The 60948-nt window shown below is 34.1% G+C and overlaps 1 protein-coding gene across 1 annotated transcript; it reads right to left on the bottom strand.

Annotated features, from left to right (window-relative positions):
• Nucleotides 1-1373: 1373 nt before the first annotated feature.
• LOC139898670 (cycloartenol Synthase-like) lies at nucleotides 1374-36270 on the bottom strand. Its single transcript, XM_071881429.1, has 17 exons — nucleotides 36073-36270; nucleotides 35280-35348; nucleotides 35048-35233; nucleotides 29350-29439; nucleotides 28999-29202; nucleotides 28796-28880; nucleotides 28483-28649; nucleotides 5797-5910; nucleotides 3984-4106; nucleotides 3766-3864; nucleotides 3595-3651; nucleotides 3373-3419; nucleotides 3122-3265; nucleotides 2825-3005; nucleotides 2645-2725; nucleotides 2220-2303; nucleotides 1374-1487 (listed from the first exon to the last, which is right to left on the bottom strand). Exons 1-17 carry the CDS (start codon nucleotides 36268-36270, stop codon nucleotides 1374-1376), a joined length of 2043 nt encoding a protein of 680 aa, XP_071737530.1.
• Between the last annotated feature and the right edge of the window lie 24678 nt (nucleotides 36271-60948).

Here is a 60948-nt window from a genome sequence, read left to right as displayed (position 1 = left end):
ACTTCAACTCCATAGCTTTGACACTTACTAACTATCAGTCTATACCTGATTAGAGTCTCACTCAGGCTTTCGTTGGGCTTAGCAGCAAACTGTTTCCATTCTGCCTTCAACGACTTAGCTTTAGCTTTGCGGTAGACATCTGTACCTTCCACAGCGGACACTAGTGCCTGCCAGAGAGAATAAGCCGTCTTATTGCTCTCAAACTGACAGTAGATAGCCTCATCTAGAGCTTGAGATAGATGTGCATACGCTTTGCACTGTAAATCATACGCTTCCCTCTCTTCTGGAGTGAACTCAAACACTTCTTTCTTGACTCCATCAGCACCTACCGGAGCATTATACTCAGTTTCAATGCATTCCCAGAGTCTGGTGTTAACTCCGTTCAAGTAATTAATAAATCGAGATTTCCATGTCATAAAGTCATTAAGATTGGACAACCTCGGAGCTCTAGTAGCCGAACCAATCGTTTGTTCGGTCAATAGGAGATTCTGTACCCCTGTGCTAAGTGAAAGGGCATACTCACGACTAACTTGACTACTTGAAGAAGACATATTCGCAAAAATTTCAAGAAAATAAAAGGTTACTGTTCTGGTTCACAATCGGTTCGATGGTCTGACAATCGGTTCGATGGTCTTACAATCGGTTCGATGGTCTCTAACAGTCGAGTCGATGGTGAAATACTTAACACTCGGAAGTATAAAGTCTATCGGGTCGATAGTCAACGAAGATCGGATCGATGGTCTTTGAAGATCGAGTCGATGGTAAAACACTATCGGGTGAGGAGACTATCGGGTCAAATGCTCACTATCGGATCGAAGGGGAGACATTCGGGTCGATGGTCTATGACGATCGGCCCGATGGTAGTTCTTAACAGATGCAGACTCAACTAGGGTTTTTTAAGGCCGTTTCAATGGTAGATCGCTAGAAATCGATAGAACCTTAGATCTAATGCTTAACGAAGGTTGCTAGGCACTAGATTAACACAAACCCACTAACAAAACAAACTTCTAACGTGCAAAAATTGAGATTTTTGACCAAAAACTTGAAAACCTAACAAACCCTAAACCTTTAAAAAACGAATCAAACAGTTTAATCCGGCAACCTGGCTCTGATACCAATTTGTTGTTGTATTACACGGATCTTGATTAAACACAACGACCTATAGGCGGAAACTATGATCTTTTGATTCGAATACTTGAAATCCTAAGGTTTCGATAACCTAGATGATTAAACCTAGATATTCAATTGCCTAGAACAAGTGTATTCGGTTGTGGGTTGTGAGGGAGTGCTGGAATCGACAGGAACCAAGAAACCAAGTGAAAAATACGTAACCTCAATTAGTTCCCGTCATCTCATATTTATATAAGACCCAGCTACCATCGGCTCGATGGTCTTAACCATCGGTCCGATGGTCTTCTCCCTCGGGCCGAGGGTCCCTGACCCTCGGGCTGTGTTTCGATCGTCCAACCAATTAAACAATCGTTACACTAGACATTCATTCAATAACATAATCATAAACAAATCATAATAAGGCAAACATAATAATGTATCAATGTTCATTACAACTCGATAATAAAAAGAACAATAAGAACTAGGGATTATGCACCAACAATTCAAAACTACAGTGCTAAACAATTGAAACTACAAAAGTATTCATGGCTTTTAGCGTCTAGGGATAATAATAATAATAATAATAATAATAATAATAATAATAATAATAATAATAATAATGGTCTTCGTATTATTAATAATAATAATAATAATAATAATAATAATAATAATAATAATAATAATGGTCTTCGTTGTTAGTACTTATTACACCGACAGTCTTTAAAAATTTCTTTAACATTAGTCATGCGCTTTGCACCTAAGGATAATTTTGATATATTATCTAGAAAAATCCATCAAAGATGAACACTAAGTTGGGTTTTTTTTTATTTATTTATTTTTTATATCATCATCATTCACATCCACCAACGTGTTCATCCCAACCATCACCCACGGTTAAATCAATCAATTAAATTACCAAAAAATCCATATTGCATATTTGTCAATTAAATTAAATTACTACGGTACTATTTATTATGCATTCAAAAATCTAACAACAATACCCAACAGAGGTTAATATTTTTTGTTATCACCATGTTGAAAAGTCTTTATGCATCATTACATCATACAATATATTTTTACTATGCAATTATTATAATAAGTTATATTACCTGTTGCGGGAAATCTCCATTTTCCATCTGAGAATTAATCAGTAATCTTGCCGCACGATGCAATGGTGTTGGATCTCTCTTGGCCTAAACAATAAGCATATAACTTTATTAAATTTCGAGACTGGTTTGTGAGAAAACATACCATCAATTGATCAATAATTTACTGCTGTACTTTTTTTTTGGAAAATTTAGGCTTATTTTTTTTTTTTTGAACGGCAAGATTGTATCAGTCCGGACCGAAGCCTAGACATCAAATTTAGGCTTATTACAATAGAATCAACTATCAACTATATATATATATATATATATATATATATATATATATATATATATATATATATTACTTGAAGCTCGGACAACCTCAAATTTAGTAGTAATTAGTAATACAAGTAAAGTAATAAAGTAAAATTAGTTTGGATGCAAACCTGGTCAGCATCAATCAGAGCTAACATAGCCCATCCCGTATTGACCACGTGAGAACTATTTCCTTCAAGGTTGGTATACACCTGTATTGATAACATCAGATTTGGTTGGTACATGGGATTCAGTTAAACAACACAGACTGTACATGTTATTTACCAAAATTAATTACAGTAAGTTTTAACCTTATCCTGACAAGAGAGGTAGCACTCTCCCCATCCACCATCCGAATCAAGTTGTTTGGACAACAAAAAGTTACAAGCCTTGCGAATGCTACAACAATTTGAGTAGTTTTTTCCAGCAGCCACTAACCCTTTTATTCCAAACCATGTCCCATAGGTGTAACAAACCGCCCATGAACCATACCTGATCAATCAATGTTCACCTCAAATTTAGTATGATTACATACATACATATATATAGGACCATGTATGTATGTCATTGCAAATTAATTATGGTTCGAAAAAAAGAACAAAACAAACCATGAACCATCTGGTTGTTGGATTGTTTCAAGGAATGCAGCAGCTTTATTAATACAAGCTTGTATTTCTTGTCTCCTATGACCAGGGTACAATTTTTGGAATGCCACCAGAGCTTGAATGGCAGCCGAAGTACACTCTACATATCTGAAAAATACCACACCCGTTGTTGGTAAACAAACAAGCACAAGATCCACAACTTAATGAAAATTTAAAAAAGAAATAAAAAAAAATAGGTCATGATGATATCTTACGGGTAGTCGATAATGATGTCACCAAAAGTTTCAGCAGGATTGAGCAACTGAAAGTCAGAGTACATGTTTAATGATACATTTTGCCACACTTTAAAAAATATATATATATATATATATATATATATATATATATATATATATATATATATATATAATATACAGGAAGAGAATCCGCCAGAAACAGTCAATCGTGAAATAGCAACTGATCGAAAGGATACCTACCTCTAACCAACCGTAGGATCTTGTAAGTTCATATGATGCAAAACCACCATTACCATTCTGCAATTATTAATGATTAAACATTCACATCAATGAGCAAAAAACAATTAACAGATTATTTTATTATAAATGTGATGTGATAGGAGGATGATTACAACACCCAACAAACATTACCTGTAAAGATAAAATAACATTGACAGAATCATATAATCGATTTTCATCCATTGGTTCATCAACAATTTCTGAGGGCAATTTCGAAAGCAGGAGTGCAGCCTAATATAATATTAATCGTGTTAAATAACAAACAAAACAGGAGGTATTAATTAATAACTAATAAGATGGATAACTTGAAGAATATAATAATAATAATAATAATAAACAATAGTAGTAACCTTTAAGCCTTCTGCAGTACAATCAGAAATGGGCCACCCGTGATCTGCAGTTGAGAAAGGCCAAGCACCTTTCGAAATATGACGATACCAATAATCAAGATCGCCAGTGCAGTTATCTACCACCTTTAATTATTATTTAAAAAAAAAAAAAACAGAGAGAGAGAGAGAGAGAGAGAGAGAGAGAGAGAGCAATTAAATAGAAGCTAGATAGGGAGATTGAATCTAAAGGTGATGTGACCTTTAAAGGAACATATAAGTTTACTACTAAGACCACTCCCAACCATGACGCCGTCATGGGCACTTCCTCAGCGCCACATCAGCTTTCTCTCTCCTCTTTTCTCACCACTTCCTCCCATAACACTCCCATAACACAACATTGCCAACCATGACATACTTCCTCAATTTTTTTATTTACTTTATGTATTATTATTAAAACTAAGTTAGAGTTAAAAATCAATAATTTACCAATCAAATATATGAAATAATGATTAAAAAAAAAAAAAAAAAAACAAAAATCAAAAGAAGACTACACGTATACTACTAGTATAGAACTCCCAATTTTTAGCAACTATCAATTTTGTAGTGGGTCCCATATAAATAAAAATATAAAATACAAAATTAAATAAATTACACCTACCAAACTCATCTTCAACCTCACCCCTTCCTCAACCTCACCCACCTTTTTTTAAACTTCCATTTTTCATGATATATAAATTTACAGCAAAAAAAAGGAAAAAAAAATGCACTGAAAATTGAAAAAACCACAAAACTTCGCCCTCACTCTCGTGGATATGAGGAAATTTTCCAGGGCGAGGAGCTTGAGTACGAGGGAGGGAGGAGCCATGGCGGTACAATGCCATCGGCGCCCTCGAGGAAGTGCAAGGAGGGCGGCCCGATGGCTCACCGTTGGGAGTGGTCTAAGACCACTCCCAACCATGACGCCGTCATGGGCACTTCCTCAGCGCCACATCAGCTTTCTCTCTCCTCTTTTCTCACCACTTCCTCCCATAACACTCCCATAACACACCATTGCCAACCATGACATACTTCCTCAATTTTTTTATTTACTTTATGTATTATTATTAAAACTAAGTTAGAGTTAAAAATCAATAATTTATCAATCAAATATATGAAATAATGATTAAAAAAAAAAAAAAAAACAAAAATCAAAAGAAGACTACACGTATACTACTAGTATAGAACTCCCAATTTTTAGCAACTATCAATTTTGTAGTGGGTCCCATATAAATAAAAATATAAAATACAAAATTAAATAAATTACACCTACCAAACTCATCTTCAACCTCACCCCTTCCTCAACCTCACCCACCTTTTTTTAAACTTCCATTTTTCATGATATATAAATTTACAGCAAAAAAAAGGAAAAAAAAATGCACTGAAAATTGAAAAAACCACAAAACTTCGCCCTCACTCTCGTGGATATGAGGAAATTTTCCAGGGCGAGGAGCTTGAGTACGAGGGAGGGAGGAGTCATGGCGGTACAATGCCATCGGCGCCCTCGAGGAAGTGCAAGGAGGGCGGCCCGATGGCTCACCGTTGGGAGTGGTCTAAGTGAAGTGAAAGTGTGAGCACCTGTGACTTGTTTATGAACATGTGTCCTTTCCTCAGTGTATTACCAAACTCTCGAATGAGGTTTGTTGAAATGATTGCTTGCACAGCGAATGCAGTATCCCATAATTGACTACCATTATAACCCTGCATTATTAGGTACGTAATTATTATTATTATTATTATTATTTCAGAAATTGAACGTCACACAGATGATGGTGCGATGTAAAAGTCATCTGAATACCTTCATTTTCATGCCATCTTCAGCGAGCCACAAATAATCATGTATTCTTGGGAGGTGCAACTTGAAAGCCTCTGAATTTGGATCTTCAACCCAGCAACACAGTATATTTAACACCTGAATGAAGTAGAGATTAAAAATTTAGAATAATTACATTTTGGACGTGCACTACTAGAAAAGAGACTTTTTGTGAGAACACTTATTGGGAGGACACTTATGTTCTCACAAAAGGGTAGCTAAAGGACAAAAATGTGGGTCTGAGTTGAATTTCTAATTTGACTAACACTATTGTGAGGACAAGTCCTCACAATATATGTTATTTATTTTATTTTTGATTTTCTTTTTACAGTCAAAGAACAAAAAATAGAGAAACGTTGAATTTTTTTTGACCAGATGTATTGTGAGGACATGTTCTCACAATAAATAATTATTTTTATTTCAATAATTCTATTTTTATTAAAATGAATTATATTTAAATTTTCAGTTCCCTCTAAAATGAAATAAAAACCTGGGTAACTTATTGAGAGAACATGTCCTCACAATAGGTGATTAATTTTCTTTTTTTAAATAAATCAATTTATATTAAAGCAAATTATATTTAAATTTACAATTCCCTCCAATATAAACCAAAAACCCGGGCAACCTATTGCGAAGACTTGTCCTCACAATAGGTAATTAAATTCTATTTATTAAATAGTGTTTTTGTTAATACCAGCCTATTACGAGGACTTGTACGTATCTCTATACAGTAAACATAATATGTATGCACGATAAGCTTTTGGATCCTCCGATAAGCCTTAGGCTCGTCTGATAAGCCATACGCTCGTTTGATATGCCAATATGCCATACACTTGTCCGATAAGCCTTAAGCTCGTGCAATGTGCTGTAAGGTCGTCATATGTGCCTTAAGGTCGTCCGATGTGCTGTAAGGTCGTCAGATGTACCTTAAGGTCGCCCGATGAGCCTTAAGGTCTGCCGATGAGCCTTAAGCTCATCGGATGAGCCTAAAGGTCATCCGATGAGCCTTAAGGTCGTCCGATGAGCCTATAGGTCGTCTGATAAGCCCTAAGGTCATCCGATGAGCCTAAAGGTCGTCCGATAAGCCCCAAGGTCGTCCGATGAGCCTAAAGGTCGCCCGATGAGCCTTAAGATCGTCCGATAAACTATTGAATCCTTCGATAAGCCTTAGGCTTGTCCGATAAGCCTTAGTCTTGTATGATATGCCTTAGGCTCGTACGATAAGCCATACATTCGTCTATTGAGCCATACGCTCGTTCGATGAGCCATAAGCTCGTCCGATGAGTCTTAAGGTCGTGTGAAGAGCCTTCAGGTCGTTCGATGAGCCTTAAGGTCTTCCTATGATTCTGCAGGTCGTTCGATGAGTCTTAAGGTCGCCCGATCAGCCTTAAGGTCGTCCGATTAGCCTTAAGGTTGTCCGATGAGCCAATATGTCGTTCTATAAGCCTAAAAGTCTTTCAATAAGCCTAAAAGTCGCTCGATAAGCCTTAAGCTCGTACGATAAGCCTTAAGATCATTAGATAAGTGTTATGCTCTTCCGATAAATCATACATTCGTCTATGTGCCTTAAGGTCGTCCGATGTGCTGTAAGGTCGTCAGATGAGTCTTAAGGTCGCTCGATGAGCCTAAAGGTCATTCGATGAGCCTAAAGGTCGTCCGATGAGCCTAAAGGTCGTCCGAGGAGCTTTAAGATCGTCCGATAATCTATTGAATCCTTCGATAAGCCTTAGGCTCGTTCGATAAGCCTTAGTCTCGTCCGATAAGCCTTAGGTTCGTACGATAAGCAATACATTCGTCTATTGAGCCATACGCTCGTTCGATGAGTGATGTGAAGCGAGGTGTATATAAAATAGTTATTATTTTACTAGGAAAACACTATTAAATACGATACAATTTTACACAAGATATTTATTATTTATAGAATGGATATACTTAAACCTTGCTACAACACTTATAGGCAGTGTACCTAATCGTACAGTAGTGTAGTTTTTAGTAAGTCCGGTTCGTTCCACAGGGAAATCTTTAAACAAAGCTTAACGCTATATTAGTTTACTTTTATAAAAATACAAATATATATATAAGTAATATTATTATTATAAAGGGGGGTTTTTACCGTTTAATGACCGGTTTGTCGATTTTAAGACTTTAGTCGCAGTTAAAACCTAATGTAAAATATAAAATAAATACAAGACTTAAATTAAAGCGTAAAGTAAATAACGATAATGAAATTGCGAATAATAAAAGTGCGATAAAAATAAACTTGCGATAATTAAAAAGTACGATAATTAAAAGTGCGATAAAATAAAATAAATAAAAGTGCGATAATTAGAAGTGCAATTAAATATAAAATAAAGGAAATTAAATATGATATAAAAGAATTATGCTTATTTAAACTTCCGTAATCATGATGTTTGACGTGTTGATTTTAGTTTTATGCCCATGGGTTAATTGTCCTTTGTCCTGGATTATTTAATATGTCCGTCTGGTTTTTGTCCATAACAGTCCATCAGTCATAAATATAAATTGCAAGTGTCCGTGTCAAATTATTATTATACCCGAAGATAAATATTCCAACTAATTGGGGATTCGAATTGTAACAAGGTTTTAATACTTTGTTTAATGAATACACCAGGTTATCGACTGCGTGTAAACCAAGGTTTTACTACTTTGTTAACAATTACACCAATTACCCTTGAATGTAATTTCACCCCTGTTTTAATTATTCTAGTGGCTATTAATCCATTCCCGTGTCCGGTTAAATGAACGATTATTCGTACATATAAATACCCCGCCCATCGTGTCCGATCGAGTGTATATGGTAATTTATAGGGACGCCCAATTGTAAATCTTTATATTAACATTAACAAACTTTCATTTAGTTAAACAAATATAAAGCACATTATTAGCCCATAGTCTAATTTCCACAAGTGTCGTTCTTTTGTCCAAACCCCAATTATGGTACAAAGCCCAATTACCCAATTTTAGTAATTAGCCCAACATCATGATTACTTCGTTTTAAATAAGCATAATAATAACTTAGCTACGAGACATTAATGTAAAAAGGTTGAACATAACTTACAATGGTTAAAAATAGCGTAGCGTTACACGGACAGAATTTCGACTTACACCCTTACAACATTCGCTAACATACCCTTATTATTAGAATTATAATTAAAATTAAAATTAAAATATAAATATATATATATATATATATTACGTATATATTGAGAGAGAGATGAAATAAGATATGAAATTTGATCAGAATTCGGTTGGCTTTATAGCCAGAGTTGAAAATTGGGGCTCCGCGACTCGCGGCAAAATGCCCTTCAAACTCCGCGAGTCGCGGAGATATATTTACAGCTCACACCCTTGGAGTTTCTTGCTGCCGACGGTTTTAATAATATATATATAATATATATATAATTAATATAATTAATTATATATTATATTATATTTATATACATAGTTAACTTGTAATTTTTAGTCGGTTGCGTCGAGCGTTAAGAGTTGACTCTGGTCCCGGTTCTGGATTTTCGAACGTCCTCGCGTACAATTTAATATCTTGTACTTTGCATTTTGAATCTTGTACTCTTGTGATTTCGAGACGTTTCTTATCAATAATTGGAACCTTTTTGATTGTCTTTTGTTCTTTTGAGCTTTTTGGTCGTTTGCGTCTTCAAATCGTCGAATCTGTCTTCTGTCTTCACCTTTTATTATTTAAACGAATATCACTTGTAAATAGAACAATTTCAACTAAAAGCTTGTCTTTCTTGAGGAATAATGCTATGAAATATATGTTCGTTTTTAGCATTATCAAATATTCCCACACTTGAGCGTTGCTTGTCCTCAAGCAATATTGTCTTGAAATACTAGAATCACTTCTTTATTCTTCACACTTTGTACATCAGTGATTTCTATACGGCGGTATAAACTATGGTAGTAACGATATGGTTTACAGTCCCACATGACTATAAAAATTTAGATCCATTAAGGAAATTGGATCTTTATGAAAACATTTGATCTTTTGAAAATTAAATCTAGTTTTTACCCTAGATAAGTTTTCCGGAATAACCCTTTACCGGTGTTTGCAAAATATTTTTGTGGGTTTGGTGGGTTTCAGATTTGAAAATTTTAGCTCAAAACTTGCGGTTTTGTGTCACCCACTTGCTAACCTTGTATTTGGAAAGCAACACGTCCAGTTTACTTGTTCCGTATATTACCTTTCGGCAAACTACCGTCCGGTTGTAAAGGAAAGCGTTGAACAAGCAACTGTTAAGGCAATGTCCCGTGACATGCTTTTGATTATGGTCTATAACGTGTCGGACGCAATTACTATCCTTGGTAGGAGCAATAGTAAAGCTCACCCTTATAATTTTTTTTTCGGTCTGGCACAAGGTCATGTCTTTGACCACTATGCAACCACCGTTCTTACGGTTGACACCCGATTTAGTTCAGGTGACCTAATGAATTCCAGGTGAATTCCTAGGATTTTACGTTCAATGGTAATGAACGCATTGAAAATAGGGTTTTCAGAAAACAAATCGGTTTGTAATTTTTTATCAAAATATTTTCTCGTTCAAGCTCGAGTTTAGATATCATTGAATTCCATGAGTTTGAATTCTCAATCTTTAAGGTCAATCTCTAGGATTGAGTAATATCAGTCTTAAAAGCTGATTTTTAATCTTTAAGGAGATTATCCTTTCTGGGGATCTGATTCATTAGTCTTATCCAGCTAATTTGCATGGTGCCCCCCCATTGTACGAGATAAATCCTTCTCATGGTTAGGATAAATCTGACCACTTGGCGACCCTGTTTAATGCTGAGGTCCGTGGATTTCCAGCCGATTTTAGAGATGACTTTTCTAGATTTTTCGTCAACCTACAGCTGGTCTGGACGACAACTTCATGACCTAAATCAAGAAGCGCGTGTCTTTTTCGGAAGACTTTACTTCCTTTTAATGATGGAATTGATTCATCGTGTAGATCCATCTCTTCTTTTCTTTAATTGGGTAAAACAGTTTAGTTTAGTCCAAAGCAAAAGTATTTTCAGTTATTTGTTACAAATATATGTGGCATATGTTTAAAATAACTTGGTAAATTTTCCCACACTTGGCTTTTTATTTTTTTCTTTTTTATCGTCCTCTATTCCATTTTAAATGAATTTTAACATTTTAGTTTGTTTCTCAATTTATGTCCTTTCCGAGGTAACAATAATTTCGGTGTTAAAACCTAGTTTTATCGTTCATAAATATGTATAAACATGATTTTGAATTCATTTAATTGAAAATTTTGAAAATTTTTACTAGAATTGGGTAGTTAGTATATAAGACTAGGGCTGTTCTTTTTTATCAGAGAGCACTAGATTCTAATACAACTACTGCTTTACTAGTATTTTTAATGGTAACCAAGTGTTTAATATAAAAATTTTAAAATCCGAAAGAATTTAACCCCTTCCCACACTTAAGATCTTGCAATGCCCTCATTTGCAAGAAATCAGTAACAATTTAAATTATTGAGGGTGATTTGTGTGAAAATGATTAAATTTTTACCAAAGTTTCCAAATATATTGGCGTTTGTTTGCTGAATGATAAATGGTGCACATCATTTGTTCATTCCGTCTTGTTGTTATTTCACATATATTTTGCATCTTGTCGTCAAAATTAGTTGCTTTTGCTGAACTTAATGCCAGTCTTTGAAAATGCGTTGTTTTACCCTGTTGTGTACATAAGATAAACTGCAAACATATATACATATTTTTGAAGTTTGGTATATTACCCCACATTCAAAAATTATTAAAATCTAAGAATAAGAGTTAGATTATTATAAAAATGATTACAATATTAACAAAAGTATTAAACATATCAATAATTACAAATTACAAAATAAAAAAAAATAAGTAAACTAAGGATGATATTGGTACCAATAGGGGTTCCACGCATAACCATAAGTGCTATAGAATGCTTCGGCAGGGTCATACGTAGGATATGGTGGCTGCATCTCTATCGACCAAGGAGGGAAGACGGGTTTCGGTGTAGGAATATAGTTTCTACCTATATGTTGGCAATGCGCTATGATCTGGTTCTGATGAACTTGCCAATCTTCAAATGCTCTCTGTCTAGCATTTTCGTATTCCTGAGAAGCTATAAACCTATGCATTTCTTGCATCTCATTCCCCCTCCTACATTACCTTGTTCCTGGTTTCTCTCCACCTGTGGATGTCTACCATGGTATCGTACTGCGGCGTTATTTTGCCGCTTCAAAACTTTCGCACCATGGTATACATTTAAACCTATAGTGTCGCGGGGTTCCGGCTCTTCTAGTAATAATCCCCCCCGACTTATATCCACACCGAGATATTCACCAATCAAAGTAATAAAAATACCACCTCCTATTATGCTATGTGGACGCATCCCCCGAACCATAGCTGATAAATAATAACCCACACAATATGGTATACTTACAGCGCTGTGTGGGTCTCAAATACACATATGGTAAAACAAATCTTGTTCATTTACCTTTTCTTTGTTTTTACCCCTTTGTGTAATCGAATTAGCTAAAAACCTATGTATTACTCTTAATTCGGCTCTATCTATATCCAAATAAGAGTAGTTTCCCCCTTTGAAACGGTGATGGCTTGTCATTTGACTCCACACACCGTGTGTATCAAAATTCTCATCTATCTTTCTACCGTTTAGTATCAATCCTCTACAATCGGCAGACGCTAACTCCTCAGGCGTATATATACGTAAAGCCTGAGCCATGTCCAGTAAAGACATGTGACGCATCGAACCGCCTAACAAAAATCTAATAAAAGAACGATCGGTTAAACTAGCTACCCGATCATTCAACTCTATACTACATAACAACTCTTCACACCATACTTTATATACAGGTCTGCGTATGGTGAATAAACATATCCAGTCATTAAAAGAAGAATTACCATACCTCTGTACCAGTAATTCCCTAATTGGCCCGGCCAATTCTACAGCTTCTAAGGGTCCCCATTCTATGACCCTCGGTACCTCAACAACCTTGGAATGAAGAGTATGCAAACCCCGTTGATATTTTGGATAATCTATCCAAAGTCTGTCAAATCTCAGGTTCGGGTGCAACTGTTCCAAGTGCATATCTGAAAAGGTCATGACTGGATGAGGTACATCCTGCTTGTAGTAGTTATCTACCTCCTGTTGTTCCAAGTTCTCAGCAGGAGCATGGCGGGCTTGGGATGAAGATTCACCCCTTTCATTCTGCAAAACACATCAAACACAAATTTTGTGCATCCAAATATGCATTAGTGTCAGCAAAATCATCAATCAAAATAATTACAATGACATTATCAATTTATATCAAACTTAAGCTTATTTTCACATTTTTATCAAATCTACACTTTTTCAAATAAGCATATACGAAAATTTTCGCCAAGTTCATAAGCATTCAACTCAAATAACATGTCAAAATAATCATTACTAGCAAATAAACAAGTCTCAAATGGCATTATCTTTCAAAAATCAAGTTCATGAATTTTGGACTTGAAAAAGTCCACTTTAATTCTCAAAATCATGTTTATGCTCAAAGTTTGGATCATTTAACTACCTAGACATGTTACACTACTCAATTTAGCAACAATTCATGACAAAAATCGGCCATAACCTGTTTATATCAAAAAGCCCCAAATTGCTCAAGAACACAAACCCTAGATTATTCAAAATTTGAAGTTTAAGGCTTCTAATCATGTTAAACAGCATCAATCTAGGTTATACAAGCATAATACATAAACAATTTAAGTCTAATTACACTAAAAAGCATCAAAATCAAATTGGGGAAAAATAGCTCAAGAACACTAAAATTCGAATTAAATGGTGTTTAGGTGTAGAAATTTACCGTTTTTCTTGAGTAGTTCTTAGATATCATCCTTCTCAACATGATTTTAGCAAAAAATTTGGTGATTAACGGTTAAAAATTGAGATTTTTGGGGGTGATTTTCGGTGGTTTTCGGGTGCAGTTTCGAGTGTTTATGCAGTGTGTTTGTGTGTGGGGGAGTGACTGATCGAGCAGCTCTTTTTATTTTTTTTTCTGTGTTGTGGTCCCTCCGCGAGTCGCGGAGGTTTGCACTTCAAACTCCGCGAGTCGCGGAGTTTACCCTTTTTTTTTTTTTTTTTTTTTTTATAATCTTTAACTTATAAAACAATTAAGAAATTAATTTTAAAATTTTGTTTCCCTTGTTATTTAGGACGAGGTCGTTTCGGATCGATGTCCTAGTCCGTCCTTCGACAAAATTTTAAAATTTGTCTTTTTGTAGCGATTGTTTTAAAAGCTAAGATTTTTGGGTTTTTCAATGTTTTTGGCATACTTTAAATCAATAAGATTAAAAATAATGATAATAAAAGTTCTCGTCCCTCCCTCGGGTAAAGCAATTTCGGTTCAAAGACCTAGTCTTCAACTTACGACGAATTTTAAAAATCATATTCTTAACTTAATGAGATAAAGTAAATTTTTGTTTTTAAATTCACACAACTTAAATATAGAATTCAAAATTAAAAATTAAAAATTAAAAATTCACACCAAACTTAAAATTTGAAATGCATAAAATTTAAATTTCATATTTTAAAAATTAAAAATTCACACCAAACTTAATTTAAAAATTCATAAATTCATACCACACTTATATTAATTTTTCAAATATTTACAATTTTAAATATATTGTTTTTACAAAGTTTACAATATTAATTTAAGATTTAAATATTAATTTTAAAAACATGGTAAAAAAAAAAAAAAAATTAAAAATCTTTTTGTCTTTTTATCCCACTTTAATCAATCAAATATTATCAAAAATATGCGCCCCTCTTTTCGGTAAAGTAATTTCGGTTCCAAGACCTAATTTAACTCATGACGAATTTTTGAAATATTTTGGGTTGATTGAGTAAAGATATTTATACCTTAAGAATAAACGTTAAATTTCGCAGTGATGTAATAAATTTTTGAATGATATCAATAATTTCGGTCGCCAAACCTAATTTTATTTAATACCAATTTAATACTTTTTAGCGAACAAATTAGCGTTTATTATCAAAAGGTTAAAAATAAAAATAAAAATAAAAACTGTACAGACATACCTGTGAAATAGATTTCTTAGTTATATGATCTATTATATTCATAAGATAGTCGGTTTAATTGGTTTTCCATGGCTGCATAGGCGTAACCTCGAGCATTCATTGTCTTTTCTTCTAAACATATGAACGGTCCGTCTCTGCATAAAGTAACAAATTCGGTATTTGAATAGGTTTGATTATTTGAACATTTACCTCCATGTGACCATTTTCCGCATTTGTGACATCGTTCTAGGTGTCGTGCTCTTCTTTTCGCTGCGGATTTTGATTTTCCTTTACCAAATTGTAACTTATTATCTTCGCATCTGGATCCTTTTCTAACTCCGTCCATTCTTTCTCTGATTACTGATACTAATTCACTCGGTAGTATGTCATTATTTCTTTTAGTGATCAAAGCGTGTAGCATTAGACCATGGTTTAATTCACAGGCAGTCTTCATTTTGTAAAAACCTAAAAAAAATAAAAATTCAGAATGGGGGGAGAAGACTAGTTCTTTAGGGTCTGCTAGGGAAAGACCATACGTGTTCCATTTTCGAGAACTACACGAAAACAGATAATCTAACTCTAACAGAAATACATATTATCCTTTAAAGACTTGATTCTCCCCACACTTAGTTAGCTGTGGTGTCGAAATTGTGATTAACTTCGTTGTCGACTTCCATCGGACCCTGTATGTAATGTTTAACTCTGTGACCATTAACTTTAAATTCAATCCCATTTGAATTTATTAATTCTATCGTTCCGTATGGGAAAACTCTTTTGACTATGAATGGTCCAGACCATCTTGATTTCAATTTTCCAGGAAATAGCTTGAATCGTGAATTGAAAAGAAGAACTCTGTCTCCTTCTTTGAATTCTTTTGAACTTCTGATTCTTTTATCATGCCATTTCTTCGTTCTTTCTTTATAGATTAACGAATTTTCGTATGCTTCATGTCTTAATTCTTCTAATTCGTTTAGTTGACTTAATCGTAGACGTCCGGCTTCATGTAAATCAAGATTACATGTTTTCAAAGCCCAAAATGCTTTGTGTTCAATTTCTACTGGAAGATGACATGCTTTTCCATAAACAAGTCTAAAAGGTGTGGTTCCAATTGGAGTTTTGTAGGCTGTTCTAAAAGCCCAGAGTGCATCCTCCAATTTAATGGACCATTCCTTCGGATTTGATCCTACGGTTTTCTCTAGAATACGTTTTAAAGCTCGGTTGGTATTTTCAACTTGTCCACTTGTTTGTGGATGATATGCGGTGGAGATTTTATGAGTTACTCCATATCTTTTAAGAACTTTCTCAAGTTGATTATTACAGAAATGAGTACCCCGATCACTTATTAAAGCTTTCGGTGTTCCAAACCTTGCAAAAAGACGTTTTAAAAAGTTGACTACAACTCGTGCATCGTTAGTTGGGAGAGCTTGTGCTTCCGCCCATTTAGATACATAATCAATGGCTACAAGTATATATAGATTATTATGAGATTTTGGAAATGGACCCATAAAGTCAATACCCCAAATGTCAAATACTTCACATACTTGGATGACATTTTGTGGCATTTCATCACGTTGACTTATTTTTCCTGCCCTTTGACATGCATCACAGGATTTGCAAAGAAGGTGTGCGTCTTTGTAAATTGTAGGCCAATAGAATCCAGCTTCATAAACTTTTCTTGCTGTTAGTTGAGGCCCATAATGCCCTCCTGTTGGTCCTGTGTGACAATGGTTTAAAATTTTACTAGCTTCATCTCCAAATACACATCGGCGTATTATTCCATCGGGACAACTTTTAAACAGATGTGGATCTTCCCAGAAATAGTGTTTTATATCACTGAAGAATTTCTTTCGTCTTTGGTACGATAATCCTTTTTCAAGGAATCCACAAACTAAGTAGTTTGCATAGTCTGCAAACCATGGGATTTCTTTATAATCTATCTTCAATAGATATTCATCAGGAAAGTTGTCTTGTATGGCTAATTCATTTAGTACTTCTAATTCAGGATTTTCAAGACGAGAAAGATGATCAGCGGCGAGATTTTCTGCTCCTTTTTTATCTCGGATTTCAATATCAAACTCTTGTAAGAGTAAGATCCAACGGATTAATCTTGGTTTAGCATCTTGTTTTGAAAATAGGTATCTAAGAGCAGAATGGTCGGTATAGACCACCGTTTTTGCTAGAACGAGATATGATCGAAATTTGTCAAAAGCAAAGACAATAGCAAGGAGTTCTTTTTCAGTAGTTGTATAGTTCGTTTGTGCTCCTTGTAACGTCTTACTAGCATAATATATAGGTTGAAATCGTTTTTCAATCCTTTGTCCTAAAACGGCTCCCATTGCAAAATCACTTGCATCGCACATTAGTTCAAATGGTAGATTCCAATTTGGTGTTATCATGATTGGTGCATTAGTGAGTTTTTCTTTAAGAATATTAAAAGATTTGATACACTCATCTGAAAAGATGAATGGCGCATCCTTTTCTAGGAGTTTATTCATAGGAGTGGCAATTTTAGAAAAATCTTTTATGAAACGTCGGTAAAAACCGGCATGCCCTAGAAAACTCCTAATTCCTCTAACATTGGTGGGATGTGGAAGTTTAGCAATTACATCTACTTTAGCTCTATCCACTTCAATTCCTTCTTTTGAAATTTTATGTCCAAGAACGATGCCTTCTTTAACCATGAAATGGCATTTCTCCCAATTAAGTACTAGATTTGATTTTTCGCATCTAATTAGCATTCGTTCCAGATTAACTAGACATGATTTAAATGTATCACCGAAGACTGAAAAGTCATCCATGAATACTTCCATGCATTCTTCTATCATGTCGTGAAAAATCGCCATCATACACCTTTGAAAGGTTGCAGGGGCGTTACAAAGTCCAAATGGCATGCGTTTGTAAGCAAAAGTACCATAAGGGCACGTGAATGTGGTTTTCTCTTGATCTTCGGGTGCTATTGGAATTTGAAAATATCCGGAAAATCCATCTAGAAAACAATAGTAACTATTTCCGGCTAATCTTTCCAACATTTGATCTATGAAAGGTAAGGGAAAGTGATCTTTTCTGGTGGCGTCATTTAATTTTCTATAATCAATACATACACGCCATCCTGTTACAGTCCTAGTAGGAATAAGCTCATTTTTCTCATTTGTAATGACAGTCATGCCACCCTTCTTAGGCACGCATTGAACTGGGCTTACCCATGGACTATCAGAAATTGGGTAAATTAAACCTGCATCTAGCAGTTTAATAATCTCTTTCTTAACTACATCTTGCATATTAGGATTTAGTCTTCGTTGGCGTTGCACATACGTTTTATGACCTTCTTCCATAAGGATTTTATGTGTGCAATACGAAGGACTTATTCCTTTAATATCATGAATCTTCCATGCAATGGCTGGTTTATGAGCTTTCAACACAGAAATGAGTTGTGATTTCTCATTTTCAGTAAGAGAAGACGATATTATTACAGGTAATTCAGATTCACCATGTAAATAAGCGTATTCCAAATGGTTTGGAAGTGGCTTTAACTCTAATTTCGGAGGTTCTTCTATCGATGATTTATATCGATATCTGTCTTCTTCTTTTAGCATTTGAATTTCTTCTGTTGTTGGTTCATATCCATTAGCTATAAGTGTAGCTAACATTTCAGCTTCATCAATTGGTTCATTACCTTCTCCTAAAGAACATTCTCCTGTTCCTTGTAATTCTGGAAATTCTTCTAATAATTCTGCATGTGCATCTATAGTTTGAATATAATAACATGTATCATCTGCAGATTGTGGTTGTTGCATTGCTCTATCAACTGAAAAGGTAACACTCTCATCCTCTATACTTAGGGTCAGTTTCTTACCGAACACGTCTATCATTGCTTTAGCCGTGTTTAAGAATGGTCTTCCTAATATGAGAGGAACTTGAGAATCTTCTTCCATGTCCAAAACAACAAAATCTACTGGAAATACTAAAGTACCAACTTTAACTAGCATGTTCTCCATTATCCCTCTAGGATATTTTATTGATCTATCGGCTAGTTGTATGCTTATTCTGGTTGGTTTCAATTCTCCAAGGTCTAGTTTAGCGTATAGTGAATACGGCATTAGATTTATACTAGCACCTAAGTCTGCCAATGCTTCTATTGAACTAAGACTACCCAGAAAACATGGAATTGTGAAACTTCCTGGATCAGATAATTTTTCTGGTATCTTATTCAACAGCACTGCTGAACAATTTGCATTCATAGTAACAGCCGAGAGTTCTTCCATTTTCTTTCTATTCGTGATTAGATCTTTCAAGAATTTAGCATACCTTGGCATTCCTGAAATCACATCAATGAAAGGAAGATTTACATTTATCTGTTTAAACATATCCAAGAATTTGGATTGCTCGGCTTCAAGTTTTTCTTTCTTCATTTTACTCGGATAAGGAAGTGGTGGTTGGTATGGTTTAACATAAGGTTTATCCTTAACTGTGTTATCTTCATTAACCTTTTCAACTACCGGTTCTTTTTCCTTATCTTGATCAGGTTGTGGTTCTTGTGGAGTAGGAATAGTTTCATCAGAAGTTACAGGTATTTCAGGTGATTTCAGTGTTGTACCACTTCTTGTGGTAATAGCTTTAGCTGTTTCATTCCGGGGGTTAGCGTTTGTATCGCTTGGTAGACTTCCCGGTTTTCTTTCACCTATTAACCTTGCTAGGTTACTTACTTCTTGTTCCAGATTTTGAATAGAAGCTTGTTGATTTCTAAATGCTTGAGCATTTTGTTCATTTGTTTGTTTTTGAGATGTGAAAAACTGCGTTTGAGTTTCAACTAGCTTCGTCATCATATCTTCTAAATTCGGCTTTTTATCATCGGTTTGTTGTGGTGGTTTGTTTTGAAAATTCGGTCTTTGCTGATTGTAAGTATTATTGGATACTTGTTGATTGCTAGGACCTTGTTGGTTGTTGTATGGAATATTTCGGTTATAATTCTGGTTTTGATTGTAAATCGGTCTTGGCGGTTGATAATTATTCTGATAATTATTTCCAGGCCTTTGGTTTATGTATGAAATATTCTCTCTTTGTTCCATTGTTAATTCAATACTGAGACAATCTTTTGTCAAATGTGGTCCTCCACACTGCTCACAACTAATTCGTATTGAGTGAATATCCTTAGTCATCTTTTCCATTCGTCTCTCGAAAGCATCTATCTTTGCCGAAATGGAATCTAAGTCATGGCTAGAATCGGCTCTAGCTGCTTTAGATGATCTAATGATATCTTTTTCTTGGTGCCACTCATGTGAGTGGGAAGCAGTGTTATCAATAATTTTGTAAGCATCAGTTTCGGTTTTCTTCATAATAGAACCACCAGCTGCTATATCTATGTCTTTCCTTGTAGTGATGTCGCATCCTTGGTAGAATATTTGTACTATTTGACAGGTGTCTAAACCATGTTGCGGACATCCTCTTAACAACTTTCCATATCTTGTCCACGCCTCATATAGAGTTTCATTTGGTTTCTGTGTGAACGTAACAATTTCTGCTTGAAGTCTTACGGCTTTAGATGCAGGAAAGAATTGTTTAAGAAATTTGTCAATTAAAACGTCCCATGTATCGATCGCCCCTTCAGGTAACGATTCCAACCAATCTTTGGCTTCTCCCTTTAAAGTCCAGGGAAATAACATGAGATATATCTGTTCATCCTCCACTTCTCGGATTTTAAATAGTGTGCAGATCCTATTAAAGGTACGTAGATGTTCATTTGGATCTTCCTTCGGCGCACCACTAAACTGGCATTGATTAGTCACCATGTGTAAAATTTGTCCTTTGATTTCATAATCTGGCGCATTAATGTCTGGATGAGTAATTGCGTGACCTTGGCCAGTGCGTTTAGCTCTCATTCGGTCTTCCATACTTAAAGGTTCCAGATTCTCCATAATTGAATTTGTTGACTCGGTATCACTAGATGATTCTGATTTAATAGTTCGTTCCTCAACAATCTCTGTTTGAATGATTGGTGGTTCCGGAGGAAAGTTTAATGGTTCAGGATCTACGAACCGTTCCTGAATATTCTCTGGATTCTCAATTGTGAGGTTGGGTTCAAAAAATGGATTATCAGAAATTTGAACTGAAGTACTTGGTCTACTGGATGACGATTCTAAAGAAAAATCAACGGCGGTTATATTTGTTAAACGATGTCTTGATCGAGTTACAGGTGGTGAACGTACAAAAGGTGATGAACGTCTTGCTCGGTGCATTCACTGAATATCCTATTAGTTTTTAAAAGGAAAGAAAATTTATAATAAGTTATCCAATCAATAGACTTTTCTGATTTTGCCCACGTTTCGAATAGCCAAAAGATGCAGCAGAGGGGCAGGATTCGTTTGGTCTCAATATAATTGAGGACTGTTTGGCTCCAATAACCCGGTCCACGTACAAATCCAACTATTACTACGAACCAGAAAATTTTGATGTCTATCAATTTAACCACTTAAAATAAATTTTCGTAATTTTAAGAAAATTTAGATAAGAAGTAGAAAAAAAAAATTCTAAGTCCTAAAAACTAGAATGGCGAGAAATAAGAAAGACAAAGAGTTCGTCGCAAAAGGTCGAAAAAGAAAAATGATTGAAAAATAAAAGGTGACGGAAAAATAAAAGAAAAAACTTAAAAATACTTAACTAATTTAACCTTATTACTACAACTAACTTAAAATTATAATCGCAAATTGAAATTACTAATTGGAATGATAATTGGTACATAGTAAAAGGTCTAAAAATATTAAAGCTTACAAGGAAAAACTAAATCCCAAATGGAAATAACTTAAAAAGAAACTAAAACTTAAAAAGGCGTCGCAAAATTCTAAAGCACCTAAATCTTAGTCTAAAGAAAAAGCACTTAAGGAATTCTACGGCAAAGCCTAAAAATCTAGGAGTAAAAATAACTATAGCAAAAACTAAGTTTAAAATTAAATATGAGCTAAAAAATACAAATATTACGCTACAACGATTAAAAAGGTACAAAATATAAAAATATACAAAAAATTGTAAAAAGTACAATTTTTATAAAAATATTATTTTTATATTATTTATTTAATTAAACTACTAATTTTACAATTTAATAAAAACTTAATTAATACTAAATAAATAAATAAAAAGTAAAAATAAAACTAAAACTAAAAATAATAATAATAATAATTATAATTAGGTTTAATAATTAATAATAATTAAAAATAACCCGTAATCAATGCTTGATTAGGGTTTTGTCCGTGTGTCAGAAGGTCTCCGCGAGTTGCGGTGATTAATGAGGAAAACCCCGCGAGTCGCGGGGTTCAGAAATTCAGCTGACAGGGTTGAGTTTTTACGCGTTTTCTTTATTTTTTTTTTTATTTTTTTTATGTTTTCTGTTTTTTTTATATAAATAAAAGATGTTTAATAAAATTTAAATTTTTATAAACTAAAATAGAAATAAAGAAACTTATAAAACTTAAATATTTAACAAAATCTTAAAAATACTAATATTTTTGTTTTTTCTTTTTATATTTTTGAATATTTAAAACGTATTTTTACAAAAACGACTTTTTAATAAAAGTAACTAAAAATCTTTTTTTTTTTTATATTAGCGTTGTGCTTCCGGCGTTTAAGATAGATTCCCCGGCAGCGGCGCCAAAAATATACTTGATGTGAAGCGAGGTGTATATAAAATAGTTATTATTTTACTAGGAAAACACTATTAAATACGATACAATTTTACACAAGATATTTATTATTTATAGAATGGATATACTTAAACCTTGCTACAACACTTATAGGCAGTGTACCTAATCGTACAGTAGTGTAGTTTTTAGTAAGTCCGGTTCGTTCCACAGGGAAATCTTTAAACAAAGCTTAACGCTATATTAGTTTACTTTTATAAAAATACAAATATATATATAAGTAATATTATTATTATAAAGGGGGGTTTTTACCGTTTAATGACCGGTTTGTCGATTTTAAGACTTTAGTCGCAGTTAAAACCTAATGTAAAATATAAAATAAATACAAGACTTAAATTAAAGCGTAAAGTAAATAACGATAATGAAATTGCGAATAATAAAAGTGCGATAAAATAAACTTGCGATAATTAAAAAGTACGATAATTAAAAGTGCGATAAAATAAAATAAATAAAAGTGCGATAATTAGAAGTGCAATTAAATATAAAATAAAGGAAATTAAATATGATATAAAAGAATTATGCTTATTTAAACTTCCGTAATCATGATGTTTGACGTGTTGATTTTAGTTTTATGCCCATGGGTTAATTGTCCTTTGTCCTGGATTATTTAATATGTCCGTCTGGTTTTTGTCCATAACAGTCCATCAGTCATAAATATAAATTGCAAGTGTCCTTGTCAAATTATTATTATACCCGAAGATAAATATTCCAACTAATTGGGGATTCGAATTGTAACAAGGTTTTAATACTTTGTTTAATGAATACACCAGGTTATCGACTGCGTGTAAACCAAGGTTTTACTACTTTGTTAACAATTACACCAATTACCCTTGAATGTAATTTCACCCCTGTTTTAATTATTCTAGTGGCTATTAATCCATTCCCGTGTCCGGTTAAATGAACGATTATTCGTACATATAAATACCCCGCCCATCGTGTCCGATCGAGTGTATATGGTAATTTATAGGGACGCCCAATTGTAAATCTTTATATTAACATTAACAAACTTTCATTTAGTTAAACAAATATAAAGCACATTATTAGCCCATAGTCTAATTTCCACAAGTGTCGTTCTTTTGTCCAAACCCCAATTATGGTACAAAGCCCAATTACCCAATTTTAGTAATTAGCCCAACATCATGATTACTTCGTTTTAAATAAGCATAATAATAACTTAGCTACGAGACATTAATGTAAAAAGGTTGAACATAACTTACAATGATTAAAAATAGCGTAGCGTTACACGGACAGAATTTCGACTTACACCCTTACAACATTCGCTAACATACCCTTATTATTAGAATTATAATTAAAATTAAAATTAAAATATAAATATATATATATATATATATTACGTATATATTGAGAGAGAGATGAAATAAGATATGAAATTTGATCAGAATTCGGTTGGCTTTATAGCCAGAGTTGAAAATTGGGGCTCCGCGACTCGCGGCAAAATGCCCTTCAAACTCCGCGAGTCGCGGAGATATATTTACAGCTCACACCCTTGGAGTTTCTTGCTGCCGACGGTTTTAATAATATATATATAATATATATATAATTAATATAATTAATTATATATTATATTATATTTATATACATAGTTAACTTGTAATTTTTAGTCGGTTGCGTCGAGCGTTAAGAGTTGACTCTGGTCCCGGTTCCGGATTTTCGAACGTCCTCGCGTACAATTTAATATCTTGTACTTTACGTTTTGAATCTTGTACTCTTGTGATTTCGAGACGTTTCTTATCAATAATTGGAACCTTTTTGATTGTCTTTTGTTCTTTTGAGCTTTTTGGTCGTTTGCGTCTTCAAATCGTCGAATCTGTCTTCTGTCTTCACCTTTTATTATTTAAACGAATATCACTTGTAAATAGAACAATTTCAACTAAAAGCTTGTCTTTCTTGAGGAATAATGCTATGAAATATATGTTCGTTTTTAGCATTATCAATGAGCCATAAGCTCATCCGATGAGTCTTAAACTCGTGCGAAGAGCCTTCAGGTCGTATGATGAGTCTTAAGGTCTTCCTATGATTCTGCAGGTCGTCCGATGAGTCTTAAGGTCGCCCGATCAGCGTTAAGGTTGTCCGATTAGCCTTAAGGTTGTTCGATGAGCCAATATGTCGTTCGATAAGTGTTAAGCTCGTCCGATAAACCATAACGTTTATCTGATAAGCCTTAAGATCGTTATATACCCATAAGATTTTGGCTCCTCCGATAAGCCTTAAGCTCGTCCAATTAGCCTTAGGCTCGTCCGATCAACCTTAGGCTCGTCCGATCAACCTTAGGCTCATACGATAAGCCTTACGCTCGTCCGATAAGCCATACGCTTGTCTGATATGCCATACACTCGTCCGATATGCCATACGCTTGTCCAATAAGCCTTAAGCTCGTCCGATGTGCCTTAATCTCTTCCCATGTGCCTTAAGCTTTTCTGATGTGCCTTAAGGTCGTCTGATGAGCCTACATGTCGTCCGATGAGCATAAAGGTTATCCGATAAACCTAAAGGTCGTCTGATAAGTCTAAAGGTCATTCGATAAGCCTCAAGCTCGTACGGTAATCCTTAAGCTCTTACGATAAGCCTTATGCTTGTCTGATAATCTTAACGGCCGTAAGATAAAGCCTTAAGCTCATACGATAAGCCTTAATCTTGTATGAAGAGAATTTAGCTCGTACGATACCCATAAGCTCGTCCGATAAGCCTTAGGTCGTCCGTTAAGTCTTAATCCCGTTCGATAAGCATTAGTCTCATCTTATTAGCCTTAGGCTTGTCCGATAATTCATACGCTCGTTCGATAAGTCATACGCTCGTTCGATGAGCCATTCGCTCTTCCAAGGAGCCATACGCTCTTTCGAGGAGCCATACGCTCGTCCGAGGAGCCTTAAGGTCGTCTAATGAGCCTTAAGGTCATCTGATGAGCCTAAAGGTCGTCCAATGAGCCTATATGTCGTTCGATAAGCCTAAATCTCGTTCGATAAGCCTTAAGCTCATATGGTAACCCTTAAGGTCGTCCGATAAGCCTTAAGGTCGTCCGATAAGCCTAAAGGTTGTCCGATAATCCTTAAGCTCATCTGATAATCCTTAAGCTCGTACTATAATCTTTAAGCTCATTTGATATACCCTTAAGTCGTACGTTCATATATGGCATATAGTATGTATTTATATATTTAAATCTAAATAAAATAATTTAAATAGTTTGGATATATATGTTCATATAAAAAGTATGTATTTATAACTAAATCTAATTTAAATATAATTATTAGTATGTATTTATGTATAACTTAGAAATTAAAATTAATAAAATAAACATCTATTGTGAGGACTTGTTCTCACAAATAAAATACCTATTGTAAGAACTCGTCCTCCTAATAAATTACCCGGTCTTTTTCCGTTTTGGTGGGAGTGGAAAATTTTGAACCTAAGTAAGTAAATTAAAAAAACCCTTATTGTGAGGACGTGTCCTCACAATAGATGTCCTCACAATAGGTACCTAAATAAACACAGATCTGGATAGTTGCTTCATTTCTCACATGTACACCAAACATCCATCTTCGCCTACTATCGAAAAAAACACCCCAAAAGGTTCAATTCTTCACCAAATATCATGAATAAAAGCTTAATATTAAGCCTCTTTGTTCCGTTATCACTTATATCCGTTCCTATCGCGTTTTAAACCAAAGAAATTAAGGTAATCACTAACTTTTCATCTATTTTATTTAATTGGAGTTTTGGCTAAATCTTGTTAGTTTTTTCGTTAAACCAAATTATTTTTGTTGCTACATATGCGTAGATGACCATAATGTATTGTATAGAATTTATTTACTTGATTTCACATGAAATTGCAAGAATCATTTGGTTAGACTTTGTTAAATATTGTTTGAATTTGAATGCAAGTGAACTTATTTTCATTTATTAATATTGAATTTGTTATATGTTGGTTTATGTGGTCTACATAAAGTAGTGAAGTTTGTTGCAGCTTCATAACTTTATATATAGGCTGTGTAATACATGTGTTCCTACATGATATTTTGAATATATAAGGCATATTTCAATTTGTATTATGCAATTTCTATCAGTAGTCTAATTTTATATTTTTCACTTGTAACATATTACTTGGTTAATATTTCATATTCTTTTCTTTGAATTCTTGGTCAATACTGAACAGTGGTTATTGAGTATTAGTCTTTGTTGTTAAACTGCATTAGTTATGAAAATTTTTCCAAAAATTATTTGTTTAATGATAGTTTAATGATTATAAGAAGCTTAGCAACATTAAATTGTTAGGAACATGCTTGGACTAATTGTTGATTATTAAAAGTTGACTTTTACTATGACTTTTTGTTGAATTGTTGATTTTTGGCGATCAAAATTGTTAGGCTAAATGCAAATTGAACTTATGTTATGGATGCGGAGAATAGAACTCTTCAACCGAATACAAGTCATGGCTCATAGTCTTATGTCGAGACTAGATTTGAACGCGTAAGTCTTTTGTATCATTATGTCAATAATATGTAGTATAATATAGTTAACATTCCTTGTGTTTGTTAATATGTGTAAAAGGATCCACCCGTTGTGTATGTAAGGATGTAATTAGTAAGTACGTAACGGTAATATAAGTGTCGATTTGTTTGATAATATGATTATAAGAATCAACCCATTTGTTATTAACAATACATATTCATTTTATTTTTATTTTTATTTTTATTTTTATAGGATGAGAGCACAAGAGTGTTTTGCAACCTCATTGAGGGTTGGTGCGATCAACACTTGGGATACGAGACCATCCTTGTTGAATGTGGTGGCTCAATACATAAGTAATTCTTTTAACATAAAACACAAAATATTATAAAAGTTTCTTGATATATATGTGTGTGTGGGTGGGTGGGTGGGTGTGGGTGTGTGTGTGTGTTACTTATAGATATTTGTACATACGTAGGTAAAGTCATTGCTTGAGACAAACTCAAAACCGTCAAGAGAAGAAACTTGATAAATTGGCAAAGGCTTTGACGTTAATCACTCAGACGAGAACGATGGATAGAATGTTTGATTTATTGTTCGCAGGTTGATATTTTGTTATGAACTTGTAGTTCCAAATTAGAAGTTTTAAACTTGTTATTTTAACGTGTTAAACTATATATTGTATTGAATGGTATTCACTATATTTATTTGGTTGTTGATATCGATGTTGTTGATATTATTAATATTGTATTGTTGGTAATCTGAAAATAACATGAAATAGGAAAAACGACCCAGGAAACTGGGATGGAAGCTGCAAATATAGCAGTTTTTTCTGTATTTGCAGCTTACATATTGTGAGGACACGTCCTTGCAAAAGGCCTATTGCGAGGACATGCTTTCCATTTTAAAAATAATAATTAATTAAGCTATTGTGAGGACATGTCCCCACAAAAAGTCTTTTTAATTATTTAAAATCAATTAAAGTTTTATATATAAATATTATATGTTGTGAGGACATTGTCCTCGCAATAGGTCATTTATCGTTTATTTTTCATTTTTCTTTTAAATTGGTTATTGCGTGAACATCATCCTCGCAATAGATCTATTGCGTCGGGGCTATAGCGAGGACTCTATTGTGATAACATGTCCTCACAATAAATCTATTGTGAGGACTTTTGCACTTATTGTGAGGACATTTGTCCTCCCTAAAAGGTCAAATTCTTGTAGTGGTGGGTAGTAAACATCTTCCTGAAAACAAGTAACCAGGCCATAAGTCCATAAATCAGTCTGTAGAATGTGTTATTCTGAACCAGATAGATATTGATGTATTCAAAAAAAAAAAAAAAAAAAAAAAAAACCCATGTATGTATCAGATAAAATAAAATTGGGAGCAGCATATAAGTGGAGTGGAACACAAGGTATACAAACCTTTGCAGAAAGGTTTCGTGCAATATTCCAATCTATATCATGATAAGAAACAGTAAACAGCTCCTTTCTTAACGCCATAACCGTGGATGTGATTGGTCCAACAAACCTCTTCCCATATAAATATGACATAGGCAGGTACACCATTCTACAGTGACACCACATCCTACCTGAAATCAAATGTCCGGGTCAAACTATAGCTCAACATTTTACTATGAGGTGAATTATAGGCAACTAACTCAAACTAATGAGGTTAGATGCAGGTTTGCTTTACTGAATAAAAATAATTATTGCATAAAACAAAGGCGCCACTCACCTGGATGCACCGGAAGAAAATATGGAAGGATCCACATCTCAGGAGGCAATGGATTATTTCCAGACCACTCAAATACACCAAGTACCTGTTTTATATATATTAGCAACATATAAGCCTAATATATAATAATTATAATATAATAATAGGTAACACAAAATCATATATATAAAAAAAAAAGATCAAGGGAAAGTTGCAAGCAATACTGAAAGCCAGAATTTTCCCCAGGATGTTATGCAAGTAGCACCACCATGGTCCAAAATCCACTTGCGCCCTTTCTCCATCGCACCACCTTCTCCTCCTCCATCATTAGCTCCTTCACCAAGCAATCTTAAAGTAACATAGTTCAACACACTACCAAACATGGTGCTATGACCCTCGATGTGTAGGCCCCATCCACCATCCATATTCTGTACATACATACAAAAAATGTTAAATATAATAATAATTTCAATGATGTTTGAAAGATAACAAAAACTCCCTCCTTTACAATGAAGTTGAGAATATGTTTGCCATATATGAAAACAAAGAAAAATTAAGAAGCTTCAGATGCATGCCTGATGATTGTAGAGGTAACGGCACATCTCCCATTTATGTTCCTTGGATAACACAGCATTCAGTGCCCCAGTAATAGTTAGAGTAATAACCTGACACAATAGAATTATTAACGTGTACGTACTGTCAGTATTTATTTACCTAAATATAAAACAAAAAGGCCCTCTATTATATTCTAATAGATAGATGCACTACAAGAATTTGACCTTTTAGGGAGGACAAATGTCCTCACAATAAGTGCAAAAGTCCTCACAATAGATTTATTGTGAGGACATGTTATCACAATAGAGTCCTCGCTATAGCCCCGACGCAATAGATCTATTGCGAGGATGATGTTCACGCAATAACCAATTTAAAAGAAAAATGAAAAATAAACGATAAATGACCTATTGCGAGGACAATGTCCTCACAACATATAATATTTATATATAAAACTTTAATTGATTTTAAATAATTAAAAAGACTTTTTGTGGGGACATGTCCTCACAATAGCTTAATTAATTATTATTTTTAAAATGGAAAGCATGTCCTCGCAATAGGCCTTTTGCAAGGACGTGTCCTCACAATATGTAAGCTGCAAATACAGAAAAAACTGCTATATTTGCAGCTTCCATCCCAGTTTCCTGGGTCGTTTTTCCTATTTCATGTTATTTTCAGATTACCAACAATACAATATTAATAATATCAACAACATCGATATCAACAACCAAATAAATATAGTGAATACCATTCAATACAATATATAGTTTAACACGTTAAAATAACAAGTTTAAAACTTCTAATTTGGAACTACAAGTTCATAACAAAATATCAACCTGCGAACAATAAATCAAACATTCTATCCATCGTTCTCGTCTGAGTGATTAACGTCAAAGCCTTTGCCAATTTATCAAGTTTCTTCTCTTGACGGTTTTGAGTTTGTCTCAAGCAATGACTTTACCTACGTATGTACAAATATCTATAAGTAACACACACACACCCACACCCACCCACCCACCCACACACACATATATATCAAGAAACTTTTATAATATTTTGTGTTTTATGTTAAAAGAATTACTTATGTATTGAGCCACCACATTCAACAAGGATGGTCTCGTATCCCAAGTGTTGATCGCACCAACCCTCAATGAGGTTGCAAAACACTCTTGTGCTCTCATCCTATAAAAATAAAAATAAAAATAAAAATAAAATGAATATGTATTGTTAATAACAAATGGGTTGATTCTTATAATCATATTATCAAACAAATCGACACTTATATTACCGTTACGTACTTACTAATTACATCCTTACATACACAACGGGTGGATCCTTTTACACATATTAACAAACACAAGGAATGTTAACTATATTATACTACATATTATTGACATAATGATACAAAAGACTTACGCGTTCAAATCTAGTCTCGACATAAGACTATGAGCCATGACTTGTATTCGGTTGAAGAGTTCTATTCTCCGCATCCATAACATAAGTTCAATTTGCATTTAGCCTAACAATTTTGATCGCCAAAAATCAACAATTCAACAAAAAGTCATAGTAAAAGTCAACTTTTAATAATCAACAATTAGTCCAAGCATGTTCCTAACAATTTAATGTTGCTAAGCTTCTTATAATCATTAAACTATCATTAAACAAATAATTTTTGGAAAAATTTTCATAACTAATGCAGTTTAACAACAAAGACTAATACTCAATAACCACTGTTCAGTATTGACCAAGAATTCAAAGAAAAGAATATGAAATATTAACCAAGTAATATGTTACAAGTGAAAAATATAAAATTAGACTACTGATAGAAATTGCATAATACAAATTGAAATATGCCTTATATATTCAAAATATCATGTAGGAACACATGTATTACACAGCCTATATATAAAGTTATGAAGCTGCAACAAACTTCACTACTTTATGTAGACCACATAAACCAACATATAACAAATTCAATATTAATAAATGAAAATAAGTTCACTTGCATTCAAATTCAAACAATATTTAACAAAGTCTAACCAAATGATTCTTGCAATTTCATGTGAAATCAAGTAAATAAATTCTATACAATACATTATGGTCATCTACGCATATGTAGCAACAAAAATAATTTGGTTTAACGAAAAAACTAACAAGATTTAGCCAAAACTCCAATTAAATAAAATAGATGAAAAGTTAGTGATTACCTTAATTTCTTTGGTTTAAAACGCGATAGGAACGGATATAAGTGATAACGGAACAAAGAGGCTTAATATTAAGCTTTTATTCATGATATTTGGTGAAGAATTGAACCTTTTGGGGTGTTTTTTTCGATAGTAGGCGAAGATGGATGTTTGGTGTACATGTGAGAAATGAAGCAACTATCCAGATCTGTATTTATTTAGGTACCTATTGTGAGGACATCTATTGTGAGGACACGTCCTCACAATAAGGGTTTTTTTAATTTACTTACTTAGGTTCAAAATTTTCCACTCCCACCAAAACGGAAAAAGACCGGGTAATTTATTAGGAGGACGAGTTCTTACAATAGGTATTTTATTTGTGAGAACAAGTCCTCACAATAGATGTTTATTTTATTAATTTTAATTTCTAAGTTATACATAAATACATACTAATAATTATATTTAAATTAGATTTAGTTATAAATACATACTTTTTATATGAACATATATATCCAAACTATTTAAATTATTTTATTTAGATTTAAATATATAAATACATACTATATGCCATATATGAACGTACGACTTAAGGGTATATCAAATGAGCTTAAAGATTATAGTACGAGCTTAAGGATTATCAGATGAGCTTAAGGATTATCGGACAACCTTTAGGCTTATCGGACGACCTTAAGGCTTATCGGACGACCTTAAGGGTTACCATATGAGCTTAAGGCTTATCGAACGAGATTTAGGCTTATCGAACGACATATAGGCTCATTGGACGACCTTTAGGCTCATCAGATGACCTTAAGGCTCATTAGACGACCTTAAGGCTCCTCGGACGAGCGTATGGCTCCTCGAAAGAGCGTATGGCTCCTTGGAAGAGCGAATGGCTCATCGAACGAGCGTATGACTTATCGAACGAGCGTATGAATTATCGGACAAGCCTAAGGCTAATAAGATGAGACTAATGCTTATCGAACGGGATTAAGACTTAACGGACGACCTAAGGCTTATCGGACGAGCTTATGGGTATCGTACGAGCTAAATTCTCTTCATACAAGATTAAGGCTTATCGTATGAGCTTAAGGCTTTATCTTACGGCCGTTAAGCTTATCAGACAAGCATAAGGCTTATCGTAAGAGCTTAAGGATTACCGTACGAGCTTGAGGCTTATCGAATGACCTTTAGACTTATCAGACGACCTTTAGGTTTATCGGATAACCTTTATGCTCATCGGACGACATGTAGGCTCATCAGACGACCTTAAGGCACATCAGAAAAGCTTAAGGCACATGGGAAGAGATTAAGGCACATCGGACGAGCTTAAGGCTTATTTGACAAGCGTATGGCATATCGGACGAGTGTATGGCATATCAGACAAGCGTATGGCTTATCGGACGAGCGTAAGGCTTATCGTATGAGCCTAAGGTTGATCGGACGAGCCTAAGGCTAATTGGACGAGCTTAAGGCTTATCGGAGGAGCCAAAATCTTATGGGTATATAACGATCTTAAGGCTTATCAGATAAACGTTATGGTTTATCGGACGAGCTTAACACTTATCGAACGACATATTGGCTCATCGAACAACCTTAAGGCTAATTGGACAACCTTAACGCTGATCGGGCGACCTTAAGACTCATCGGACGACCTGCAGAATCATAGGAAGACCTTAAGACTCATCATACGACCTGAAGGCTCTTCACACGACTTTAAGACTCATCGGATGAGCTTATGGCTCATCGAACGAGCGTATGGCTCAATAGACGAATGTATTGCTTATCGTACGAACCTAAGGCTTATCGGACGAGACTAAGGCTTATCGAACGAGCCTAAGGCTTATCGAAGGATTCAATAGATTATCGGACGATCTTAAAGCTCCTCGGACGACCTTTAGGCTCATCGGACGACCTTTAGGCTCATCGAATGACCTTTAGGCTCATCGAGCGACCTTAAGACTCATCTGACGACCTTACAGCACATCGGACGACCTTAAGGCACATAGACGAATGTATGATTTATCGGAAGAGCATAACACTTATCTAATGATCTTAAGGCTTATCGTACGAGCTTAAGGCTTATCGAGCGACTTTTAGGCTTATTGAAAGACTTTTAGGCTTATAGAACGACATATTGGCTCATCGGACAACCTTAAGGCTAATCGGATGACCTTAAGGCTGATCGGGCGACCTTAAGACTCATCGAACGACCTGCAGAATCATAGGAAGACCTTAAGGCTCATCGAACGACCTGAAGGCTCTTCACACGACCTTAAGACTCATCGGACGAGCTTATGGCTCATCGAACGAGCGTATGGCTCAATAGACGAATGTATGGCTTATCGTACGAGCCTAAGGCTTATCATACAAGACTAAGGCTTATCGGACAAGCCTAAGGCTTATCGAAGGATTCAATAGTTTATCGGACGATCTTAAGGCTCATCGGGCGACCTTTAGGCTCATCGGACGACCTTGGGGCTTATCGGACGACCTTTAGGCTCATCGGATGACCTTAGGGCTTATCAGACGACCTATAGGCTCATCGGACGACCTTAAGGCTCATCGGATGACCTTTAGGCTCATCCGATGAGCTTAAGGCTCATCGGCAGACCTTAAGGCTCATCGGGCGACCTTAAGGTACATCTGACGACCTTACAGCACATCGGACGACCTTAAGGCACATATGACGACCTTACAGCACATTGCACGAGCTTAAGGCTTATCGGACAAGTGTATGGCATATTGGCATATCAAACGAGCGTATGGCTTATCAGACGAGCCTAAGGCTTATCGGAGGATCCAAAAGCTTATCGTGCATACATATTATGTTTACTGTATAGAGATACGTACAAGTCCTCGTAATAGGCTGGTATTAACAAAAACACTATTTAATAAATAGAATTTAATTACCTATTGTGAGGACAAGTCTTCGCAATAGGTTGCCCGGGTTTTTGGTTTATATTGGAGGGAATTGTAAATTTAAATATAATTTGCTTTAATATAAATTGATTTATTTAAAAAAAGAAAATTAATCACCTATTGTGAGGACATGTTCTCTCAATAAGTTACCCGGGTTTTTATTTCATTTTAGAGGGAACTGAAAATTTAAATATAATTCATTTTAATAAAAATAGAATTATTGAAATAAAAATAATTATTTATTGTGAGAACATGTCCTCACAATACATCTGGTCAAAAAAAATTCAACGTTTCTCTATTTTTTGTTCTTTGACTGTAAAAAGAAAATCAAAAATAAAATAAATAACATATATTGTGAGGACTTGTCCTCACAATAGTGTTAGTCAAATTAGAAATTCAACTCAGACCCACATTTTTGTCCTTTAGCTACCCTTTTGTGAGAACATAAGTGTCCTCCCAATAAGTGTTCTCACAAAAAGTCTCTTTTCTAGTAGTGATGGTAACTCATACAAATGGATATACTCCATTTTATTTATTTATTAACTTAAGAAGAAACTGCAGTAAAAAAAAAACACAACTACAACACGTTGAAGGAAGGAAGATGATACTAAGTACTGACCAAACCAGGCAACAAAAACATAGGGCCTCCATAGTCTCCTGGCCAATGTCCATCATCTGCCTGGAGGGTTGAATAGAAACCAATTGCTCCTCTTAATACATCTCTTACTTTATCCTCTGTAATATCTTCAACATCTTTTATATTTACTTTTGATGGAAAAACAGGGAGCGTTTTCTCCTTTGCAAACTAGTCAAAATTAGAATGTCAAATAGAATCAGATGTCAAAGGATACCTTAGAAGAAGCAACAACAGGCAAAGCTTCAGTTATAATAATAAAACTATTCAATTTCTGTATTTCTTTCTGTCATTAACACAACGTAAAATGGATTACAACACTCATTAGCAGTTAAGGATATGCAGAACAACTCTGATTTTGTTGCTAACCTGAGATAAAAACGCAATTACCACATACATGTAACAAACACTAATTATGAACAACGTGTACTACATACACAACTTGTGTCTGTCTATGTTCGTAGGGTCTAGTTCATGTAAAACAAACAAAAGAAATAAAACAGAACATGGAAGTGACACTTATGTGTTAGACGGATATTATGGTTATGTTAATTAGTTATGTTAATTATGGGCTATAGGTTATGTTGTCTATTGGGATTCCATATCATTTATGTCCATGGTCTCTTGATGTACAGCATTCGTTGTATATATATGCCTAATGTATCTTTGTTGAGCAAGACAATAATATATCAATTATCCTTTATCTATTATACCTTTTAACATGGTAACATAAATGATATGGAATCCCAATAGACAACATAACCTATAGCCCATAATTAACATAACTAATTAACATAACCATAATATCCGTCTAACATTATGAACCAAAGAAAGTGATACACAAATTAGGTTTGTTTTACAATATGTACATTGCACATACATATAGATGTATATATGCTTCAGATAAACCCTTGTACAACAATTAGACAAGAAAAGAAATGTTAATCACACCATCATCAAAATAACTCAACATTACATATATGGCGTTAAAAATAATGTTAAAAATGTACCTGACTACGCATAAGCAGATCTGAGCTATGTTTCTTTTCAAACCGATTTTCATGAAACGTTTGCCGAAGTTTTTCGATATCACCAAGTTCATCAAGGGACCCTGCCGTTGAATCAAACTCCCAAAATTGTCGGCCAACGTGATCATTGTTTGACCGGAGCCACGGGTTGCCTCCCTCCGCGATCTTCAATTTCCACATTCTTCACTTCACTATCAATTTTAGATATATCAGTTTCATAATCGTAAAAAAACTAGAACTATTCAGTTACATGCACAACTAAAACAGAAAATAGACATAATGCACAAATTCAAACAGGTTGGATAATAGGTAAAAAAGGTTTTGAATCAAAACAGGTCATTGGTCAAATAAGTCAAAAATTTTAACGGGTTCAAACGGTCAGTTCGGGTTGGAAAATTGGTCCAAGCGGAAATTGAAATGAAACTGAATACATTAATCATTAGATTAAGCAAACGGATAGTAATCAGATAAAGCATAAATGTAATGTAAAAGAATCACACCAGAAAACAGGTTGAAATTGGACTTGTGTCTGTTACAATTTTCTTAAAATAATTCTTCGTCTGTGTAAAATAATTTGAAATACATGAACTACTAAGTTATGTTGAATTGGTTGTTTATGATAGATATATGCATATTTAATTTTATTTAATTTGTAATTAAGAATTACTAATAAATAATGGATATTTTAATTAGAAAGTAGAAAAACATTGAATTAAATGCACATAAATGTCACATCTTTTAATAGAATATATATAAATGTCACATAAATGCACATGAATATATATATATATATATATATATATATATATATATATATATATATATATATATATATATATATATATATATATATATATATATATATATATATATATATATATATATATATATAAGGGTAGGATCAAGAGGGAAGTAACCAATCGGGGGGAAGCAAAAAGTTTTTTTTTTCGTTTTTTGAAAAAGCTTTGTTCACGAACAATATAGATGAGATGAAAATATGAACATTTAGTAGAGAAACTTTGTGATAAATGTTTTATTTTGGCGGAAAAATGCTCGAAAAGGTAATATATAACAATAATCGTGTTTTTCGAGCGTATTTTGAGGTTTTAACTATTGGGGTTTAGATATTAGGGTTTAGATATTAGGGTTTATAGGTTTTAGATATTAGGGTTTAGGGTTTAGATTTAGGGTTTAGATTTAGGATTTAGATTGAGTTTTTAACACGAACGGCATAAACCCAAAACACCAAACCCTAAACCCTAAACTCTAAATCGGGCTAAATTTTACTTCACAAAACATGAAAAAAAATGTTCATATTCTTCACGAACAATATTATCTTGAATGTTATTTTTGTCGATCGTTTTCCCGCCTAAATAATAACATTCATCACGAAGTGTCTCTTCTAAATGTTCATATTTTCGTGTGATCTTGATGCCGGAAAAAAAAAAATTCAAAAAAACGAAAAAAAAAAAATTCTGCTTCCCCCCGATTGGTTACTTCCCCATTGATCATGCCCATATATATATATATATATATATATATATATATATATATATATATATATATATATATATATATATATATATATATATATATATATATATATAGGGGTAGGATCAATGGGGAAGCAACCAATCGGGGGGAAGCGGGGGGAAGCAAAAACTTTTTTTTTTCATTTTTTGAAAAAACTTTGTTCACGAACATTATAGATGAGATGAAAATATGAACATTTAGTAGAGACACTTTGTGATAAATGTTTTTATTTAGGTGGGAAAACGTTCGAAGAAGTAATATATAACAATTATCGTGTTTTTCGAGCGTATGTTGAGGTTTTAGCTATTGGGCTTTAGATATTAGGGTTTATAGGGTTTAGATATTAGGGTTTAGAAATTTAGGGTTTAGGGTTTAGATTTTGGGTTTAGATTTAGTATTTAGATTGAGTTTTTAACACGAACGGTTTAGAGTTTAAGGTTTAGGGTTTAGGGTTTAGAGTTTGGTGTTTTGGGTTTATGGAATAAACCCAAAACACCAAACCCTAAACCCTAAACTCTAAATCGGCCTAAATTTTACTTCACAAAACATGAAAAAAACGTTCATATTCTTCACGAACAATATTATCTTGAATGTTATTTTTGTCAATCGTTTTCCCGCCTAAATAATAACATTCGTCACTAAGTGTCTCTTCTAAATGTTCATATTTTCGTGTGATCTTGATGCAAAAAAAATTTTTCGAAAAAAACGAAAAAAATTTTTTTGCTTCCCCCCACTTCCCCCCGATTGGTTACTTCCCCATTGATCCTGCCCCTATATATATATATATATATATATATATATATATATATATATATATATTAGGTTTTAGAGTTGTGCGTTGCACGAGTGTGTAAAATAATCGTGCAAAATTAATTGAGTTTATCAAACAATTATTGTTGTGACCTATGGATAGAATAGTGTCAACAAAATGTGATATGTAGATTTTTAAGCCCATTTTTCATATACCAAATAACTAACGTTGTGTTCTCGAGTTTTTTTTAGGTGGAAAGAGATGGGAATGAATGGGAAGGAATGGAAATAAGAGAATAATTAAAGAAAATAATTAAATAAATGATCCATTGTGCTTCCCCAATCCTCACTTCAATGTGAAATGACTTTTGAATAAGAATTTCAAAAACGCTCTCAATCTCGTAAATAATGCCTAATGGCACTCATCAGAAAATTCAAATTTCCACCATTTTCAATCACCTTCATCGTCACTATGCCTCAATTCCAGCCTACCTTTCCAAACAACATACCAATTAATCCCAAATTTCAATAACAATTTACTACACCTAAACAAAACACTTCAAACTAGAACAATTTCTCCAAAAAATCTACGGTGTTCATTGGTACAATTTCAAAGTTCACAAACCCGTTCATCATCAAAAACGCTCTTAAACGATTTGGACCCATTCAAGGCATCACTTGGAAACAAGGTCGTAATTTTACTTTCGTGCAATTCAATGAAGTCGAACAAGCTTCTTATGCCATATCCTCTTTGAATGGTACAATTTTAAACAGCATAACCATTTACATTAGCTACGCGAAATCCGAGATGGTAATTAGGGATTTCATAAATAGGAATCACTTCAACAAAATCGGTGATTCTATACAGAAGATTATGTTAGCTATGAATCAAGATGTACAAGATCGGATGAAACTTTCAGCCTTAATCATCGACTAAGTGCCAATTAAATCGACTAAACTTTTTAATTAGTTAAGAAGTCGTAACATATCGGTCGTCTTGGTGTCCACCTCGGGTGTCTTCGACTACATAGTTGAATGTAAAGATGTAAAGAGTTTTCAACGGATAATTATGGGTCCGACAATGAACAAAGATGAGTTCTTGAAGGTCCAACCCATGGACCAACGAATCCTTAAATTTTCTAGGTTCACACGATTGGAATTAAAGGGTTATCCCTTCAAGTACTGATATTGCTCATCCACGCTATGTTTTTCTCACGCAATATCTACCTCGTTTTACTCGGTTTTCATGTCCAATGTGCTCAAATTGTTAAAATCTTGGGTTTAATCGCGTTCTGAGTACTAAAGCAGTTCTAAGCGTGAATTTGGTGTAAATATTGACCAAAGTGTGCAAATGTATCAAGAAAACTGCAAAGTGCTTAATCTGGCAACAAGAACGCCATTCATGTATCTCAGAACGTCGTTCCAACATATAGAACGGTGTTCCAAAGCCAAGAACAACGTTCTACCTGGGAAAATACAAAGGAAATGAAAATAGCAAAAATGGGCATTTAGAGGACGATTCAGGAACGACGTTTGTAGCATTCAAGAACGACGTTCCTCTTTACGAGCCCAGGAACGACGTTCCTAAAAGAGGAACAACGTTCCTCTGTAATTTTTGGGCAGTTTTGGAAAGTATAAATAGAATGAGATGAGGGTTTTCTCATATATAACTTATATCATAATCAATAAAACAATAACTAGTGTGTGGTGGCTGATAAAATTAGGGTTTCATAGTTAGATTATTGAGTTTTTCATCAAGTTTTCATCCATTCTTCCATTCTACATCAAGGATTTGAAGATTGAATCAAGATCTAGGGCTTGTTCTTAATCATCTTCATCATCTTCATTTAGCTTTATTGTAACTTTCATAAGTTTGGTACAATCTACTCTTGTTTATTGCTTAATGATGTTTAGATTTACTCTATTTACTTGTATTGATCTTGTTCTAGCCATGATTGGCTAGATTTTATGATGTACACTTGTTTATGAAGCTTAATAGCTAATGATTGTTCATATTGATGTTTATGATTGTGTTTAGATGAATCTAATAGTTGATGATTGTGATTTATGGTTAGAATTAGCCAAAAGATCCTTTATTATGCTTGTTTTGGACTTTACTTTGATTATATAAGTTGTGTAGCTTCTCTTAGGGATTTGATTAGTGAAACAACTTGTACTTCAAGACTTAGATGATCTAGACAATTAAATTGGGGCTTTCAAGGGATTGGGGTCTTGTTTTGGATTGGTATTCAATTGGTCCTTAGTCAACATAGTGAAGTTTGGTTTTCTTAAGAGATTTGATTACCAAAGGGTTTTAGGGGACTTCAACCTAGGCTAAGTATTAATGATAATTAAATGATGTTACTAGATCAATTGATATAAGCTTATGAGAATTTTTGAACTTTATCTACAAATATAACCGAAAAGCGATTATTTTGCCGACAAAGTTTTGAACTTTATGCTTTTGAGACTCAATATTGGGGGTAAAAACTTGACTTTTTAGCTGATATCAGGTGGCTACCCCCAGTGCTAAGACTCCTTATCCTTTAGCACCAACGGAAATGCAAGAGTTGTTGAATCAAACCCAAGAGTTTTTTGAGAAGGGTTTCATCCGACCGAGTGCTTCACCATGGGGCGCTCCGATTTTATTCGTGAAGAAGAAGGATGGTAGTATGCGGATGTGCATTGATTATCGGGAGTTGAACAAAGTGACGATCAAGAATCGTTATCCATTGCCTCGGATTGACGATTTGTTCGACCAACTCCAAGGTGCGACTTATTTTTCTAAAATTGACTTACGGTCCGGCTATCACCAAATGCGGGTCCGTGAGGAAGATATTGAGAAAATGGCCTTTCGTACTCGTTAAGGGCATTTTGAATTTGTAGTTATGCCATTCGGTCTTACGAGTGCACCGGCGGCATTCATGGATCTTATGAACCGAGTGTGTCAACCTATGTTGGACAAGTCTGTAATTGTGTTCATTGATGACATACTTGTCTATTCTAAGAGTAGGAATGAACATGAACTCCATTTATGTGAAGTGTTGAAGACGTTATGGAAGGAGAAATTGTATGCTAAATTCTCCAAGTGTGAATTTTGGCTAAGGGAAGTGCAATTCCTTGGCCATATTATGAATAAAGAAGGCATTCAAGTACATCTGGGGAAGATAGAGACAGTGAAGAGTTGGGGACAACCGACTACACCTACGGAAAATCGAAGTTTTCTCGGATTGGCCGGTTATTATCGTCGGTTTATCCAAGACTTTTCTAAAATCGCCTCTCCATTGACGAAGTTGACGAGGAAGAACGCGAGATTTAATTGGAAAAATGAGCAAGAGATCGCTTTCCAATTGTTGAAAGAGAAATTGTGTCAAGCTCCAGTGTTAGTGCTGCCGGAAGGAATTGAAGATATGACGGTTTATTGTGATGCCTCGTTAAATAGGCTCGGGTGTGTTCTAATGCAACGGGGAAAAGTTATCGCTTATGCCTCTCGACAATTAAAGGAACATGAAAAGAGATATCTGACTCATGATCTTGAATTGACGGCATTTGTGCATGCGTTGAAAAAATTTGGCGCCACTACTTGTATGGTGTCAAGTGTACAATTTATTCAGACCACAAAAGTTTGAAACACCTCTTTCATGAACGAGATTTGAATTATCGTCAACGTAGATGGATCGATGTGGTAAAAGATTATGATTGTGAGATACTTTACCATCCGGGTAAGGCGAACGTGGTCGCGGATGCGTTGAGTCGAAAGAGTCATCATCTGGCGATACAAGTAGGATCATTACGCATGACTATTGCTAACGATTTTCTTGTAAAGTTTGGTGAGACACAAATTGAATCTTTTGTTAACAACAAGCATGAAGAACGAATCATGACGAAGTCTATTACCTTAGGCCCGCATGGTTTGTTGTCCTTCCAAGGACGAGTGTGGGTGCCTAAGATGGGAGATTATCGACATGTGCTACTTGATGAAGCACATAAGTTAAAGTATTCCATTACTCTGGGTGCGACGAAGATGTACCTTGATTTGAAGAAAGAGTATTGGTGGCCGGGCATGAAACGTGATGTTGTTAAGTATGTTGAATAATGTGTCACGTGTTTGCAAGTTAAGACCGAACACCAAAAGCCGTATGGTATGTTACAACCCTTGGAAATTCCGAAATGGAAATGGGAGCACATTACCATGGATTTCATTACAAAGTTACCAAGGACGGCGAGAACCCAATTTGATACGATTTGGGTAATAGTTGATCGGTTGACGAAAAGTGCATTATTTCTTCCCATTCGAGAGACAATATCATTGGAGGCTTTGTCTAAGTTGTTTATCAAAGAGGTGATATCAAGACATGGGGTTCCTATATCTATTGTTTCGGATCGGGATACTCGTTTCACATCTCGATTTTGGAATAAGTTTCATGAAGATATGGGTACATAATTAAAGATGAGCACGGTGTATCATCCTCAAATGGACGGACAAACCGAACGTACGAATCAAACGTTAGAGGATTGTTACGAGCGTGTGCTATTGATTTCGGTGGTAGTTGGGACGAGCACTTACCTTTGGTGGAATTCTCATACAACAACAGTTACCATTCTAGTATTTGGATGCCACCTTACGAGATGCTTTATGGGCGAAGGTGCCGAACTCCGGTTTGTTGGGGTGAAGTGGGACAAAAGGAAATCGGGAGTACCGATTTGGTTTTAAAGACGAATAGTAAAATTGAGATGATTCGGGCTCGATTAAAGGCGGCGTAAGATAGACAAAAATCTTACACCGATAAACGTAGGCGACTGATTGAGTTCCAAGAGGGCGACGTGGTGATGCTTAAGGTTTCACCATGGAAGGGTATTATTCGGTTTCGAAAGCGGGAAAAGTTAGCTCCTCGATTTATTGGTCCTTTTAAGATCTTGGATCGTGTCGGTGAAGTTGCGTATAGACTAGAGTTACCCGAAGAGCTTGCGGGAATTCATAACACATTCCATGTTTCCCATCTCCGTAAGTGTCTTGCGGATGACTCGATGTGGGTACCGTTAGACGAAATTTCGTTGAATAACAAGTTAGAGTATGTGGAGGAACCAATTGCCATTCTTGATGAGAAGGTTAAAATATTGCGTAACAAGGAGGTAAGAACTTTTAAAGTCCAATGGCGTCATCGAAAGGGTTCCGATTTTACGTGGGAATCCGAAGAGTTCGTTTTGATGTGTCTTCCTGCTTCTCATGCGGCTTGGATTGCGAGGACGCAATCCGAATCAGGTGGGGGAGAGTTGTAAGACCCGAAAACAATTTGTACATAACGTATATATATTAAATGATGTTTGGGTTCATGTCTGTAGAAACACATGACGTGCATTTGCCTGCGCGGCGCGCAGAACCTGCTTATAGCTCATCTCGTTTTTATTCCACTTTAAAGTGGGTATTTTGATCTTTTCACATTGGATCAGGATTTGAGGCCACAAAACTGGTCAAGGGTTATCCAAAACTCATTTACTCTCACACACCAACTTCATCATCTTCTCATTCAAGTTTAGAGGAGAGTTGAGTGAGAAAGTGAGATCTTGAGTGATTCAAGTGGGTTTTCACTAGATCAAGCTCAAATCTTGGCGTTCTTGCTTCCTAGCATCTCCTTTTGTGTTGTGGTAAGTCTCTAAACCTATTTTGAGGTTAATTTATGTTTGAAGTTCATAAATGAGACTTGTTTGTGTTTAAACCCTAATTGGTGCAAGATTTGAGGTTTAGGGGTTTGATAGGTTGTGTGAAAACCCGATTTGCTGTGTTTTGTGTTTAAAAGTTTAATTGTGTGTACTCTTGAACTTGTAAGTTTCAAAACACTTGGTGAAATTGATTAAAAGACTTTTTGTGTGTGTGACTAGTGAAAGCTTGAGTTTGACCCATTTTGGGTGTCAAAATGGATTTTGTGAATGAAATGGGCTAAAATGAATTTAAGTGTCAAAAGAGGTGTAAATGCGTGTTCCAGGAATGCGGACACTAGCCTTGGTGCAATTGGACCTTCGGGTAGCGTTAAAAGTGCAAAAGGGCGAATATTGCACTTTGGGGTTAATTGGGTAGGTTGTGAGTCGAAGTGGATATGTGTTGATGATTGTAATAATGTTATAGGTAAATTTTATTGATGATCGAAGCGTGAGTTCTTACTTGCTTTCACTTCTTGAAGATAAGAGGTGAGTGGAATAATTATATGTGTATGTATGTAATGTATTTACTTGAGTATCGTGAGATGTGAAGTGTCGACGTGTTAAGACACCACATTTCACGCAACGAGTGAAGTGTCGACGTGTTAAGACACCACTCCGGAAAGTATGACGAGTGAAGTGTCGACGTGTTAAGACAACACCCGGGGTGAAGTATCGACGTGCTAAAATGCTGTAGCGACCCGACAAAATCGTCATTGACGGCGCCGTCTACTTAGGTCCCGTTACGTGGTCATAAGTCTTTAAAACAACGTTTGACCAAAATATATGTCGCATTCATTTCAAAAGTGAGGATGTTTCAAGGTTTACAAAAGTAGTTCATTGATGAATTACATTACAATGTTTAAAGTACAATTGAAATCTATGCGACACAATTTAAGTATCAAAAGACGCTCCACGTATGAATATATACTCGACATCCAAGCAAGTATCAAAAAGTAAGCAGAAGCATGTATCCTTAAGCATTCAAGGACCTGAGAAAAACATAGAAGAATCTGTCAACGGAAACGTTGGTGAAATCATAGTTGTATGTATAAAGTATGTTTTGAGCCAAAAGATTTAGTATGAATCGTTTATCAAGCGTATACATCTCAAAAGATGTGTTTGTATCACGAGCACCCAATTATCAAGCTTAACTGAATATTACCTCTGCATAATAGTGTTAGAACCTACACTATATCTCGAAAGTACGTTTCATTCATTCGAATGAGGGTTCGTCAAACCCGTATGGCCACACAACATAAGTTTTCGCTTACACCCTAAGTGTAACTAATGATAATTGGACTTGAGGATTTTTGTTCTAACTCGTATGTATCTTTGCTTTCGTACTTGTATTCAAAGTATAAAAGTATGAAAGTATATATACATATGAAATGTATATAAGTATGTAATGTATATGTTTCTCAGCCCAAGATTTAAAAGCATAAAAGTATTTGAAAAGGTGGGACTATGATTTCACCTTGAGTGCACGTATGTAAAAGTACTTCAACAAGTAAATGTGTGCAAAGAACAATGCTAGTCTTGACTTAAACAAATAGGTTTTATCAATAACGGTAAACACGATTGGTCAAAGATATTCAATTAGTCCTATGGCTCATTACGAATCGATTATATAGCATGTGAATCAAGTTGGAAAGTTTCATGCAAGAATCAAGTATACAAGAAGATTAAAACGGTTTAAACAAGTATTTGGTTAAGTTTGACTAAAAGTCAAACTTGGTCAAAGTCAACGTCGACGGGGTCGGGTCGGTTATCCGAAATTTTTTCTTCAATTAGTAGTCATATATAAACATGTTGGCCAAATTTCATGTTAATCGGAGTTGCGAGTAAGCGGGGATGAATTTGTGAAAACACAAAATAAGTTGGTCTACTTTTTCAGCACAGGAGCGGTGCACCAAAACCAGGAGCGGCGCTCTTGAGGACCAGGAGCGGCGCTCCTGAGGTCTGATGAAAAACTCCACAAAAAGGCCTACCAGGAGTGGCGCTCTTAGTTCAGGAGCGTCGCTCCTGTACCTGAGAAATGCCGTTTCTGAGTTTTATCAAGTGCACGAACCAAACTTCAAACAAGCATAACTCATGAACCGTAAACATTCAAAACAAGTATCTTATATCGTTGGAAAGGTATTTTAACGAGGAACACAACTAAATGCATATCATCAATCAAAACCAAACAATTTTACACCAAAACCACCATTAATGCTCATCATTTATTACTCCAAGTTCACAATTGCACATTTATGATCCGGGAATTAAATGCACACTTATAATACGCCATTTCATAGGTAATTACGCATACATTACAACTAAACACCTACAAACAACATTGCAAAGAATTTAATGCATCAAAGGTTCAATCTACTTCTATCAAACCCTAACCCAAATTCACAAATTTAACAATTATGTTTATGAAGCTAATCCATGTCAACTTACATACCAATTTGAAGCTAGTGATGTTAGGAACAAATTTAATACATGTACTTTTAACATCTAACAACATTTAATCCTCCAAAACCCAAGATTAAACACACCCATGTGATAAGTTCATGCTAGTTACTCAAAACAACAAAATCGAACATATAAATCATATATTTATGTTAGACTTGAGCCATAGACACTAATTAACACTTTTATAAGTTAAAAACATCAAGAACACAAAATCTAGTGTTTTTAGAAAGTTACCCAAATGAGATGTAATCGGTATGGATTCGAAGAGGAAGATGCAAGGATTCCGAATATGTAATTTGTTTGGATTGATGCTTGCTCGACTTGAAATAGATAATGATTCTTTAGATTGAAGTTTGAGAGAAAATGTGAAAGTATTAAAGAAAAATGGAAATGAAATGGATAATGAATGGATGAGGAAGAGAGTTGACTCTTTGACCTAGTCACCTCTTTGCTCATTTGACAAACTTAGTCCCTCAACTTTGGAAACGGGTGCGTGAATTACCTAAATGAGATATTTTAAAACGCGTTTTAACGGAAGATGTTATAAATATATAGCGAAATTTAAAATTTTTAAAATATATTCATGTTAGACTTGAGCCATATAAATATATAACGGAATTTAAAATTTTTAAAATATCTCGTTTAAAATATCTCGTTTAGGTAATTCACGCACCCGCCTTTTTCCGTTTACTTTCCGTTTAACTATTTTAAATTCCGTTATATATTTATAACATCTTCCGTTAAAACGCGTTTTAAAATATCTCGTTTAGGTAATTCACGCAACCGTTTCTAAAGTTGAGGGACTAAGTTTGTCAAATGAGCAAAGAGGTGACTAGGTCAAAGAGTCAACTCTCTTCCTCATCCATTCATTATCCATTTCATTTCCATTTTTCTTTAATACTTTCACATTTTCTCTCAAACTTCAATCCAAAGAATCATCATCTATTTCAAGTCGAGCAAGCATCAATCCAAACAAATTACATATTCAGAATCCTTGCATCTTCCTCTTCGAATCCATACCGATTACATCTCATTTGGGTAACTTTCTAAAAACACTAGATTTTGTGTTCTTGATGTTTTTAACTTATAAAAGTATTAATTAGTGTCTATGGCTCAAGTCTAACATGAATATATGATTTGTATGTTCGATTTTGTTGTTTTGAGTAACTAGCATGAACTTATCACATGGGTGTTTTTAATCTTGGGTTTTGGGGGATTAAATGTTGTTAGTTGTTAAAAGTACATGTATTAAATTTGTTCTTAACATCACTAGCTTCAAATTGGTATGTAAGTTGACATGGATTAGCTTCATAAACATAATTGTTAAATTTGTGAATTTGGGTTAGGGTTTGATAGAAGTAGATTGAACCTTTGATGCATTAAATGCTTTGCAATGTTGTTTGTAGGTGTTTAGTTGTAATGTATGCGTAATTACCTACGAAACGGCGTATTATAAGTGTGCATTTAATTCCCGGATCATAAATGTGCAATTGTGAACTTGGAGTAATAAATGATGAGCATTAATGGTGGTTTTGGTGTAAAATTGTTTGGTTTTGATTGATGATATGTATTTAGTTGTGTTCCTCGTTAAAATACCTTTCTAACGATATAAGATACTTGTTTTGAATGTTTACGGTTCATGAGTTATGCTTGTTTGAAGTTTGGTTCGTGCACTTGATAAAACTCAGAAACAGCATTTCCCAGGTACAGGAGCGACGCTCCTAAACTAAGAGCGCCACTCCTGGTAGGCCTTTTTGTGGAGTTTTTCATCAGACATCAGGAGCGCCGCTCCTGAAAACAAGAGCGCCGCTCCTGAAAACAAGAGCGTCGCTCCTGGTCTTCAAGAGCGTCGCTCCTGGTTTTGGTGCGCCGCTCCTGTGCTGAAAAAGTAGACCAACTTATTTTGTGTTTTCACAAATTCATCCCCGCTTACTCGTAACTCCGATTAACATGAAATTTGGCCAACATGTTTATATATGACTACTAATTGAAGAAAAATTTTCGAATAACCGACCCGAACCCGTAGACGTTGACTTTGACCAAGTTTGACTTTTAGTCAAACTTAACCAAATACTTGTTTAAACCGTTTTAATCTTCTTGTATACTTGATTCTTGTATGAAACTTGCCAACTTGATTCACATGCTATATAATCGAGTCGTAATGAGCCATAGGACTAATTGACACTTTTATAAGTTAAAAACATCAAGAACACAAAATCTAGTATTTTTAGAAAGTTACTCAAATGAGATGTAATCGGTATGGATTCGAAGAGGAAGATGCAAGGATTCTGAATATGTAATTTGTTTGGATTGATGCTTGCTCGACTTGAAATAGATGATGATTCTTTGGATTGAAGTTTGAGAGAAAATGTGAAAGTATTAAAGAAAAATGGAAATGAAATGGATAATGAATGGATGAGGAAGAGAGTTGACTCTTTGACCTAGTCACCTCTTTGCTCATTTGACAAACTTAGTCCCTCAACTTTGAAAACGGGTGCGTGAATTACCTAAACGAGATATTTTAAAACGCGTTTTAACGGAAGATGTTATAAATATATAACGGAATTTAAAATAGTTAAACGGAAAGTAAACGGAAAAAGGTGGGATGTTACAAATGCCACCCGTGGGGCCATTTGAGATAGTTGCGAGAGTCGGGAAGGTAGCTTATCGTTTGGCCTTGCCCGATGAATTGAGTAACATACATGACTCGTTTCACGTGTCACAATTGAGAAAGTGTTTGGCGGATGAATCAACATATGTTCCTTTAAATGAGATTGAGGTTGACGATAAGTTAAGGTATGCGGAAAAGCCAATAAAGATTTTGGATCAAAAGGTTAAGCAATTAAGAAATATGTCGGTTACATTATTGAAAGTGTTATGGCAATTTAGAAAGGGTTCCGAATGCACATGGGAACCCGAGGAATGGCTTATGAAGTATTATCCATCGTTGCACCAAGAGTGGTTCGCGAGGACGCGAACAATTCAACGGGGGAAGAGTTGTAACGTCCCAATTATTTAAGGTAATATTTTATGTAATTCAAAATTGTTATATATATATATATATATATATATATATATATATATATATATATATATATATATATATATATATATATATATATATATATATATATATATATATATATATATATATATATATATATATATATATTGTTGGTATGATTTTGTATAAATAAGTGGTTAATATTTGAGGTTTGTTAGTTAAGTTGGAAGGGACTAGAGATGCAAAGTTAGATATAAGGACCTCTCATAATATGGTTTTGGTGGGGAGGGTAGAAAGTGCATATAAGGCAATGTTAATTAGTAACAGTGTTAAAATGCTGAAAATGGTATCAGTTGCAAAAAAAAAAGATACAGAGTGTTAGTGTGTGTGTGTGTGTGTGTGTGTGTGTGTGTGTGTGTGTGGTGATCCAAGCAAGAAGAGAAGGAGAAACCTTCAATTGAAGGAATTGGGTACATGCAATTGGAAATTTATTTAATCTAGTGTGCTCTAATCATCATAGCAAGTTATAATTCTTCAATTTCTTCTCCTTTTGTGCACAATTAAGGTTCTTAAATCCCTAAAGACAAGGTATAAACTTTTATGTCTAAGTATCACTAGAATTGGGTGTTTTAGATGAATCTCAAGCTTAAAAGTTGTTGTATGTTTAGAATGTGCACACTTGTATCATTAAAAACGAATTTGTAATTGATATTGGAAGTAAGTTCATGTATAAACTTGCATTTTGAGTGTATGTTGTGAATATGATGAATTTGATATTATTTATAGTTTAGAATCAAGTCATGCACACTAGGTGTTTGATGAAATGCCTCAATGAAAATGCATATGAGATTTAGTTAGTTTGTAAAGAAAAAAGTTTATGTGTGAATTGTTGATATTGTTATAAGTAATGGTATTTGGATGCATGATGATTTTAAGGTTGCTAGTAGTTGAAATGGGTTTATTTACATTTGATGTATGATGAAAAGTTTGAAAGAATTGCAAGTCATGATTGTAAGAGATGAACTAGAGAAATTGCGTAATTAAGGAAATAATGTTTGTATGGTAATGTTGTTATATTGGAAAAGTAAAAAAATAAGTTAAACATGTTATGTATGTAAGTGTTCATGTGAATGTTGGAGTAAAAAGGGGATTAAATCAATGTGTAAGTGTATGAAAGTGTTGAAAGCTTTTGAAAGTTGTGATTTCATTGAGTTATGTTATTGATGAAATTAGCTCATGTACAGGTACTAATCAAGGCAAAGGAGCTTCAAGTGACCAAGGAACCTCGTTTAATCAAGGTGAGTTTATAGGGGGTAAATTGGGCAGGTCAATAGTGACTTAGTGTTTCCGGATTGCATCCGTGTAAGAGGACAATGACTAAGTGCACTAGATGGATAGCTTAGATAGAATTATTAGGCATGCCTAATAATTATATATGTGGTTGATGATTAGCTTAGGCAAGGTCACTAAGCTTGCTTAATGATCTTGTCTATGGTATGACTTAGCTTAGACACCTTGGGTGTCTATGTATGTATGTATGCAATATGATTAAGGTAGCTTAGGCATATGTGTATGCCTATGGTTATGTTAGCTTAGACATAATTACTGTGATTGGCCTTAGTAAGATATGTCTATGGTAAGGAAAGGAGTTGGATCCGAAAGTAAGTAAGCAACCATTTGGGTTGGAAAGGCTTAGTGAAGAAATGGTTACGCTCAATGATATGTGCTATTTTATTCTCCTATAACTCACTAAGTGTAAAAGCTTACCCCCATGTTGTTTTATGTTTTTATAGGAACCAAAGGACACTGCGAAAGTAAGGAGCCTATGTAAAGTTAGCGGAGCATTGGTCTTTAGTAAGTGGTATTGCAAGTCCCTATTTTGAATCTAGCTCATACGATACCGCTTATCAACGCTAAGTCTTTTATGTTCATAAACTATGTTTCTTTTGAAGAAGTGGGACCAAAAGTTGTGTTTAAGTTGTGTAAACGTGTTGCTCATGATTAAAAGATTTTCGAAGTATTTGATGATGTAAGAAATTATTTTAATTAAGTTTGTTTAAGTATTATGTTGTTAAAATATGTTGGTTGTTAATGAAATGGTAAATTATGGTTTTAATAATAAGTAGCAGCTTAGTACCAGCGAACGTGTAATGTCGCGCCACGACATATAACTTGTTTTGATTCAAGGTCACGATATTTGATAGAGATAGTCATTGTTTACAACAGGAATATCTTAATGATGAACATGAGTTGAAAATTAGAGTTTTATCGACATTAAATAATATGGATAAAATGATTCGATTATAGAAAGAGTATAAACGAAGCTATCATAAAAGATTGAAATGAGGAAATTAAATATTTGCCTTAACTTTTGATACGGTTAAAGTTGATTTCCAGAATTCAAGGGATTTAAAGAAATCTTCATAATCCTTATAAGATTTGATTCTCCGGTAATTACGAAAATTGAGATTTTCTTTGATTAAATGCGGTGAAATTGTCTCGATTGACGTGTCTGGAATTTTGCTATAAATTAGCTTCTTTGGTTTCATTATCTTCACCACTTCTCAATTCATACCTTCTTCCTCAATTCATACTTCCAAAGATTTGTTAATATGCTCAATCCAGTTCTTGTTCTTGACCTTATATTGGTTATCGCCACAATCTTCCTTCTTTTCCAACTCCCACCAGAGGAGTCTGTTTACTTCTATTATGCTCTAGGATTTATTGTGTTTTTAGTTTTCCCGTGTCTTTATATTGCTATACGCATTGATATACACGGTTTTTAATTTCAGTGTTGTTATCGGGCTTTATATTTTCCCTTATATGTCGAAGTTTCATGCTTTTGTAAAGCAAGTAACGGTCCAGAATTCGTAGGTATGAAGTTTCGAATGATCATAATATACAAAGCAGAATGAAAGGTAATAGCACGATTTGATTTGTCAAATTACCAGAATAATCGGAAAACACCGAATCATCAAGAAAAATATTTTCTTGATATGTTTAGAGTTTAAATAGAATGTAAGAGTCGTGTAACATGGCATATGATGATTATAATGTCTATGAATCATCATCTTCCATTAAAAATTTAGCATGACTTACTGTAATATAATCACGTTGGCCTGACATCATTATATTATACTAACTCATGCTTCAATTCCCAACACTACTTCAAATCATTCATAATTTAAACTTGAATTTTACGGAATATAGAAACTAAAACAGTTTCCTTTATGATGTGATAAAGATATCACAAGGAGACAGTTAATTGCGGTCAAGAATCGTTATGAAGATATCTTCAGAAATATAGAGGATATTTATAACGAAAGATATGGTGATATCTTAGAATTTCTAAGATCCAATGACAAGGAAAATTCTTTTGTTTCCTCTGCATTTAATGCTACCATATCTGAATCATTGGTTATCAATCCGAGATGGTTTCAAGAAATTTTATTTTTTTAGATGATTAAACGTTGATTGTAATCGTTAACGGATCTAATGGTTAACGAATAGGCGTTGTTGATTTCAAAAGTAATGAATGATAATTTCGGTGGTTTGATGTGATAATTCATTGCAGAATACAAATGAATATAATTCGTGAATGTAGTGATCTTTAGGAAGATAACACCTGCTAAAGCTTTACTTGAATTCTGATATGTTAATTTCAGAATGTGTAATTAAATTGGTATGAAAATGATTGTGTATCACTGTGAAGGTAGTGAGTATAATTAATGATTTATGAATCGAAATTGAAGAATGTACAGTGTATTAATGTGAGATGTAAATATTTCTCGGGTATTACCTACCTGTTAAAATATTTTCACAATTAACAGTTTGTACAATAGAATTTACAATCTTTATGAAGATATACGTTCATATATGTATTCTTCAGATGTAATCATGGATTTAATGAGTTAATATATATTAAACTCATCTGATTTGCGGTTTGGAATGAGAGTAAATAATCTCCAAAACCTTAGAGATTTCATAATTGTCGCGAAATATTTCGCTAATGAAGTTATGAATCAATACCTTCATCGTTACACTTGATTTATTATGAAATGGAGTTTATTGTGTTGAAGTAGTGATTAACAATTGTTAAGTCATTAACGAAGGGTGTACATCATAGCATATTAGTGATATGAATTAACCAAGTAGTACATACTAGTTAAGATTCACACGTAATTGCTTAGTACAACAAGATTTATTATTGTTCCAAATCATATATATATATGGTATACATATATAATTCTTCAAGAAGAATGAGTCAATACATCTTAACTCATTATTACTAATATTCCTTGGTATCCATGGGCATATGATGTTGATGTTTGAGGTACTGAGTGTGACGTTGAGGCGTGGGATGCGAATGTTGTTGTTGATGAAGCTGATGCTATTGGTGGTGATGTTGATGGTACTGTTGGTACTGGTGGTGATGCTGGTTATGCTGCTGGTGCTGCTGATGCTTATAGAATTCGTACCATATTCTCCAGAGCCACCACTCGAGCGCGAAGCTCATTGACCTCTTCTACTATTCCGGGATGATTGGCGGTTGGAACAAGGGGGTGAATAAGATCTAGAATCTTCGATATTATATATTCGTGACGGGATACCCTGGAAAGAAGAGAGAAAATGGTGTTTCGGACTGGTTCACCGGCAAGTGCTTCAGGTTCTTCGCCAAGAGGTGAATTCGGTTGGTGGAAGGGATCACCTTCTTCTTGCCTCCATTGATTGAGTCGGCTACCAACCCATCCCCAATTCATCCAGAATAAATGATGGCTGATTGGTTCATTTGTTCCGGTTAAGCTGCCGTTGGAGCTCGAGGAGTTCGAGGAATCCATATTATGTGTTTGGAATAGGGTTTGATATGAAATGGGTGTTGGATACTGAATGATATATTCGTCTCCTTGAATACGTATATATAGCAAAAAGATTTCTGTAATTTACGGAGGAAATTTAGGGAAAGTGTTTGACAAAGTTTATGGAGATAGATAGGATAAGATATGATTAGATATGATGTCTCAATACTCCATTTATGCAATAATTGCAGTATGACGTGTCGAGATAAAAATGATAAGTATGTAATCAGATAAACTTTCGACTAAAGACTTTTAATTCATAATGGCCTATTCAGGTCTAGAGGCTTGAGCTATAGGATCCTTTAAATCGGTAACTCAAACCCTTCCATTCTAGAGTTTCGTAGACGCCATCCGTCAAGAAAATTCAATGATCAAAAATAACGAGAAAGCAAAGATTTTGAAAGTAATGAATATGAATAGCAGAGATTTCAATAATCATAGATAACATTTCATGTAATACATATGTAATACACAAAACCATGATAAATGACAAAGGAATGTCGAGAATTTCCGAAATCATGGTGTCGCATTTAAATATGGTGGCGGAATTGGATAGTACTTAGGAGAATGAGCAGAGTTCTTAGATTGGCTCGGCATTCTAAGATAAGTAAAGTTTCTAAAGTATAGTATAGCATTTAACAGTTAAAGGCAACAATTAAATGCACTATGGTCAGGGATAGTTGTAGTCCTACATTGCTAAGTACCTAATTGTATAAGGCACACATAAAATGCAATCCTGGTTCTCTACAACAACCTGCTCTGATACCAATCTTGTCACGCCCTCCAGATAGGGCCTGGAAGAATAACGTGACTTAATATATCAAATCACAGTTGTATAAACGAGAATGACTGTATATGAGACGTTTTGTTGAGTTTTGCAGCGGAAGATAAATAGATTACATTAAATGTTTTTAAATGAATTGGTAAGTAATGCATGAAGACTCCAAGCATGGCAAGCAATCAACATCAAAGCAGCAGATATACAGCGGAAGCAATATTTAAGTACCTGAGAATAAACATGCTTAAAAAGTCAACACGAGGTTGAGTGAGTTCATAGATTTGTCATAAATAATGATTTCAGTAATAGTGTTAGACCACAAGATTTAGTTTGTAAAGTTGATCTCCCGCAGGATCAAAAGTTATGCCAGTTCGTGATATTTAGACTAAACGTTGTTTGCCCCGTGACAAGTTGTTCTGTCCTTGTCGTTTAATTTCATTATCAAGTAATACAAAGACTTAGTCAAATGTATCGGGGACGTTACTCCCGATAGGCCTATCCCCAATAATTAAGAATGCCGCAGCAATTAAAAATATCACTGTAGGGACTTAGTCGGACATAGCCGGGTATAGCATAGTTTAACAGTTGGTACTGATATTTAGACTAGACTTTCAAGTTTACCCCGTACAAGTTATCGTTTATACTTGTCGGTTGGGGACTTGCTGGTCATAGCCCAACATATCACAGTTTAATAGTTGGTACTGATATTTAGACTAGACTTTCAAGTTTGCCCCGTACAAGTTATCATTTATACTTGTCGGTTAGGGACTTGCTGGTCATAGCCCAACATATCACAGTTTAATAGTTGATACGTGTAAAACAGTTATAAAAGTTGCGCATGTATTCTCAGCCCAAAAATATATAAAAAGGGAGCAGATGAACTCACATTAAATAGCAGTTGAAGTATTCCACGCAAGAAGGAAAGTAAAGCAAGTAAGTGATCTGGATATCAACCTTGAGGTATAACGTTTGATTAATTAATGTCTAACTTGACATAAAGTATGTTTATTAATATAGCAACTATATTGACAGTGACGGTTTTCGATAAAAGTTCCTATTTCTCAAAAGTTTCTATTTTTGGAAACCTACTATTTATGAAAAACTTCCACTTATAGTAAGCTTCTAGTTTAAGAATGTTCGGGTTATAATTCTTAACAAAGATGTTGTACAATCTCGCCCAAACTTCGTCGCTAACATGCAAGTCACTCGAATGATCTATTGTTACCGAGCGGCCCAGGATCTCTTGACCAGAATCTAAGTCTTGGCATTCGAGATCTACAAGCGTCCCATAATGGTAACAAGGATCACCCTAGGCCACAAGTAGCGGTGATGTTTGTAGTCTTTGTACGCTATCTTTAATTATAACCTTCACGTTAGGTGCGTATATACATATATATTCATTAATTCGATTTTAATTATAACTCCTATATATTAATTCATAAAAATACTTTTATAATTTTTAATAACATATATTACTAATTATAACATGTTATTTATTTTTATTTTAATTGCATATAATTTATAACATTATTTACATGTTTCGGTAAAAAATAATAAACTGAAGTAAATAGTAAAAAGTAAAAAGTAAGAAAAGAATACTTACTAGTAGTAATTCTTCAAAGAGAGAATGAGAGAAATTTTGGTGTGAGTTTGAATGAGAAATGAGGGGTATTTATACTTAAAAAAATTAAGTAAAAAGAATAAAATAATTAAAAGAAAAAGAAATATTTTAATTTTTAATGGAATTTTAAAATTCAAAAGTATTAAATGTTAGGTCATGGGATAATGCACAAAATAAAATAATAAAAGTAGTTTTCCATTATAATTATTAATTAAAAAGTAATTTATTTATTTATTTATTTATTTAATTAAAAAAATCATTTATTTTAAGGATTTTTTTTATATATTTTTTTAAATAAAAAAATTGATTTACTACTTTTCCATGAATATTTATCAATATTTTTTTTATTCATAATAACAATACTGATAATAAAGATATTAATTATTGATATCTTGTTTAAAAAGGATATTAATAATAATAATATTAATATATCAAATTAATGCGTAATTATTTACAAATAATTGTTCGTGAATTGTCGGAATTAGTCGAGGTTAAATGAAATCATATAAAGATTTTTGTTTAAAATTTGTCGGAAATTTACGGGTTGTCACAGTATCCCCCTGTTAATAGAAATTTCGTCCCGAAATTTAGTTGTTGCCATCAGTCGGCGTTGTTTGTAAACAGGTGAGGATATTTTCATTTTATTTGGTCTTCACATTCCCAGGTATGCTCGGGGCCTTTCGTGAATTCCAACTAATAGGATATTGTTTTGTTTCTAGCGTTTAAATCTTACGATCAATAAATTCTACGAAGTGCATTTTATTATTAATGCGGTGGTAATCTAAAGGATTTAACAAGACTGTCATTGATTAGGTTTTCCTCAAAAGGAGATGATGACGTCATACAAGCATTTCAATACACATGAAATGTGTTATGAATAATAGTGAGCTTATTTAAATCTTGAGCGTTTATGCCACAATATTAGGGTAGACAAAATATAAAGGAGTTCGTGAAAATCAAGGTCACGATATTTGATAGAGATAGTCATTGTTTACAACAAGAATATCTTAATGATGAATATGAGTTGAAAATTAGAGTTTTATCGACATTAAATAATATGGATAAAACGATTCGATTATAGAAAAAGTATAAACGAAGCTATCATAAAAGATTGAAATGAGGAAATTAAATATTTGCCTTAACTTTTGATACGGTTAAAGTTGATTTTCAGAATTCAAGGGATTTAAAGAAATCTTCATAATCCTTATAAGATTTGATTCTCTGATAATTATGGAAATTGAGATTTTCTTTGATTAAATGCGGTGAAATTGTCTCGATTGACGTGTCTGGAATTTTGCTATAAATTAGCTTCTTCGGTTTCATTATCTTCACCACTTCTCAATTCATACCTTCTTCCTCAATTCATACTTCCAAAGATTTATTAATATGCTCAATCCAATTCTTGTTCTTGACCTTATATTGCTTATCGCCACAATCTTCCATCTTTTCCAACTCCCACCAGAGGAGTCTGTTTACTTCTATTATGCTCTAGGATTTATTGTATTTTTAGTTTTCCCGTGTCTTTATATTGTTATACGCATTGATATACACGGTTTGTAATTTCAGTGTTGTTATCGGACTTTATATTTTCCCTTATATGTCGAAGCTTCATGCTTTTGTAAAGCAAGTAACGGTCCAGAATTCGTAGGTATGAAGTTTCGAATGATCATAATATACAAAGCAGAAGGAAAGGTAATAGCACGATTTGATTTGTCAAATTACCAGAATATCCGGAAAAGACCGAATCATCAAGAAAAATATTTTCTTGATATGTTTAGAGTTTAAATAGAATGTAAGAGTCGTGTAACATGACATATGATGATTATAATGTCTATGAATCATCATCTTCCATTAAAAATTTAGCATGACTTACTATAATATAATCACGTTGGCCTGACGTCATTATATTATACTAACTCATGCTTCAATTCCCAACACTACTTCAAATCATTCATAATTTAAACTTGAATTTCACGGAATATAGAAACTAAAATAGTTTCCTTTATGATGTGATAAAGATATCGCAAGGAGACAGTTAATTGTGATCAAGAATCGTTATGAAGATATCTTCAGAAATATAGAGGATATTTATAACGAAAGATATGGCGATATCTTAGAATTTCTAAGATCCAATGACAAGGAAACTTCTTTTGTTTCCTCTGCATTTAATGCTACCATATCTGAATCATTGGTTATCAATCCGAGATGGTTTCAAGAAATTTTATTTTTTAGATGATTAAACGCTGATTGTAATCGTTAACGGATCTAATGGTTAACGAATAGGCGTTGTTGATTTCAAAAGTAATGAATGATAATTTCGGTGGTTTGATGTGATAATTCATTGCAGAATACAAATGAATATAATTCATGAATGTAGTGATCTTTAGGAAGATAACACCTGCTAAAGCTTTACTTGAATTCTGATATGTTAATTTCAGAATGTGTAATTAAATTGGTATGAAAATGATTGTGTATCACTGTGAAGGTAGTGAGTATAATTAATGATTTATGAATCGAAATTCAAAAATGTACAGTGTATTAATGTGAGATGTAAATATTTCTCCGGTATTACCTACCTGTTAAAATATTTTCACAATTAACAGTTTGTACAACAGAATTTACAATCTTTATGAAGATATACGTTCATATATGTATTCTTCAGATGTAATCATGGATTTAATGAGTTAATATATATTAAACTCGTCTGATTTGCGGTTTGGAACGAGAGTAAATAATCTCCAAAACCTTAGAGATTTCATAATTGTCGCGAAATATTTCGCTAATGAAGTTATGAATCAATACATTCATCGTTACACTTGATTTATTATGAAATGGAGTTTATTGTGTTGAAGTAGTGATCAACAATTATTAAGTCATTAACAAAGGGTGTACATCATAGCATATTAGTGATATGAATTAACCATGTAGTACATACTAGTTGAGATTTTCACGTAATTGCTTAGTACGATAAGATTTATTATTGTTCCAAATCATATATATATATATATATATATATATATATATATATATATATATATATATATATATATATATATATATATATATATATATATATATATATATATATATATATATATATATGGTATACATATATAATTCTTCACGAAGAATGAGTCAATACATCTTAACTCATTATTACTAATATTCCTTGGTATCCATGGGCGTATGATGTTGATGTTTGAGGTACTGAGTGTGATGTTGAGGCGTGGGATGTGAATGTTGTTATTGATGAAGCTGATGCTGTTGGTGGTGATGTTGATGGTACTGTTGGTACTGGTGGTGATGCTGGTTATGCTGCTGGTGCTGCTGATGCTTGTAGAATTCGTACCATATTCTCCAGAGCCACCACTCGAGCGCGAAGCTCATTGACTTCTTCTACTATTCCGGGATGATTGGCGGTTGGAACAAGGGGGTGAATAAGATCTAGAATCTTCGATATTATATATTCATGACGGGATACCCTGGAAAGAAGAGAGAAAATGGTGTTTCGGACTGGTTCGCCGGTAAGTGCTTCAGGTTCTTTGCCAAGAGGTGAATTCGGTTGGTGGAAGGGATCACCTTCTTCTTGCCTCCATTGATTGAGTCGGCTACGAACCCATCCCCAATTCATCCAGAATAAATGATGGCTGATTGGTTCATTTGTTCCGGTTACGCTGCCGTTGGAGCTCGAGGAGTTCGAGGAATCCATATTATGTGTTTGGAATAGGGTTTGATATGAAATGGGTGTTGGATACTGAATGATATATTCGTCTCCTTCAATATGTATATATAGCAAAAAGATTTCTGTAATTTACTAAGGAAATTTAGGGAAAGTGTTTGACAAAGTTTATGGAGATAGTTAGGATAAGATATGATTAGATATGATGTCTCAATACTCCATTTATGCAATAATTGCAGTATGACGTGTCGAGATAAAAATGATAAGTATGTAATCAGATAAACTTTTGACTAAAGACTTTTAATTCATAATGGCCTATTCAGGTCTAGAGACTTGAGCTATAGGATCCTTTAAATCGGTAACCCAAACCCTTCCATTCTAGAGTTTCGTAGATGCCATCCTCCAAGAAAATTCAATGATCAAAAATAACGAGAAGGCAAAGATTTTGAAAGTAATGAATATGAATAGTAGAGATTT

Source organism: Rutidosis leptorrhynchoides, chromosome 1 (genome assembly GCF_046630445.1).
Source record: "Rutidosis leptorrhynchoides isolate AG116_Rl617_1_P2 chromosome 1, CSIRO_AGI_Rlap_v1, whole genome shotgun sequence".
Classification (NCBI taxonomy): domain Eukaryota; kingdom Viridiplantae; phylum Streptophyta; class Magnoliopsida; order Asterales; family Asteraceae; genus Rutidosis; species Rutidosis leptorrhynchoides.
The sequence above is the reverse complement of the archived record's forward strand: the minus strand, read 5'-3'. Positions and strand labels throughout refer to the sequence as shown.

Coding starts and splice junctions, on each gene's coding strand:
- LOC139898670 (XM_071881429.1), bottom strand. CDS start 36,270: ATGTGGAAATTGAAGATCGCGGAGGGAGGCAACCCGTGGCTCCGGTCA. Junction 35,234..35,279: donor CTGTTGTTGCTTCTTCTAAG/GTATCCTTTGAC, acceptor AATTTTGACTAG/TTTGCAAAGGAGAAAACGCT. Junction 29,440..35,047: donor TGTTTTTGTTGCCTGGTTTG/GTCAGTACTTAG, acceptor CTATTGTGTCAG/GTTATTACTCTAACTATTAC.